Raw genomic sequence first — 69,137 nt, forward strand, 5'->3', positions numbered from 1 at the left:
GGCCCGGTGTGGACGTGTGTGCGTACAGCCATTGGTGAAGGCCCGGTGTGGGCGTGTATGCAGTCAGTGGTAAGGCCCGGTGTGGGCGTGTGTGCAGTCAGTGGTAAGGCCCGGTGTGGGCGTGTGTGCAGTCAGTGGTAAGGCCCGGTGTGGGCGTGTGTGCAGCCAGTGGTAAGGCCTGGTGTGGACGTGTGTGCATACAGTCAGTGGTAAGGCCCAGTGTGGGCGTGTGTGCATACACTCAGTGGTAAGGCCCGGTGTGGGCGTGTGTGCATACAGCCAGTGGTAAGGCCCAGTGTGGACGTGTGTGCATATACTCAGTGGTAAGGCCCGGTGCGGACGTGTGTGCATACAGTCAGTGGTAAGGCCTGGTGTGGGCGTGTGTGCATACGGTCAGTGGTAAGGCCTGGTGTGGGCGTGTGTGCATACGGTCAGTGGTAAGGCCCGGTGTGGACGTGTGTGCATACAGTCAGTGGTTAAGACTTGGCTTGACAGGGAGGCAGGCAGAATTCTAGATAGGCCTCAGCCTTTTCCCTGCCCTGCGGGGAGGGGGAAGCTGCAGTTGTGACAGGTGGCCACTAGAGGGCAGGAAGTCCCCACATCAGACGTGGGCCATGTTGGAGGGGGTAACAATGCTAGGAAGCCAATTGCATTCCTGCAGCCTAACTCCCCAGGCAGACCCCAGGACCAAGCACTCCGACCTGCTCCGCACTTTGTCACCGGTGCCTCCCCCTCCAACTTGGCTAGGCTCCTTGGAACCGAGTTCCCCAGCTTTGCTCTGCCAACACAATACCTGGAGCTGAGCCTGACCACTCATGGCACAGAGCAGCCTGGGTGCCCTGGCCAGCCTTGAGGGCTCACCTGGAATGCTCTCCCACCCCAAGGCCAAAGGAGAAGTATTCCAGACAGGTTCCTGGAGAGGGGGTGGCCCAAGCCACCTGCCCGCCGCACACACCTGCCCCGGGCCTCTCCAGCCAGGCCTTGCAAACCACGGGTGCCTCATGTGGAGCCCCGGGGCACGCCCAGTGCTTGGCCAGCCAAGTGTGACTGCAGCGCTTTGTGAGCTGCCATGTCCCCGTCAGGCCGTGACCAGACCTCAGGCTCTGCCAGGACCTGGGGGAAATCCAGAACCCCCCTCTCGGAACAGGAGTTACCTGATGAAAGGGACCAAACCCAAGGGGAGGGAGGCCTCTTGCTTCCTATTTGGGGGCTGAGTGGGCCTCCAGGACCTTGATCTGCGTGGACCCTTGGCACTGCTGACAGCTGACAGAGCTGCTCAAGGTCGTTTTGACCTTGCCTCCAGGCCTCTCCAGCCTGACCACTCACCAACCCTGCCTGCTGCTTAGTACATCCCCAACCTCCACCCCTCCCTCCCACTCACCAACCCTGCCACCTGCCTAGCACATCCCCTTCCTCCACCCCTCCCTATCCTCCACCCCTCCTTACGTCCCCTTCCTCCACCCCTCCCTACGTCCCCTCCCTCCACCCCTCCCCATGTCCCCATCCTCCACCCCTCCCTGTCCGCCTCACCTCCCATCCCCCACCCCTCTGCATCCTCCACCCCTCCCTGTCCGCCTCACCTCCCATCCCCCACCCCTCTGCATCCTCCACCCCTCCCTGTCCGCCCTCCATAGGCCCAGCAGGATTCTCACCTTCTCCGGAGCTTCCCATGACCCTGCTGCCTAGAGCCACCCCACTCCGCCCCAGCTGCACGCCATCTCTCCAGTCCACAGGATCCCATTCCCTCTCTCTCCTCACCTGTGTCTCCTGTGGGAATGTGAGCACAGCAAAAACCGTATCTCTTGGGTTCAGCTGGCCCCAGGCACCTCCTGGCACCTGGTGCCGTCCAAGGATGGGGGGGGGGGAGGGGGGTTGATGAAGAATGAGTGATCTCTGAGAGATGAAATGATGTGGTGCAAACACACACACACAGTCATTGGAAAACTCAGTGCTGACACATGGAACTGGCATTGTGTGAAGATAAGCGTGTGCACCTGCCAGAGATGTCGCTGGTTGTTTCCAGCTCTGGCTATGTGAACTGTGTGCTATCTCAGAAGCTTCAGGAACACGCATGGACGGCAACAGGAGGCGAGGTGCGCCCTGGGGGCACGCATGGAAGGAAGCGAGGTGCGCCCTGGGGCACGCGTGGAAGGAGGCGAGGTGCGCCCTGGGGGCACGCGTGGAAGGAGGCGAGGTGCGCGGGGGCACGCGAGGAAGGAGGCGAGGTGCGCGGGGGCACGCGTGGAAGGAGGCGAGGTGCGCGGGGGCACGCGTGGAAGGAGGCGAGGTGCGCCCTGGGGGCACGCGTGGAAGGAGGCGAGGTGCGCGGGGTCACGCGTGGAAGGAGGCGAGGTGCGCGGGGGCACGCGTGGAAGGAGGCGAGGTGCGCGGGGGCACGCGTGGAAGGAGGCGAGGTGCGCGGGGGCACGCGTGGAAGGAGGCGAGGTGCGCGGGGGCACGCGTGGACAGGAAGCGAGGTGCGCCGGGGGCACGCGTGGAAGGAAGCGAGGTGCGCGGGGTCACGCGTGGAAGGAGGCGAGGTGCGCCCTGGGGGCACGCGTGGACAGGAGGCGAGGTGCGCCCTGGGGGCACGCGTGGACAGGAGGCGAGGTGCGCGGGGGCACGCGTGGAAGGAAGCGAGGTGCGCGGGGGCACGCGTGGACAGGAGGCGAGGTGCGCCCTGGGGGCACGCGTGGACAGGAGGCGAGGTGCGCCCTGGGGGCACGCGTGGAAGGAGGCGAGGTGCGCCCTGGGGGCACGCGTGGACAGGAGGCGAGGTGCGCGGGGGCACGCGTGGACAGGAAGCGAGGTGCGCGGGGGCACGCGTGGCAGGAAGCGAGGTGCGCGGGGGCACGCGTGGAAGGAGGCGAGGTGCGCCCTGGGGGCACGCGTGGAAGGAGGCGAGGTGCGCACTGGGGCACGCGTGGAAGGAGGCGAGGTGCGCCCTGGGGCACGCGTGGAAGGAGGCGAGGTGCGCCGGGGGCACGCGTGGAAGGAGGCGAGGTGCGCGGGGGCACGCGTGGAAGGAGGCGAGGTGCGCGGGGGCACGCGTGGAAGGAAGCGAGGTGCGCGGGGGCACGCGTGGACAGGAAGCGAGGTGCGCCGGGGGCACGCGTGGAAGGAAGCGAGGTGCGCGGGGTCACGCGTGGAAGGAGGCGAGGTGCGCCCTGGGGGCACGCGTGGAAGGAGGCGAGGTGCGCGGGGTCACGCGTGGAAGGAGGCGAGGTGCGCGGGGGCACGCGTGGAAGGAGGCGAGGTGCGCGGGGGCACGCGTGGAAGGAAGCGAGGTGCGCGGGGGCACGCGTGGACAGGAAGCGAGGTGCGCCGGGGGCACGCGTGGAAGGAAGCGAGGTGCGCGGGGTCACGCGTGGAAGGAGGCGAGGTGCGCCCTGGGGGCACGCGTGGAAGGAGGCGAGGTGCGCGGGGTCACGCGTGGAAGGAGGCGAGGTGCGCGGGGGCACGCGTGGAAGGAGGCGAGGTGCGCGGGGGCACGCGTGGAAGGAGGCGAGGTGCGCGGGGGCACGCGTGGAAGGAAGCGAGGTGCGCGGGGGCACGCGTGGACAGGAAGCGAGGTGCGCCGGGGGCACGCGTGGAAGGAAGCGAGGTGCGCGGGGTCACGCGTGGAAGGAGGCGAGGTGCGCCCTGGGGGCACGCGTGGACAGGAGGCGAGGTGCGCCCTGGGGGCACGCGTGGACAGGAGGCGAGGTGCGCGGGGGCACGCGTGGAAGGAAGCGAGGTGCGCGGGGGCACGCGTGGACAGGAGGCGAGGTGCGCCCTGGGGGCACGCGTGGACAGGAGGCGAGGTGCGCCCTGGGGGCACGCGTGGAAGGAGGCGAGGTGCGCCCTGGGGGCACGCGTGGACAGGAGGCGAGGTGCGCGGGGGCACGCGTGGACAGGAAGCGAGGTGCGCGGGGGCACGCGTGGCAGGAAGCGAGGTGCGCGGGGGCACGCGTGGAAGGAGGCGAGGTGCGCGGGGGCACGCGTGGACAGGAGGCGAGGTGCGCGGGGGCACGCGTGGAAGGAGGCGAGGTGCGCACTGGGGCACGCGTGGAAGGAGGCGAGGTGCGCGGGGGCACGCGTGGACAGGAAGCGAGGTGCGCGGGGGCATGCGTGGAAGGAGGCGAGGTGCGCACTGGGGCACGCGTGGCAGGAAGCGAGGTGCGCGGGGGCACGCGTGGAAGGAGGCGAGGTGCGCCCTGGGGCACGCGTGGACAGGAAGCGAGGTGCGCCCTGGGGGCACGCGTGGAAGGAAGCGAGGTGCGCGGGGGCACGCGTGGACAGGAAGCGAGGTGCGCACTGGGGCACGCGTGGAAGGAAGCGAGGTGCGCCCTGGGGGCACGCGTGGAAGGAAGCGAGGTGCGCCCTGGGGGCACGCGTGGCAGGAAGCGAGGTGCGCGGGGGCACGCGTGGACAGGAGGCGAGGTGCGCGGGGGCACGCGTGGAAGGAGGCGAGGTGCGCCCTGGGGGCACGCGTGGAAGGAGGCGAGGTGCGCCCTGGGGGCACGCGTGGACAGGAGGCGAGGTGCGCCCTGGGGGCACGCGTGGAAGGAGGCGAGGTGCGCGGGGGCACGCGTGGACAGGAGGCGAGGTGCGCGGGGGCACGCGTGGAAGGAAGCGAGGTGCGCCCTGGGGGCACGCGTGGAAGGAAGCGAGGTGCGCCGGGGGCACGCGTGGACAGGAGGCGAGGTGCGCCCTGGGGGCACGCGTGGACAGGAGGCGAGGTGCGCCCTGGGGGCACGCGTGGACAGGAGGCGAGGTGCGCCCTGGGGGCACGCGTGGAAGGAGGCGAGGTGCGCCCTGGGGGCACGCGTGGAAGGAGGCGAGGTGCGCGGGGGCACGCGTGGAAGGAGGCGAGGTGCGCGGGGGCACGCGTGGAAGGAGGCGAGGTGCGCGGGGGCACGCGTGGAAGGAAGCGAGGTGCGCCCTGGGGGCACGCGTGGAAGGAGGCGAGGTGCGCGGGGGCACGGGTGGACAGGAGGCGAGGTGCGCGGGGGCACGCGTGGAAGGAGGCGAGGTGCGCGGGGGCACGCGTGGAAGGAGGCGAGGTGCGCGGGGGCACGCGTGGAAGGAGGCGAGGTGCGCGGGGGCACGCGTGGAAGGAGGCGAAGTGCGCCTGGGACACGCGTGGACAGGAGGCGAGGTGTGCCCTGGGGCACGCGTGGAAGGAGGCGAAGTGCGCCTGGGACACGCGTGGACAGGAAGGGAGGTGCGCCTGGGGACGCCGGACCGACCAGGCCCGCCCGCAGGGCTCCCGGTCCCAGCGGGAGGCTGGGCGGCTCAGCGCCTGTCCGTCTGCCCGGCGGTCTGTCCGGCCGACGGGGCGGTGCTGAGCTGCTTCCTCGCGTGGGGCCGTCTCAGCGGGCCCCAGGTCGCGGGCGGGTTCCACCCTCCGCCCACCAGGCCGCGTAGGCCGCCCGGGGACGCTGGCCTGGGCCGGGGCCGGCCTGCGCAAGCCGGTCCGGCTACCTCCGTGCCTCCCCGCCTCCCCCGAGCCACAGAGCCCGGGCGCCAGAGCCGGCGCCAAGCGGGCGGGGAAACGGCTGCGGCGGCCAGCGGGGCTGCCGACCGTGCGCGTGCGCGTGCGCGTGCGCGTGCGCCGGTCCGGGGCTCGGCGCCTCGGTGCCAACGGCCCAGCGCGCTGACTGCGCCACGTCGGGGTCCGTCCTGAGCCTCAACAGGCCCGGGCCCTCAGGCCCCTCGGCTGGCATCACCAGCGCCCCCGACCCCAGCGCGGGGCGCGCCCAGGGCGGGCCGGGACGCCAAGGTGACCTTGGGGCCTGCGGGCGGGGCGACGGCCCCGAGAGCGCGAGCGGCGTGGGGTCCGCCCCGGACTGGACTGGAGGGGCCGTCGCGCGCGCGCCCGCGAGGGCCTAGCAACCGCCGGCCAATCCCCGCCCGCTCCGGCCGTTTCCGACAGCAGGTCCCGCCCCGCGTCGCGCCGGGGGGCGGGGAAGGTGTGTGGCCGGTGCGAGCCAATCCGAGACGCCTATTTCAGCGCTACTCCTTCCCATAGGCTGGGAGCTGGGCGGCCGTAAGGCGTGGCCGAGCGTCGTGAGGCGGGCCCTGGAGCTTCGCGGCGGGCCGCGGAGGGTCTACGGTGGAGTCTGCGTTCCGGGCCGGCACCGCGGGGCCGAGCAGCTGCGTCTCCGCCATGGCCGGGGCGCTGGTCCGAAGAGCGGCGGACTATGTCCGGAGCAAGGATTTCCGGGACTACCTCATGAGGTGAGGCGGGCTTGGGGCCGGGATGCGGCCGCTCGCGCGGAGGACGCGGAGAACGGGAGGGGAGGACCGTGGACCCGGTCGCCGTGGACCCGGCGGGAGGCGCGGTGGCGGGACGAGCCCGCGCAGCCCCTCCCCGCCTACACCGCGGGCTGCGGACACGGGGGAGGACGGAGGGGACGACGGTGGGGGGGGGACGGAGGGGACGACGGGGAGGGGGGACGGAGGGGACGACGGGGAGGCCGCCCCGGGGGAGGACGGGGGGGACGACGGGGAGGGGGGACGGAGGGGACGACGGGGAGGCCGCCCCGGGGGAGGACGGGGGGGACGACGGGGAGGGGGGATGGAGGGGACGACGGGGAGGCCGCCCCGGGGGAGGCCGCCCCGGGGGAGGACGGAGGGGACGACGGGGAGGCCGCCCCGGGGGAGGACGGGGGGGACGACGGTGGGGGGCACGGAGGGGACGACGGGGAGGCCGCCCCGGGGGACGACGGGGAGGCCGCCCCGGGGAAGGACGGGGGGACGACGGTGGGGGGCACGGGGTGAAGGACGGGGGCCGGGAACCGGAGAGGTTGCTCTTCTCGCCCTGTTCAGCCCTGGTGGACAGCTAAGGCCAGGAAGGCAGAAAGCCCGCGACCACCGCCCAAGGGCGTGGGGCGAAGGCGCCCTGCGTTCAGATAGTGTTGGGGCTAAGGGCAGGACTCGGCCGGCTGTGAGGCTAGCGTCGGCTCCCTAAGCCATCAGAGGAGGACGCGCAGCGCCCCTCCCGCCCTTCCGAAAGAAGGGCTCTCGGGGCCTGGCCAGGACCCCAGTGACACCCGACTGGCCTCTCCTACAGGGAGAATACAGAGATGCACCCCGTTCTCTTCTATTTTAATGTATTTAACAGACTACGTCGTCCAACCTTTTCCTTTCAAGATTAAGAAAATTAACCTCTTATGACACTTGTTTTTCCATTTATTTATTTGTTTTGGTGTCAGTCCTGGGGCTTGAACTAAAGGCTTGGGCACTGTCCCTGAGCTTATTTTGCTATTTTGCTCAAGGCGAGCACTCTACCACTTGAGCCACAGCTCCACTTCTGGTTGTTGTTGTTGGGGGGATAGTAGTTTAGTGGAGATGGTCACAAATTTTTCCATCCAGGTTGGCGTCTAACCAAGATCTTCAGATCTCAGACTTCTGAGTAGGTAGGATTATTATAGGAGGCATGAGCCGCTGGCACCTGGTTCTCAAACATTTTTATACTTGCTTTCTCCCATGTTAATGGAATTACACTTGGTTAACTAAGGAAAAGAAGGGAAGATGGTGCTGGGAAAGCTCAGAGACAGCAGAATAGGACTAGAAGAATAACTTCCCAGTTAGGGCCCCAGCAAGTCACTCCCAACAGGCTTTAGTTGCCTGTAAAATGACAGTAGTCTCTGTTGTTGGAGTGTCCAGAAAGCTAAAAATGAAATTACATGGGGATGTGGAAATACTTGCAAATGCCAAATCATGGTATGTCTAATCTACCCTTCTGTTTTGGCTTTTGTAAGCAGAAGCTTTTTTTGTGTGTCAGTTGCCCTGAGTTCGAACTCAAGGCCTGGGCACTGTCCCTGAGCCTCTCTGTGCTCAGGCTAGAACTCTACCACTTGAGCCACAGCACCACTTCTGGCTTTTGAGTGTTTAATTGGAGATAGGAGAATCTCATGGGAACTTTTCTGCCTGGGCTGGGTTTGAACTGTGATCCTTAGCCTTCAGCTTCCTGAGAGCAGAAACACGTAAAGGCTCACTGTTACAAAGAAAGTTAACATCTTAAGTGTGAGGTGCACAGGGTTGTGACATGAGCCTTGTTTTCTCTGCCATTCTTGACATCAGCAGGATCTCACAATTGGGCTGTCACACAGTGTTTGAGGCCACATTGTAGGCAGGCATTAGAACTTCCTGGAAGCTCTTAATGTCAACATTTTCCTCCCTTAGAAAAAGAAAAAGTTTCTAGTCTTTCTTTCTCCTCATCACTAGCTCATACATCTTGCGCACCTGCAATGCATTGCATTGCTTTACCGCCTATAGGAGAGTGAAGATTTCCCACACTAAAGTGCTTCCAGAATTAAATAATAAGTTTGCTTAGTTTTTCAGCAACTGTGCTGAAAAATAATTGACATAATTCATATAAACTTTTTTCAATCATTTTATGAGTAAGACAATTTTTCTTGCTGAAGTAGATTACTGCTTGGGTTTTAAATGATGGTTGTTCAGGGGTTTTGTTTTTGGTTTTCACTGAAGAGTAGGTTAAGAAGTCAGACTCTTGGGCTGGGAAGGTGGCTCCGTTGTAGAGTGCTTGCCTTGCATGCAGGAGGCCCTGGGTTCAATTCCTCAGCACCACATAAGCAAAAAAAAAAAAAAAAAAAAACCAGAAGTGGCGCTGTGGTTCAAGTGGTAGAGTACTAACCTTGAGCTGAAGAGCTGAGGGACAGCGCCCAGGCCCACAGTTCAGGCCCCACGACCGGACCCAAAAAAAAAAAAAAGGAAGTCAGACTCTTGCCTGACAGTAGTGGCTCGTGCAATCCCAGCTCTGGAGGAGGCTGAGATCTGAGCATCACGGTTCAAGGTCATTCCCATCAGGAAAGTCTGTGAGACTCTTATCTCCAATTAACCTCCAGAAAACCAAATGTGAGCTGTGGCTCAAAGTGATAGAGCGCTAACCTTGAGCAAAAGAACTCAGTCAGTGCCTGGGCCCCAAATTCAAGCCCCACAATCACCACTACCAACAAAAAACAAAGAGTAATTTGGCCTGGCACTTAGCTGGTCAAAATGAAATGAAATGACAGTAAGGAATTCTGTAAACTAGACTATCAAGGTATCGAGACTGTCAGGGCTGGTCCTGTCCACCTGCAGCGTCGCTAGACTTTCAGTGGTCTAAAGTTACAGGGCGGGAGATGGTCAGGCTGCACACAGGGTGTGGGAAACGACCGAGCAAGGAGATGCGGGCAAAGAAGGTGAACAAGAGTGTCTGAAACCATTGCTGAAGGCATTAGCATTCTCCTTAGACCCCAAACTGACACTTGGGTTTTGGTGTCTCAAGCTTTCTTCTTGTCCAAATGCCCAGCCCTCTTTTTCTTAAAAAACAAAACAAAAAAAAAAAAACTTTCCTATTGTGAATCACTAACAAAATAGCTTTTTTTCCCTCTGACTTTCTTCTTGTTCTTCCTCTTGGACTTTTGATTAGGAAGATTAAATTTGAATGAACAATACAGTTTTGAGGTAGGTCTTAAGAACTGAGTTAATCAAGTTTGTTAGAATAGAGGTAAATGTACACATGTATCCACACACTTATTTGGTATACATGCAAGGATGTTTTCTTAAAGTAGAACCTAGATCATGCAGTGCTTTTTTTTTTTTATTTGTTTGGTGTATGTGCTTGGATTAGGGGCTTGAACTCAAGACCTGGGCACTGTCTGTTAGCTGCCACTGTACCACTTGGGCCATAGCTCAACTTACAGCCTTTTGCTGGTTGGAGATAAGCCTTGTGGATATTCCTGCCCAGGCTGGGTTCTAATTATGATCCTCAGATCTCAGCCTCCTGAATACCTAGGAATACAGGTGTGAGTCATCAGCACCTGGCTTCTGTGCGTGTGTGTGTGTGTGTGTGTGTGTGTGTATGTGTGTATACGTATGTACGTGTACGTGTGTGTGCATACGTGTATGTGTGTGTGTACACATGCGTATGTGCCAGTCCTGGAGCTTGAACTCAGGGCCTAGGTACTGCCCCTGAGCTTCTTTTGCTCAAGGCCAGTACTCTATAACTTGAACTACAGCTCCATTTCAGATATTTTTTAGAAGTTTATTGCAGATAAGAGTCTCATGGACTCTCCTGCTCTGGCTGGCTGTGAACTGTGATCCTTAGATCTCAGCCTCCTAAGTAGCTTGGTTTGTATATGTGCCAGCTCCTCAGTGTTTGTTTGCCAGTCCTGGGACTTGAACTCGGGGCCTGGGTACTGTCCCTGAGCTTCTTTTGCTCAAGGCTAGCACTCTACTACTTGAGCCACAGCACCCCTCCCAGCTTTTTCTGTTTATGTGACACTGAGGAATGGAATCCAGGGCATCATGCATGCTAGGCAAGCACTCTACCACTAAGCCACATTCCCAGCCCCTTTGTTTGTTTTTAATCAGACATTTAACATTCAGGAAGAAAGCATTGAAAGCTCTCATAACTCATTCAACCGTTACTGTAGATACCAAGTACCACTGTAGGGAGTTCAGAAGTAATAAGAGACACGAGGAGACACAGAAGAGACAAGTAACACAGAAGAGACACAGAAAAAACAGAAGTAACACACCTCTCAGGCTTAACCAGCCCATCATTATTAAAATCCAGCAGCCTGTGCCTCTCCAACTTGGCATTTGCCAAGAAGGATTCCCCGCAAGGTCTTGCTATCAGCCGAAGAGCCACAGGGCACAGCTCCATCTGAGAGTGCAGGGTGTGAGAATCAGTGCAGATAACTAAAGATGTGCAATTGCTTTCATTGTGTGTTCAAATTAAAACATTTTGACCTATTATAAATTTAATGCTTTTTTTTTTTTTTTTGCTGATCATGGGGCTTGAACTCTGGGCCTGGGCGCTGTCCCTCAGCTCTTCAGCTCAAGGCGAGTGCTTTACCACTTGAGCCACAGCACCACTTCCAGCTTTTTCTGCTTATGTGGTGCTAAGGAATTGAACCCAGGGCCTCATGCTTGCAAGGCAAGCACTCTACCTTCCCAGCCCCTGATACTTCTTTATTATTCTCAGTGTGACTTGTACAAATTCTAAAATCCCACATGACTTGTGAGATATTTTTCTTGTTGTTTGTTTGTCATATGCTGGTCTGGAACTTGTTATGTAGCCCAGGCTGGCCTCAAACAATCTTTTCCTCAGCTCCCAACGCCTGAGCGCTGGGGATTATACGTGTGGCGCACTATACCCAGTTGTCGAGTGTGTGTGTGTGGCTTTATATTTTTACTGGATACCTCTGTTTTAAAAGATGAAGCTTGGGGGGCCGGGAAGGTGGCTCAGTGGTAGAGTGCTTGCCTTGCATGCATGAGGCCCTGGGTTCCATTCCTCAGCACCACATAAGCAAAAAGAAAAAAGCCGGAAGTGGGCCTGTGGCTCAAGTGGTAGAGCGCTAGCCTTGAGCTGAAGAGCTGAGGGACAGTGCTCAGGCCCAGAGTTCAGGCCCCACGACTGGACCCTCCCCTCCCCCCCCCCAAAAAAAGATGAAGGTTATTTTCAATAGAATTAAGATTTAATTTCCTTAGGTCAAAGTTGCTATTAGATGTGATATTTGAAACTTTCAAAATGTCCCTGACCAGTGCTGAGGTCTGCTAGTGGACCATGAGTGGTGAGTGCTAAGAGCCACTGGAAGCCTCTGATGGTCTTTTTTCTTCCCCTATGTCTCTGGATCGGAACCTCTGTGATCCCTGGTGCTTCCTGACGACACAGCACGGTGAGCACAGTGTTTCTGTCCATTCCAGGCTCAGTGCCACTGCCTGTCACCACTGCAGGAAGACCGTGTGAACCTGGTGCTAGATAAACCTGTGTTGATGCATGCGCCTCGTGCTCTGGGACGGGTCTGTATATGGAGACCACCATGCAGAGTAGGATCTGAGATTAAATTAGGGAGGTAAAGCAGAGGAGGGGAGTTCACTATGGAAACACAGAGGAGAAAAGGGAGGTGACCATCATAGGGTGAGCAGAAAAAAATCATAGGTGCTCTTCTTACAGAGATCTGAGGAATAAGAAAAAAGGGCCATATCTCATTGAAATAAAAGGAATGAAGGCCTTCCTTGGCTAATTATGTAACTCAGATAATAGCCAGTGTGACTCTCAAAGGCCTTCACTGTGCTGGCTAAATACTGGTAGAGGTGTTTAAATCTTGGGCCTCCTGGCTTATATTGAAGCATGTCAAACAAACATTTCAAAAATTTTTACTTCATGCCAAATTTAATTATCATTTACTTTTCTTGTGTTTCCACTTCTCAGTATTTTTAAACAGGCTTTAATGAACCCCAGTCAATAATAGAAAAAGCAAGTCTCAAAATACATTTCAATAAATCCAGAGTCTGGATCTATGTTAAACACTGTTGGAAGACATCCAGTGTCAGCCATTTTCAGTGGCTAGAGTTCTCATGACTAAAATGGGCATTTAGTCAACAATGCGGAGATTCCTTCTAATTTTAAAATATTTGCAAACTAAATAAAGAAACAATTTTGATCTAATGGACAAGCCATTAGCCTTATTTCATTTTAGCAGTTAAATGAAAATGGACATAGTTGCTCTTCAAATACAGCTTTATCTTGATAAGTTACTATGGGGGTAGTTGTGTAATGAAAAACTGTTGGTCCATATCTTTACTATCAGGTTTTGCCTTTCAAAAATATTTTCCAATCTTAATTTCTCATCATCTGCGATCCTGGCTCAGATTTCCAAGTCCTCTAATCATAATGTAATAATTCCTCTGAGCAAAAATAATTTACTAAATTACTTGCTCCAGAAAATATCCAAATTAGGTCTACATTTTGAGTTATTAATCACCAACTTAATGAAAACTTGAAAAAATACTGTTGCTAGATTTAAATGCATTATGGAGGATAAGTCTAACAAGGTTTAAACCAAGCAAGAGAGAATTGTGTCAGAAGATGTTGGACTGCTGGCTCACTTGTGAAAACCATCCAAAACTTAAGCTACCAAACCTGCAGTCTGTGCACATGAAGGTTCATTTCCCATATTCATACTGTTTAAGGGAAAGGAGTGGCAGCTGCCCATCCTCTACCTGACTTTTCCTCCTCTCTCTCCCTGCCCCTCGCTGTAGCACTTCTGGGGCCCAGTAGCCAACTGGGGTCTCCCCATTGCCGCCATCAACGACATGAAGAAGTCTCCAGACATCATCAGCGGGCGGATGACATTTGGTGAGGACACAGCTGGGGTAACGGGAGGAGGCCACGCAGGTGGAGACTCCTGTGGGCGTGGCAGTTGGTAGAAACCGATGCTTTAGTTGCTATGTCACTTAAAGAAGAGAGTGGTGCTGAGGAGCGCCCTCTCTGTGGTGAGTAGAATCGGGATTGAAGTAGTTGATAGCAATTGGTACCTTCCAAACTTAGTGCACTCCTCTGTAAAAAAGGGTGGTCTGAATCAGTCTCAAGGACAGCCTGACATTTCTATTCAAAACTTGACTTGGAAACCTATCAGGTGTACTTGAAACCCCAACATTTGAACCTAAAACCAATGCTGAAGGGATAAACAGAACTTCTTTCAGAGAACAGGTTGTAAGTAACTCGAAGGAGGGGGGAGGGGGGAGGGGGAAAAACTGGCCAGAATATTCCTGTTCACATTGTGCCCACACGTGGTAAGAAGGGTTTCCGTGGCTTGCCGCTGTCAGAGGCGTAGGCAGAGCCTCTTGTCATGTGCCAGGGTCTGGCACAAGAGGCTCCATCTTTACAGTGGACCATTAGCCCGCGTTCCCTGGATCCTCACCTGTCTGATTTGGTATTTTTTCCGCAGCGCTCTGTTGTTATTCTCTGACGTTCATGAGATTTGCCTATAAGGTTCAGCCTCGAAACTGGCTGCTGTTTGCGTGCCACGCCACCAATGAGGTGGCCCAGCTCATCCAGGGAGGACGGCTCATCCAATACCAGTGAGCAGAATTCTATTGCTTGGGGGCTGGGAAGGTGGCTCAGTGGTAGAGCGCTTGCCTTGCATGCATGAGGCCCTGGGTTCGATTCCTCAGCACCACATAAGAAAAAAGAAAAAAGCCAGAAGTGGGGCTGTGGCTCAAGTGGTACAGTGCTAGCCTTGAGCTGAAGAGCTGAGGGACAGCGCCCAGGCCCAGAGTTCAGGCCCCACGACCGGACCCCTCCCAAAATAATAATAATAATTCCATTGCTTTGTGTGGAGGAATTGGTGAGAAGCTGAGACGGCTTACGTGGCGGAGGGAGCTGCAGTGTGAGCACCCGTGGAAACTGGGTTTTTTCAGCATGGTAGTTAATAGGAGGCAGGACCTTAACCATTTGTATAAAATCAAAAGTGAAACAAATGGTTCATGACCAGCCAGGAGCTGGTGGTTGTACCTACAAGCGTAGCTAACTCAGGAAGCCGAGGCAGGAAAGTTCACGAAACTTTTATCTCAAACTAAACGTGAAGAAGCCACAAGTAGAGCTGTGGCTTAACTGGTAGAGTGCTAGTCTTGAGCAAAAAGAAAAGCTTGAGGCAGCGCCAAGGTCTTGTGTACAAGTCCCATGATTGGCACAAAAAAAGTTGCATCATAGTGTCTTCCACAAGACACAGTGGAATTTTGTTTCTCAACAGTTTCTCTGAACTTTTCCAGGATGGGTCAAAAGGCCTCTGCATAACCATGGAACTGCTCTTGCCGGACAGCACCCAGCCCCCACTGCGTGTCACCGATCCCCTCCACGGGAATGGCCTTGCCAAGGGGAAAGTGCCCAACTCCTGCTCTCTCACACCATCGTGTAGAGGTGGTGGAGACTCCCTCACCCCCACTCTTCTGCCTTCCCAGTGCTGAATGCTTTATTTCTCTTCAGCTCCAAAAAGGGAGCTGACTTAATCATGCCTGATGAGGATTTCATGAGTACTATATGTATACTTCTCTTGGGATTTGCTTAATAGACATCAACAAAAACAAAACTGTGTAAGTACTAACACTTTGGGTACTCGGAATTCTTGGCTTCAGTGACCCTAGACACCCAACAGCTGGCCATATACCTAAAATCTGACTTCCATGTTGAGAAGTACCTTCTTATTCATGCAGTGTGTACACTGAGATGCTGTAACTTAAAGGCAATAAATGACTTAAATATTTATTTAAGGCTAAATATCTTGCTATAGTTGTTAGGAAATTGCAAAATTCGCTGACAAGTGAAAAACAGAACTAGTGACTAGAGGAAGTGAGCTGGGTGGAGGGGCAGATTCTTCTGGAAACCTCCATAGCCCCACTGTCAGAATGCTTGTGCCCCGTCACACATGTCTTCTCTCTTTCAAAGGTCTTGTGAAGCAAGCAGCCCTTCTATAGCGGGAGGCGTGGGGCACAGACTCTGCGGGCCCGGCCAGCCCTTGACTCCCTCCTTGCCTGCCAAATTGCATCTGGGGCTGTGGCCAAGCAGACTGGCAGGAGTGGTGCCCACACGCGGCTCCCAGAGGCTCATGTTCCACAGCCACGGAAGGTAGAGACCGTAGTGGAGGAGCCAAGAGGAGCCATGGGTGTCTGTTGAGTTGTACTGTTTTCTCTCCTTTAGTTACTTCTCACATGTAGGACACAGAATGGCACAGCAGTGGCCTCCTGGGCTTCTCTGCCCAGCTGACTTCTCCCCCCAACTCCCCTTCTCCCCACACTAGTCAGTCAGGCTTTAGGGTTGTGAATCTTTCCCTTCCTTTCAAACCTTATGCCAGTTTCTGTCCCTCTGGTTTGTGTACTGAGTATGAGCATGGCAAAGAGTTAGCAGCTCCCCGGGGCTGGCTTTGGTATTTTTCTGTCCTTGATTGCTTTTGATTAGCAATGCCCAATGAACTGGTCTGACTCAAGAGAGCAGTGGCTTAATCCCAAGGACTAGAAAACACTGGTCCCAGTGCTTAGTTACTGTCTTGCCTTACTATTTCCTTACTATTTTCTGTGTTTTTGGAGCTCACTAAGGGCAGTGTAATCCCATTACAAGAGGGTTGGGGTTGAAGTAGTGATGGCTGGAGTAGAAACTACAAACCAAGGGTCAGCATGATGGAAACCTGTTTGCTTTATAAGCCCATCAGTGTATATTTGAATTTTTAAATCACCCCCAAGTCATTTTAAAGGTAAGGAGTAAGTTCATTCCAATAACAAACAGTGTGAAGACTGCAATGAACTGAGGCTAACTTCTAGGATGCCCCCAGTACCAGTGGTCAGGGCTCCAGGCCCAGTTGGTGTGTGTGCCTGCAGCTTCCCTGACAGGCATTTCCTTGGGGGCAGAGGTGCTGATGAGAAGCCTTCTCGTACAAACCAGCATGCTGAGGCTGCCTGGTGAGGCCTGGCCCGGGCGCACACGCCTGCGCACGGGGCCTCTCCAGGCAGCCACACCTGCCGCCGGTGGGAAGGAGGAAAAATCAGTGGGCTCTTGTTTTGTAATTCTCTGATCTGCAGCTGGCCCAGAGCCCCTTCCCTAAGGTTTCTCAGCCTTATTCCTAGTAAGTGTTGTCCTAATGCAACGCTGCCTCTCTAAGGCCAAGTGCAATGATTTGTTTCTGTCTTTTAATATTCTTGCCTTCTTATTTATTATGCAGAATTTACAGACAGTAATGAGAAAATAAGCACAAGTGGGCAAGTACCTGGGGACACTGACGTTTTATCAGATCATTGGGAAGACAGTAGCCACAAAAATAATGACTTCTGTTTTAAAGTCTTAAAAGACTGCACCATCACAAGCAAAGGCAGCACAGCTCTGATGTCAATCCTGGCATTTCCCGACTGAGAGCCTGATGCCTCCTGAAATGTCTGGAGAGGCTGAATATCGCAGTCCTGGTTTTACCCTGAGGAGGACTCCTGAGAAGTGACTTGAGCCAGTTTAGAAGCCTAGGCTCCCAAGGTTCTGTTTTGGCTTTGGTGATTGCATAAAGAGTAGTCCCAGACCTCTTCCTTGTGAAAGCTTGCCACAGGTAAAATCTACCTGACTGTTGACTTGTAGTTGGCCAATATTTGTTCGCCTGCAGGCACAGAACTTCATTTGTCTGTTTCTGGTACTCAGAGAGGGTGGTACATCTCAGGCCACCCCTGTAACGCCTTCTATCAGGGCTGGCTCAGTGGTGGCTTCTGCTCCATTCACGGAACCAGCTTACAAACGCGGGCCTACTTAAAGGCTCTATTCAATATTTTTCTATCCAACTAAGTTATGGATCTGGTGCCGTTTCAGTTATAGTCATTATTTTGAATATTTTTCTACATTGAGCATGATTGATGGACTCATGAGTTTTCATAGGGATAAGATGATGCTATGGAAGTTTGCTTCTTGAGCTTACTCGGGAGTTGGTCAAATGTCATGCCTTTGGCCAGATAACCTTTGCCCAGATCCCACTGATGTTGGAGAACTTCCACGTTCTCTGACACAAGATGCCCCCTCATCTCCCTACTCCACTGCCCAAGGCTCAGAGGAGACCCCCACCAAGGAGCTCAGGCTGTGAGGGATGTGCATGTTGGTCTGCCAGGCACAGCCACCCAGCGCACCCAGCTCCATGGGTCGCAGCCACCCTGCACATGTCTGCTCCACAGGACTCTGCTTTTGGCCCTTTCAGTGCTTTTCAAGAATAAAGCACAGTTCCTCTGGATGTTTCTGCTTAATCTCTGGCTTTATCATTGAACCCCTTCCTCTTAAACCAAATGACATCAATTTTTTTAAAAACAGGCATTTTATTCTCCCTGGCTTTACCCTAGAAAAAGGTTTAGAGTAATAACTATTACCCCAGACAGTAACACAGATAAATATGTTTGGATGTCTTATAATTTTGTCCTTAGGAGATGTGTCCTGAACAGCTGGGATGCTAGGTGAGTGCAACATGTCTGGCTTGATGGTTACATGAGTCTCACTTTTTGTCTGGGCTGGCCTTAACCTCTTGATCCCATTTTTCAATTAAGCTGGGATTCCAGGCATGAGCCATTACACTCAGCAAAGTGGACTTTCTTTTGGTCTCAAATGAATCTGTGTTTAATTTTCCTGTGGGGGACTTTAATTACATGCATACCTGAGCTCTTGAGGAACTTGTTTGAAATCTTTATTCAAAGTCAAAACGCAGACCACAACTAAATGCCCTTCCTTCAAAGTGTAGCGGTGGAGAACTTCCTTGCCAGCTGCTGAGGTGTGGTTCTATCCCAGGACAACACCCTGGCCTGATGGGGATGGCATCACACCTCGCCTCAGTGCCGGGCTTCTTCAGCCCCAGAGAATGTGTTTCTAAAGCAGTGCCACAGAGCAGCCTCTGGAAGCCTGGCAGCCCCACACATGCACCAAACACCTGGGACTCCTTCTCTATCACTGATTGTAAATGAGCCAAATAGCCCAGGAAAGGTAAGACTGCCTTGGTGAGAACCTTTACTCTGCCCACATGAGTTTATTTGCACACATAATTTGTACAAATGAGAGGCTTGTTTGCAACAGCATTTAGAGGCACACAGGCTAGCAAAGAAGACCTCCCTCCAGGTCAAATGCCTACAGACTAGCTCTGAGCTGAAGCCTCACTTTTGCTGCTTCTTTCCTCTTCTATCCCACCTCCTCGTTTGCTGCTTGGGGTGAGGGCAGTGCTGAGGAGGAGGAAGTAAACTGCCTCAAAAGAACCACTGGTGCCAAAGAGGAAGAGAGGTGAGGGCCACACTAGAGTTGTGGAAGGTCTGAGGAAGTGTAAGTTTCATGGTAGAGAGTTGGCACAGGACATCCACTGATACAAAAACAAGTTTGATGTAATGTTTGAATAATGGGATTTTCCTGGAACTTTGTACTTATTAGAAAATTAATGATCAATTTTCTCAAAAATATTTTTGTCACGTTTTTATCTCATGATTCCTCTGTTTTAAACCTTTGATTGGCTTTATTCTAAGACCTTTTTAGAAGCTCTCTGCCAGCAACTGTTAAAAGTGCTGTGGAAGTTCATGAAAAGGGTAACAGTCACTCTGACAACTAGAGGATTCCCTAACTTTGGAGGAAGTAAAAAGGCCCAGGACTGACTGCTGAGCCTAGAAAAACCACTAACCTCTGAGGTCAAATGAACCTGTAAATTAAAAGAGCTGTGGTTGTGTATGGACATGATGGATCTGAAGCCTTCCTCTGCCTGAAGTCCTATGCAGAATAGCACTGTATCCTCCTTCAACCTTCCCGAGCATACTCAGTGCAAGAAACATTAGCCAAGCCCCTAGACACTGTACTCATACACCAGATTGATCCTGCCTCAGGAAGACACTGCTGACAACCAGGCAGCACCCCTGTGGCAGGTAGCCCATGAATGGCCCAAGCCCTTTCCCTCTCCACATTCATACTGTGTGATTCCCCACCATCACCACCACCTGCCCACCGCCCCGAAGTGGCTCCAGACCATGACTCACCTGAAGTGAATGGTGACAGTGATATGTTACTTCTGAACTAAGCTTGCAGAACTACTGGCTAGCACCTTGCTCTATTTCTGCTTGCTCATTCTAATAGAAACCAGCTGCCAGGCCATAAGCCTCCCTGTGGACAACCAAAGGCATGCATCTTTCAACCACCACGTGTAAGAGCCTAACTGTTCTAGCCCTCAGATGACCTTGAAGTGCCAGACTGACTCGGGCAAATTTTAGTGTGTGTGTGTGGGGGGGGGTGCATTTGTAAACACAGAACCTGTAAATAAGGAGAGGCTTGCCTGCAGGCTATCATCACATTTGGTCCTCAAACAGGTCTGCCATGGAGGAACTGTGTTTTCACACATAAACATTCAAATGAAGTGGAAGTTGAGGCAGACTTGTCCCAGGACAAAACTAGGTTCCAGCTCCAGAGTCTGAGCCCCAAACACTTCCTATCTCCAGGAGGATTAAGTCTCCAATAACCTGAGTGAAGTATTTTTGAGGAAATCCCAAGTTTGGCTTTTAGGGTACGAGAAGTATAAAAGGCCCACACAACATTCTTTGTTGTAATTCTTGTTATTATCCCATACAGTGATAGTTTGCTAGGTACCTGCATTTAGGGACACTGCAGTTCTGAATACAGGACCGGGGGCAGGTGAACGTGACCTTAAGAGTTACGGAAAGGGGAGGGAGAGATGTGCCTTAAAATTAGCGCTTCACTTCTGTAACGCTTTAGGAATCCTATTCCGTGACTTGTGTTCTGGGCTCGTATAATATTAATGGGCGCACAATGCACAGTGGTGCACACCGAAGTCACAGTTACTCAAGGAAGCAGAAGTGGGATGAGTTTGAGGCCGGTGGGGGCAACGTCTGCAAGGCCTTATTTCAAGAACACAAAGAGAAGGGCCGGTGAGGTGGCTCGGGCGGGGCTGCAAGGCCCTGTTCCCAGCGCCGCGCGCGCACGCGCACGCGCGCACGTGTGGACCGCGGTGACACGTCCGTGTATGTTCCCGTGCGCGTGCGTCAACTCGGCCTTCCGACCGCCAGGGGCGGCCGCGCGCCTCCGCCCGCCGCGCCTCCGCCCCGCCGCGCCTCCGCCCCGCCGCGCTGGCCGGCCCGGCCGCTCGCGTGGGCCACCCACCCCCGGAGGCGCTCCAGCCGTTACTGGAGTTAGGGCACCACCGAAGCGCTCGTGCCCGGAGCGCATGCGCGGCTGCACTAACCGGAAGCGCGGACCCTCGCTGTGCGGGCTGCGGCGCGGGGCGGGGCGGGGCCCGGGCGGCTCCGTTTCCATCTCTCCGCGCCCGGCGGCCCGAGGGAGGGGGTGGGTAGAAGCCGTCGCGCGCGCCGGAAGTAGCGGCCCCGGACTTCCGGTCTGAGCGCCAAGGTTCGCGCTCCGGGCTTCCGGGTGGGCGCGAGCGGCCGGCGGGCGAGCGGCCGGCGGGGCGGCCCGCGGACGGGGCCATGGAGAAGCTTCGGCGGGTCCTGAGCGGCCAGGACGACGAGGAGCTGGGCCTGACCGCGCAGGTAGCGAGCCGGGGCCGAGGGCTGGCGGGAAGGACGGGCGTGGGGGGCCGGGCGCTGCGGGTCGTCCGGGAGCCCCAGTCTCCGGGCCCCGCGGCCGGTCAGCGCTGCGGAGCCCAGGCCCCGAGGCCGCGCCGCGTCCTCCGCCCGGTGACGCGTGGGGCGCTGCGGGGCGGGGCGGGGCGCGGGGGAGCGGGGCGCGGCGGGGCGGGGCGGGGAGCGGCGGGGCGGGGGGCGGGGCGCGGGGGGAGAGGGGCGCGGCGGGGCGGGGCGGGGCGCGGGGGAGCGGGGCGCGGCGGGGCGGGGCGCGGCGGGGCGGGGAGCGGGGCGGGGCGCGGGGGAGAGGGGCGGGGCGCGGCGCGGGGGAGCGCTGCGGGGCGGGGCGGGGCGCGGGGGAGCGCTGCGGGGCGGGGGCGGGGCGCGGGGGAGCGCTGCGGGGCGGGGCGCGGCGCGGGGGAGCGCTGCGGGGCGGGGCGCGGGGGGGGGAGCGGGGCGCGGGGGGGGGGGGGGGGGGCGCGGGGGGCGCGGGGCGCGGGGGCGCGGGGCGCGGGGGCGCGGGGCGCGGGGGCGCGGGGCGCGGGGGCGCGGGGCGCGGGGGGCGCGGGGCGCGGGGGCGCGGGGCGCGGGGGCGCGGGGCGCGGGGGCGCGGGGCGCGGGGGCGCGGGGCGGGGCGCCGGCTCTGGGCTCTCAGGACTGGCCTGCACCTTGGCGGTGCAGACCTGCCGCCCGCGGGGTGTCGCTTGCGCGCGTGCGTCTGCCACCGTCATACCTGCTGCCGAGGACCAGTTCTTGCACCGGGTGCGTGGCCGGCCTTCCCCCTGGAGACCCCGGGAGGACATGCGGTGAAGGGTTAACGTAATGAAAAGTTGTGCGGCGGGCTGGGCAGGTGGCTCCGTGGTAGAGCACTTGCCTCGCATGCATGAGGTCCTGGGTTCGATTCCTCAGCACCACATAAGCAAAAAGAAAAAAGCCAGAAGTGGCGCTGTGGCTCAAGTGGTAGAGCTGAAGAGCTCAGCCTTGAGCTGAAGAGCTGAGGGACAGCGCCCAGGCTCAGAGTACAAGCCCCACGACTGGACCCCCCCAAAAAATAAAAATTAATAAAAATAGCTTCTACTCCTGTGCTTGCACTTTGCCCAAGACTCGATAAGGTTACTTCCTCTTGGAAATAGGAGTGGAGCAAGAACTGCTTCGTAAGGGTTTCATTTTTATTATATGCATGTGTCAGACACCACCCTGAAGATTGAGTTGCATCCCCAGAGGGGGTTTTATTTGCCCTCCTCCTTCACTTTCCTGACTTCCTTCTTTGCATTATAATCAGCACTTCTCACCGGTAGCCTTTTGACAAGTGTTTACTTGTGATGAAATCTATGACTTGTAATATTAACACAGAAAGCTGCGAGTCTCAGCCGTCAGACATTCAGCCAGTGACATTTTATTAGTGGTTATTTTGTGCTCCATGTTATGCTGTCGATCTGTGTTTTACATTGCACCAGCCATGACCACAGGTGACCTTAATTTAAGTTCAATTTAAATGTTTAGTTTCTTAGTCCTACGGCCCATATTCTAAGTGTTGAGTCTTCCTGCTGTCAGCAGCCACTGCAGGGACAGTGCCTGTGAGGGTCATTTCCGCCGTGGGAAGGGCTGTCGGGTGTCACTCTAGGCCTTGAGAATGTGAAGGTGATGTGCCAGGCTACTCAATGCCCTGAGAGGAGAAAGATTCCTGAAATCTTTTATCTCTGATCAGAGCGACTGGCTGGTTTTGCCTGGGATAATTATTCATTCATTGGGCAGATCACACAATTGACATTTGAGCCCTGGGACCAGTTACTTTATAAACAAGTCTATAACTTGTCTAGAGAAAAGTGCCACGGGAAAGTTAGAGCTGGGTTGTAGAGCTTGGGGTTACTATACTGTATGTAGTGGTCTAGGAGCCCTGAGAGTCTGGAAAGAAGGCTGCTAGGCAAGGAGGCCAGGGTGGCTGGAGCTAGGGTGTGTGTGTGTGTGTGTGTGTGTGTGTCTGTCTGTGTCTGTCCAGCCTGCGAAGCTTGGTCAGTTTGGAAGCTGAATTCCTATCCTGCGCTGTCTGTCTTGAAGGCTGGGGGAAGGGTTTTCATCTGTCTTTGCTGAGTGGAAGGAAATGTCCTGAGTTTCTTTGTTTTTTTTTTTTTTTGTCGTCAGTCATGGGGCTTGAACTCTGGGCCTGAGAGCTGTCCCTCAGCTCTTCAGCTCAAGGCTAGTGCTCTACCATTTTAGCCAAGGTGCCACTTCCGTGTTTTTTTTTTTCTGGTGGTTTATTGGAGATAAGAGTTTCATGGCTTTTCCTGCCCAAGCTGGCTTTGAACTGTGATCATCAGATCTCAGCCTGCTGAGTAGCTAAGATTACAGGCATGAGTCACCGGTGTCTGACTTGTCCTGAGTTTTGAGTATAGTGGTGGTTCTCAAAACTGCAGAGCTTTACATTAATATGATCACATTCTAGTTCCTACACTTAAACACATATGACTAGTCATAGTAAGACATACCTTCAACTCCAGACATCTTGTTCTTAAGAAACCTATGAAGAGGGCTGGGAAGGTAGCTCAGTGGTAGAGCACTTGCCTTGCATGCTTGAGGCCCTGGGTTCGATTCCTCAGCACCACATAAGAAAAAAAAAAAAAAGCCGGAAGTGGCGCTGTGGCTCAAGTGGTAGAGTGCTAGCCTTGAGCTGAGGTACAACGCCCAGAACCAGAGTTCAGGCCCCACAACCGGACCCCCAAAAAAGAAACCTATGAAGAGGGTGTGGGAGCTGGGCTTCGGTGGTCATGCCCATAATCCTGGCTGCCCAGGAGGCTGAGATCTGAGGAATGTAAAGCCTAACATGGCACTGTGGCTCAAAGTGGTAGCATTATCCTTGAGCACAGAAGCTTGTAGGCAGTCTCCAGGCCCTGAGTTCAAGCCTCGGATGGGCACACAGAAAGGGGGGTGGGTGGGAATAGGGCAGTGGGGATAATCTAGGTAGTAGAGCTCTTACCTACAAACAGGGGGCATGAGTTTAATCCCTAGTACTACCAAAAAACAGCAACCAAACACACACACACCTTCATTAATTGGTCACAGATCAGAGAGACTTCATAATTACAAACCACATTATTTGGAAGACTGAATCCATCAATGTAGCTGAGATTTCTATCATATATAATATATATGAGATACATCCATTTGTTCAGCATAGACACACACATACATATTTAGGTTGTTTTTTTTGTTTTTTCTGGAAGCAGGGTTTTGCTATATAAAACTGGGCTAGGATTATGATGTGTCACCACAGCTGGCTGTGATCTACATTTTGTGTGTGTGTGTGTGTGTGTGTGTGTGTGTGTGTGTGTGCGCGCGTGTGCGCGCGCGCACGTGCATGCATGCATGTGTGTGCGCGCGCACATTCGTGCGCATGTCCAGTCCTGGGTCTTGGCACTCAGGCTAGGGACACTGTCCCTTAGCTCATTTACTCAAGGCTAATGCTCTGCTAATTGAGCTACAGCTCCACTTGTAGCTTTTTTTATTTTTTGGTAGTTAGGGCTGGCTTCAAACTGAGATCCTCAGATCTCAGTCTGGGTGTCTAGGATTATAGACATGAGCCACAAGGAACATGTGAACACTTTGTTTTTCTAATTACCAACTCAACGATTGCAGTCGCCATTCCCTTTGCCCTTTCTCAAGTCTGGTGACGCTCCTTATGTATAGCACGACTCCTACTGAGCAATGAGTGCTGCAGTGCCAAATAACTTCTTTTAACTTTTGCAAAATACTTTTGAGGATCTTTGTTCCCAAATTCAGCAAAAGTATACACAAGTGCTACTGAGTTAGGTCTTAAAGGACTGCTCTGGCTGCTCTGTGAAGAGAACCTGCAGAGCAAGGGTAGGATTGCAGAGGCTGAACGGGTGATCAGTGCAGTGGTTCTGTACGAGGTGCCTGATGGGCGGCGTGAGTCAGTGATGTCAAGACAGCTGGCCGGTCTGTCAGTGGCTTGACGGTAGAGCCGGCTGGTGAGTTCTTATCAGGTTGAACCTGTGAAGCAGAAAGCTGCCTTCTTGGGGTTGGGCGTGAATCTCGGGATGGTGGGATATGGGAGGATCACTCAGATGCCTGGTCCAGATGCTGTGTCCACAGGCGGTGGGAGTGACTGCTGTGTGTAAGTAGAAGAGATGTGACCTCTGAGTGTCTCCAGTGTGTGGAGGTCAGGAGAAGCAGGAAGGTGACGACTGAGGAGCGGGGAAGGGTGGAGGGGAAGGGGAGAGCAGGGAGAGGGGGCTGTGAGTGTGGAACGGCTTTCGTGCGTTTTTGTCTTTCTGTATGCTACTACTATCTTGAAAAGGGAAGGAGGGGATACTGGATTTAATTTGATCCTTTCTCCTGCTGGCAGTGGCCTGGGCTCCACTTGGCGCACTGCAGCGGTCCTGGGGCCCGCTCATGGACATGCCCAGGTGGATCTCCTCATTCATCTGTGGTGCGTGTGTGTGTGTCTGTGCGCGTGCACACGTGGCCTGGACAGGCACTGGGGCTTACACTAGGGCAGAAGAAGCTCAAAGGGTGTGGAGGGTGACCTTGCCCCAGGGACTTGCTCTTCCTCTGGCTTTTTCTTTTTTGGGGGGAGGTGGTCATTTAACGTGTCTGTATTTTTACTCTGAGACCTAACTTAAGAGATGAACAGTTGGTTGGCTTCCTCCTCCTGCTGGAAAAGCAGTGGCGCATTTGGTGGCAGACCTGGAAGGTCAGGGGTTTTGACCGCCAGCCAGTCTGGTCTAGGCTTCCTTGCATTTGGAAGCATTCTAGAGTTTTCTCAGTTAGGAATCGTGAATATCTGTGATTTGTTTCTGTGCCCAGGGCACAAGTTGACTGTTGGTAGATTGATTATGTGCAAATGGAAATCATGTGTCATAACCTTTCCTTTTTAAGGTTACCTCATGGAAGATCAAAATAGGAGGAGAAAGATCTCCTGTTATACGGAGAACCATTCTCTTCTGTTGCTGAAAGAAATAAACTTTCTATTGAAAAGGCACCATTCATTTAACTTAGGAACAATCGGGTGATTTAGGTTTGTAGCGGAAGGAAAAGTGAAGGCAGTCTCATCATTGTATACTTCCGTTCACTGGTGAGCCACTTCCATTTTTAATTGCAAATAAAATTGGACACATACTTTATGATGCACAATGTTTTTATAGATAGAGGTTGTAGAATAGCAAAATCAAGCTAATGAACAGTTCTGTTTTTTAAAATGGACCAGATCATTTATTAAGTGCTGAATGAAAATTTTAGGGCTTATTTTGTCCTATATTATTAAAGTATACATACTGTATATTATTTCTGACAAAACTTATGTCTTTGTGTGTGTGTGTGTGCACACGTGTGCGTATGCGTGCACGCTGGTCCTAGGGCTTAAACTCAGGGCTTAGGTGTTGTCCCTGTGCTTTTCTCCTTAAGGCTAGTACTCTACCACTTTGAGTCACAGTACCACTTGGGTTTTCTGGTGGTTAATTGGAGATAAGAGTCTCTCAGACTTCCCTGGCTAGGCTGGCTTTGAACCACAATCCTTAGACCTCAGCCTCCTGACAAGGATCACAGGCGTGAACTACTTGTGCCAGGCAACTTAGGTCTTTTTTTTTAATTTTTTAATTTTTTCATTTATTGTGAAAATACCGTACAGAGGGGTTAAAATTACATGGGCAAGGTAATAGGAAAGTTTATTCCATATTTTAAACCAGATGATCAGTTTTGACATTACTGGAAATCAGAATGGGTGAATTCCAGCAGTTTTACAGATGTTCCAAGTGGTCTGTGTTACGGCTAGAGCACTTACATTCTGTCTGTTTTTCATGCTGCGTAAGGACCCAAGCTGGCTGCTCAGGTAGGTGGTGGAACCAAAGGTGTTGCCACCTGAGGCTTTTGCACCCCCCCCCTTCTGTTTCTCTTCTAATGCATATCATAAGCTTGTGGTCTTATCTATTTATTGGCTTATATCATTTATAAAGGGGGGGTCATTGTTAACTCTTCCCACATTTGCGGTTTTATTTTTTAAGTGTATATTTGGGGAATAGAAGTCCTTGTATATTTCCAGATTTTTTTCAAACAGCTGTTGATAGATTTGTTTTTAGCCTCATTAGGCTAAAAGGGACAAGTATGCACTAGTAGCACACTTAGTTATCTGAGCGTTTCCACTTAGTCTTCACTGTATTTTAAAGCATGCATTTTGAGTTGTACTTTTTCCTACATAATGTGGCTAGAATTTGTATACTGTGCTAGCATAAATTACTTCAAACACTGTCTTTACCATGGTTGAGGAGTACCCAGCTCCCGCCTTGAGTTGGTTTAGATGAACTGCTCAGACTGGAAGCTGTGCTGCGCTCCTGTCCAGGCCCCTCCTCCAGCTGTCCTGTCTTCTGCTGCTGCTTCCGGTCATCACCCAGCCGTCCCGCTGTCCCAGCCTGTGTCCAGCCGTCCCGCTGTCCCAGCCTGTGTCCAGCAGTCCCGCTGTCCCCAGCCTGTGTCCATCCGTCCCGCTGTCCCAGCCTGTGTCCAGCCGTCCCACTGTCTCAGCCTGTGTCCAGCCGTCCCGCTCTCCCAGCCTGTGTCCAGCCGTCCCGCTGTCCCAGCCTGTGTCCAGCCGTCCCACTGTCCCAGCCTGTGTCCATCCGTCCTGCTGTCCCAGCCTGTGTCCAGCCATCCCGCTGTCCCAGCCTGTGTCCAGCCGTCCCACTGTCCCCAGCCTGTGTCCATCCGTCCCGCTGTCCCAGCCTGTGCCCAGACGTCCCACTGTCTCAGCCTGTGTCCAGCCGTCCCGCTCTCCCAGCCTGTGTCCAGCCGTCCCGCTGTCCCAGCCTGTGTCCAGTGCATGGCTGAAGGGAGGGTCCTCAGGGCCTGGTTCGCTGGGCCTCACCAGCTCTGCAGACTCAGACTCACTTCAGTTCAAGCCAGGTCCTTGCTCCGTGTCGCCCACCCCTCTCTCCAGCTTCCCTCACCAGGCTGTGGGCGTCTGCTGAGCCCTGTGTGCCCTGCCCAGCCCCAGCAGCCAGCAGCCGTTGCCTGCCAGTGTGCCTGCGTGCATGGGACCTTCACTCTGTACCATGTCACACATATCCTGTGAAGCCTGGTAGCAAGTGAGTGTGTGTGAAGCACACACAGTACTAGGATGAGACCTCACAGTGTCAGTAACCTCCAGTGTCACCTGACACCCAGGCCACAACAAGCCCCTACAACCAGGAAGTGACACTGCTGTGTGCAGAACAAAGATTGAATATAAGCTAAGCTAAAGCTTGCCTTACCAGAGCTTGAAGAATCAGATTCTCCAGTGCTGAGTTAAGAACACATTCTCAATTGTCCGTCTCTTTCCTAAGGTCCTGGACTCCACATCCCTGAGTTTCAGCACCAGATTGAAGTGTTTTGTGATATGCTTCGTGGCTGGCATTTTCTTTTCTATCCTTGTGAGTTAAGGCTTTACGTTGATCAAAATTTCTGTTTTATATTAGATTTAATCCTATTCTGTACTAAAAAGCAGTCTACTTTAACGTGCTGTTAGATTATTTTGATGGAACATACCACCTGACATAAAGGGGTAGAGACTGATTTTTAAAAAGATGTAGAAATTAAGCCGGGTGCTGGTGGCTCACACCTATAATCCTAGCTACTCAAGAGGCTGAGGTCTGAGGATCAACCTTTCCAGCCCGGGCAGGAAAGTCCGGGAGACTCTATCTCCAATTAACTACCAGAAAACCGGAAGTGGCCCTGTGGCTCAAGTGGTAGAGTGCTCGCCTTGAGCTGAAGAGCTCAGGGACAGCGCTCAGGCCCAGAGTTCAAGCCCCACGACCAACCAAAAAAACAAACAAATAAATAGATAATAAATAATAAAATAAATAGAAAGGTGTAGAAATTGTTCTTTGGGGATATGGGGAATGGTTGAAATAACTCTATTTTAAAAACCAGTGTGTGATAAGAGAATGCAAGGCAGAGATAGGTGTGTTTATGGCCTGTTTTAATTTGCCAGTCAGAATGAACATTTAACTTAAGGAGTAAGATTTACAAAGACAGTTGTGTTGCAGTTCATTTATGTATATTCTTGCCAATTAGCAAAAAGTCAAGTTAGTACATACCATTGGGAAGTAACTGATGTTACTATGTACCTGCATTTAAACACGCTTCTCACAGAGTCTGTGTATTGCTGCTGCAGTAACACGTTTGTGTTTGTAGCCAATACAAACTTACTTGTGTCTGTAATGTCTAATTTAGGGAACTGGATTGCTGTGGCTTCCCAACATAAAGCTTTTTGCCGTGTTTTACACCCTTGGGAATCTTTCTGCATTAGCCAGGTATGTATATCTCTTTGGCTGCCAGACTTGCCTTCTAATGAGTACCTTGCTCCTTACATCTTGCCGATTCAGCAATTTGTTCATTCTGTACAGTGATTGGCCTCTTGTGTGTGCCAGTTACCATGGCAGAGTGCTTACACTGGCAGTAGGCGCTGTGCACCGGGCTGGGCTGGCCCACAAGAGGTAGCTTCTGGTGCCATCCCTGTACCATACTGCCAGGTGGGGACAGGCTTCCTCCTAAAATGCTGGGCAGTGGGTCCCCAGCCCAAGCTTGTAGCTGAACCCCTGCCCACAGTGGGCCTCCCAGCCCACTGCTTTCACAGTACTCAAGATGGGGCAGTTCATAAAGAACCAACATTTATTTATAATTCTGGAAGCCGAGAATGCTGTGATTATTAAGTAAACCAGCATAGCTTCTTGGTTGAAAGGCGGTCTATTGTTGCATAGACTCAGGGATTCGTAGAGCCCTTCTCGGTTATTTATTTGTTCCCCATAGTACTTGCTTTCTGATGGGACCCGTGAAGCAGCTGAAGAAGATGTTTGAAACCACAAGGTTGCTTGCAACAGTTATCATGCTTGTAAGTAAATAATGCTATGGGTTTGGGGGTTTTTTGGTGGGAGGGCAGTCATGGGGCTTGAACTCAGGGATTAGGTGTTGTCCCTAGCTTTTGTACTCAAGGCTAGTTAGTATTCTACCACTTGAGCCACAGCTCCACTTCCAGCCTTTTTGGTGGTTAATTGGACATAAGAGTCTCACAGACTTTCCTGCTCTAACTGGCTTCCTATGTGATTCTCAGATCTCAGCTGTCTAAATAGGATTACAAGTGTGAGTCACTGGCACTCAGCCTTAAAATACTTTTATTAATGTATTTTTACTACTGCTTTATGAGTGTTGCTATCTTATCATGCTCTAGACAATAATAAAAAGGGATGTGTCTCAAGGCTGTGTGTTAAAGATTTTGGGTGGTACGGTGCCATGTGTAATTACAGCTGAATGTATTTTCTTTTTCTTTCTTTCTTTTTTTTTTTTTTCTTTCTGGTACTGTCTTGGGGCTTGAACTACTCAGGGCTGGAAACTATCTCTGAGCTTTCCTTTTTTGGGCTTAGCATTCTACCACTTTAACCATAGCTCCATGTCTAGCTTTCTGCTGATTAACTGAAGATAAGTGTCTCACTGGCTTTTCTGCCTGGACTGTCTTCAGACTGATTGTACGATCTCATCTCAAGCCCCCTGAGTAGGTGGAATTACAGGCGAGAGCCGCTAGGATCTGGCTGTGTTTTCATTAAGACCTATAGATTGTTGGCCTGTCTGTACTGCTTGGGGACAGGGAACGGTGAACGGCGGCAGGTTGCTCTGAGCCGGTCTCTCTGCGTCTGTCTCAGGTGAGCTGGCACTAGGGGTCCTCTGGCTTTGTCCTGCCTGACAAGCCATCCTGACCCTGTGGCTTCTGTGTCAATACCTTGAAGCAGCTCTTCTTCACACAGTGGGCTCTGTCCTGACTCTAAGTGCTCTCTCTACCTTGGGGTTGGGGGTGCGGCGAGAAGGCTTATGGTTGTGGTTAGAAGGTTTTCCTCATGGCAGGGTGTGGGTGTTGTTTTGTTGGTGTTCTGTGTGAGGTGGGCTTTAGGAGGGGCCCCATTCTCTTCCCCTGTCATCATGCCTCTGCTTCTTTACTCGATTTCTTTTGTCTGGAGGCATTTTGATGCTTCCGTAATATACATAGCAGCACTAGCAGTTTAGTTTTTATTTTACTATTAACTATACACAAACCTACACAACGTTAACTTGCAGGTAAAAAATGTTTATCACTAGCTTGTCTGCCAGACATTTTCTCACCAGAAAAAATAATTCCCTTTTTGACGTGATTTTATTTATTATGTCTTTATTCAGCGTGAATGTTACTACTGTGTATTTATAGCTCTTGTAGTTATTTTACATAGGTTAGCTTATGTATCAGTATGTTTACCTGGATTGTTAGTAAATTACCTTCTACTGGCAGTGTACATTCCAATGATACTTTACTAAGATTTGTTCTAAGATGTTCTGGCATTTATCATTAACCTTGGAAGCTGTCTGTCAGGATGTCTGGAGGTACAAAATACCTCCCTAAATCTCAGGGGCAGGTATGATCCACCGTGATCCTGGCTTGTCACCGGGCTTCATGGAGAATGGAGTCGGACGGCACAGTTGCTCGAGCGATGGTGGAGACCAGCTTCCCTCTTGGGCCAACCAGCTCCTGCTCTGTTGTATGGCAGAAAATCCACATTCTGAGTTTTCATTGTAGCAGACCGTTAAGCAAGCAGGCAGTGCATGTCTCAGGCTAAAAAGGTGACAGGGTCTACACAGAATCTGTAATGGAGCCAAGGTCTCTCCAGGTCATGGGTCAGGCAGCCTCTGACCCGGCCTTTCCTGCTTCCTGAGGCGGCGGACATTTGGCATGGAGAGATGCACAGGCTTTCTGTGTGAAGCATGTTTACACGTACTTTGTACAGCCAAGTGCAGGGGGCTGCAGTGAGGTCACAGGCGTGGGGCCACAGGGACTTCCGTTAGCAGAAGCATCTGTAAGAAGAGCAGCGTCACTGAACACTCTTCAAGTGTTGCACACTTAATCCACACACTAGTCACCAAGCTTCAGTTTGCTGTCATGCACTTGAGAAAACAATCGGGTATGTAGGTAGAACTAGATTTTCTTCCAGTGAGTTCCCGTGGACAGATGTAGGACAGTCCACCCCAGTGAGTTCCCGTGGACAGATGCGGGACAGTCCACCCCAGTGAGTTCCCATGGACAGATGCAGGACAGTCCACCCCAGTGAGTTCCCGTGGACAGATGCAGGACAGTCCACCCCAGTGAGTTCCCGTGGACAGATGTAGGACAGTCCACCCCAGTGAGTTCCCGTGGACAGATGCGGGACAGTCCACCCCAGTGAGTTCCCATGGACAGATGCAGGACAGTCCACCCCAGTGAGTTCCCGTGGACAGATGCAGGACAGTCCACCCCAGTGAGTTCCCGTGGACAGATGTAGGACAGTCCACCCCAGTGAGTTCCCATGGACATATGCAGGACAGTCCACCCCAGTGAGTTCCCGTAGACAGATGTAGGACAGTCCATCCCAGTGAGTTCCTATGGACAGATGCAGGACAGTCCACCCCAGTGAGTCCCCTGGGACAGATGCAGGACAGTCCATCCCAGTGAGTTCCTATGGACAGATGCAGGACAGTCCACCCAGTGAGTTCCTATGGACAGATGCAGGACAGTCCACCCAGTGAGTTCCTATGGACAGATGTAGGACAGTCCACCCAGTGAGTTCCTATGGACAGATGCAGGACAGTCCACCCAGTGAGTTTCTATGGACAGATGTAGGACAGTCCACCCCAGTGAGTTCCTATGGACAGATGCAGGACAGTCCATCCCAGTGAGTTCCTATGGACAGATGCAGGACAGTCCACCCAGTGAGTCCCCTGGGGCAGATGCAGGACAGTCCATCCTAGTGAGTCCCCTGGGGCAGATGCAGGACAGTCCATCCCAGTGAGTTCCTATGGACAGATGCAGGACAGTCCACCCCAGTGAGTTCCCGTGGACAGATGCAGGACAGTCCACCCCAGTGAGTTCCCGTGGACAGATGTAGGACAGTCCACCCCAGTGAGTTCCCATGGACATATGCAGGACAGTCCACCCCAGTGAGTTCCCGTAGACAGATGTAGGACAGTCCATCCCAGTGAGTTCCTATGGACAGATGCAGGACAGTCCACCCCAGTGAGTCCCCTGGGACAGATGCAGGACAGTCCATCCCAGTGAGTTCCTATGGACAGATGCAGGACAGTCCACCCAGTGAGTTCCTATGGACAGATGCAGGACAGTCCACCCAGTGAGTTCCTATGGACAGATGTAGGACAGTCCACCCAGTGAGTTCCTATGGACAGATGCAGGACAGTCCACCCAGTGAGTTTCTATGGACAGATGTAGGACAGTCCACCCCAGTGAGTTCCTATGGACAGATGCAGGACAGTCCATCCCAGTGAGTTCCTATGGACAGATGCAGGACAGTCCACCCAGTGAGTCCCCTGGGGCAGATGCAGGACAGTCCATCCTAGTGAGTCCCCTGGGGCAGATGCAGGACAGTCCATCCCAGTGAGTTCCTATGGACAGATGTAGGACAGTCCATCCCAGTGAGTTCCCATGGACAGATGCAGGACAGTCCACCCCAGTGAGTTCCTATGGACAGATGCAGGACAGTCCACCCAGTGAGTTCCCATGGACAGATGTAGGACAGTCCACCCCAGTGAGTTCCCATGGACAGATGCAGGACAGTCCATCCCAGTGAGTCCCCTGGGGCAGATGCAGGACAGTCCACCCCAGTGAGTTCCCATGGACAGATGCAGGACAGTCCATCCAGTGAGTTCCTATGGACAGATGTAGGACAGTCCATCCCAGTGAGTTCCCATGGACAGATGCAGGACAGTCCACCCCAGTGAGTTCCTATGGACAGATGCAGGACAGTCCACCCAGTGAGTTCCCATGGACAGATGTAGGACAGTCCACCCCAGTGAGTTCCCATGGACAGATGCAGGACAGTCCATCCCAGTGAGTCCCCTGGGGCAGATGCAGGACAGTCCATCCCAGTGAGTCCCCTGGGGCAGATGCAGGACAGTCCACCCCAGTGAGTTCCTATGGACAGATGCAGGACAGTCCACCCAGTGAGTTCCTATGGACAGATGTAGGACAGTCCATCCCAGTGAGTTCCCATGGACAGATGCAGGACAGTCCACCCAGTGAGTTCCCATGGACAGATGTAGGACAGTACACCCCAGTGAGTTCCCATGGACAGATGCAGGACAGTCCACCCCAGTGAGTTCCCATGGACAGATGCAGGACAGTCCATCCCAGTGAGTCCCCTGGGGCAGATGCAGGACAGTCCATCCAGTGAGTCCCCTGGGACAGATGCAGGACAGTCCATCCCAGTGAGTTCCCATGGACAGATGCAGGACAGTCCATCCAGTGAGTCCCCTGGGGCAGATGCAGGACAGTCCACCCCAGTGAGTTCCCATGGACAGATGCAGGACAGTCCATCCCAGTGAGTCCCCTGGGGCAGATGCAGGACAGTCCATCCAGTGAGTCCCCTGGGGCAGATGCAGGACAGTCCACCCCAGTGAGTTCCTATGGACAGATGCAGGACAGTCCATCCCAGTGAGTCCCCTGGGGCAGATTCAGGACAGTCCACCCCAGTGAGTTCCTATGGACAGATGCAGGACAGTCCATCCCAGTGAGTTCCTATGGACAGATGCAGGACAGTCCATCCCAGTGAGTCCCCTGGGGCAGATGCAGGACAGTCCATCTAGTGAATCCCCTGGGGCAGATGCAGGACAGTCCACCCCAGTGAGTTCCTATGGACAGATGCAGGACAGTCCACCCCAGTGAGTCCCCTGGGGCAGATGCAGGACAGTCCATCCAGTGAGTCCCCTGGGGCAGATACAGGACAGTCCATCCAGTGAGTCCCCTGGGGCAGATGCAGGACAGTCCATCCCAGTGAGTCCCCTGGGGCAGATGCAGGACAGTCCATCCAGTGAGTTCCCATGGACAGATGCAGGACAGTCCACCCCAGTGAGTTCCCATGGACAGATGCAGGACAGTCCATCCAGTGAGTCCCCTGGGGCAGATGCAGGACAGTCCACCCCAGTGAGTTCCCATGGACAGATGCAGGACAGTCCACCCAGTGAGTTCCCATGGACAGATGCAGGACAGTCCACCCCAGTGAGTTCCTATGGACAGATGCAGGACAGTCCACCCAGTGAGTTCCCATGGACAGATGTAGGACAGTCCACCCCAGTGAGTTCCCATGGACAGATGCAGGACAGTCCATCCCAGTGAGTCCCCTGGGGCAGATGCAGGACAGTCCATCCAGTGAGTCCCCTGGGGCAGATGCAGGACAGTCCACCCCAGTGAGTTCCTATGGACAGATGCAGGACAGTCCATCCCAGTGAGTCCCCTGGGGCAGATGCAGGACAGTCCACCCCAGTGAGTCCCCTGGGGCAGATGCAGGACAGTCCATCCAGTGAGTCCCCTGGGGCAGATGCAGGACAGTCCACCCCAGTGAGTTCCTATGGACAGATGCAGGACAGTCCATCCCAGTGAGTCCCCTGGGGCAGATGCAGGACAGTCCACCCCAGTGAGTCCCCTGGGGCAGATGCAGGACAGTCCATCCAGTGAGTCCCCTGGGGCAGATGCAGGACAGTCCACCCCAGTGAGTTCCTATGGACAGATGCAGGACAGTCCACCCCAGTGAGTCCCCTGGGGCAGATGCAGGACAGTCCATCCCAGTGAGTCCCCTGGGGCAGATGCAGGACAGTCCATCCCAGTGAGTCCCCTGGGGCAGATGCAGGACAGTCCATCCAGTGAGTCCCCTGGGGCAGATGCAGGACAGTCCATCCAGTGAGTCCCCTGGGGCAGATGCAGGACAGTCCATCCAGTGAGTCCCCTGGGGCAGATGCAGGACAGTCCATCCCAGTGAGTCCCCTGGGGCAGATGCAGGACAGTCCATCCAGTGAGTCCCCTGGGACAGATGCAGGACAGTCCACCCAGTGAGTTCCCTGGGGCAGATGCAGGACAGTCCATCCAGTGAGTCCCCTGGGGCAGATGCAGGACAGTCCATCCAGTGAGTCCCCTGGGGCAGATGCAGGATAGTTGTGTGCTTTGACTCGGCTTCTGGAGGGCCTCTGGCCACTCACCCTGTCTGTCCTCTTTCCTCCGTAGCTGTGCCTCGTCTTTACCCTGTGTGCTGCTCTGTGGGTAAGTAGTGTGAGCTGGGCAGGCTTCCTGCCAGCTGCTACCTTTCCTCCTGAGGTGTCATCACTTCAAAATAGCTCAGTCTTATTTTATAAGGCTCCCAGGGATCACAAGTTAAATGGACAGCCAGTTGGCTAGATGGAGAGGATGGTGCCGTGTGAGTGTAACAGCACTGTGAGTCTCTGGCTGGTGCTTCTCCCGGTGTGTTGATGTGGGTCCTCCCTTGGGTTCCCCCGTGGGCTCCTGAGCCACCGTAGGGCAGGCACAGGTGGGACAGGGTGCTCAGACCTGGGGGAGAGAAGGCAGGGAACCAAGCAGACCAGTAGGAAGGGTGCAGAGAGCCTCAGCCATGGACCACTTGTGGACACTGGACCCGCATCTTTAGTCTCTGGGGATGGGACATAATGACAGCCCGTGTCACTAACTGGGGCTTCGGGTTCTTCATTAGATCTGCCTGTGTTTTGTACTTACCTGCTTCCAAAAGGCCTTGGGCACTTCTTGCACTAGCAACCAGACTGTACACTGGGAAAAAGAAAGGCAAGGGCTGGGATGCATTTCAGTACTAGAGTAACGGCCTGCCCATGGGTGAGACCCTGGGTTCAATCCCCAGCACCACAGAAGAAGAAAGGGGCTTAATGGGTTTTGTGTGTGTGTGTGTGTGTGTGTGTGTGTGTGTGTGTGTGTGTGTGTGTGTGTGGAGCAGGACTGTAGGTGAGGGAGTGAGGTCAGGTAGTAGACGGCGCAGCCGGTGTGGGTCTGAGGGGAGCAGAGGCTAGGAAGGCTTAGGTGAGTTCAAGACCTGACCCAAGAAGTTACTGCTTCCGGCCTCTGCACAGCTGTTCAGACACATTTAAGGTCACGTGTTTTGCAATATTTAAATGAATAGATGGTTTTTGAAAGGAAATGTACTTCCTGGACATTTGAGTTTCTGGAGTGTATCATACTAAAATTTAATAAAGAAATTCTTTTCTTTGCTGAATTTATTTTCTTTTTGAAGGGGAAAAATCGGACTTAATTCTAGGAAGTATTACTTTAAGTCTACATGCATTATTCTGTTTTTGCTCTTGTTAATAGCACAAGAAGGAACTGGCCTTGTTATTCTGCATATTGCAGTTCTTGTCCATGACGTGGTAAGTGTTTTTCTTAAAACAGCTTTTAGAAAGATAAAATGGCTGGCATGCCTGTAACCTGTAAAGCCCTAGAATCGGGGATTTGAATCCTGTGCCTTAGTCCAGACTTGCTGTGAGGTCTGAGTTCTGGTGTAGGGCCGGCCTCTGCCCTTTGGAGGTGGGGTCCAGGAGGGTGGGTGTCATGCTGGGAGGGAAAAATGATATAATGTAGGTCTAGCACCAGTAGCTCTCACTTATATTCCTAACTATTTAGGAGGCAGATTGAGAGGACTGTGATTTGAGGCTATCCTACACAGAAAAGTCCATGAGACTGCGTCTCAGCTCAACAGCTGAGCATGGTGGCAGGCGCCTGTCATCCCAGCTGTGGCAGAAAGTAGGGGGACTGTGGTCCAGGCACATACATTCCTGGCAGGAAGTAAGACCCCATCTCAAAAACAAGCAGCATACTTGAAAGGGTGGGCGCGGGTGGTCAGAGGTGGATCACCTGCCCGGGAGGGCGGGCTTGCTATGGCTTGTTGTCTGCGTCTTACTGCGCTTGTGATGGTATTAGGCACTGCCATTTGGGCTGCAGGGGTGCTGGTGCAGAGCAGCTGACAATGTACTGAATCTCTTGCAGGTACAGTCTGTCCTACATCCCCTATGCACGGTGAGCTTGTTTGAGTTCTTTACTTCTTGCCCTTTTATCGTGTTTATACAGATACCTGGGTTTAAATAGTATTTCGTTCAGTTGACTTTTCTTACTTAATGGAATTAATCTTTTTTTTTTTTTTTTGCATGAGATGAAAAGCACCGTGTGTCAAATCTGGACACACGTGAGGGAGGTTGTAAACCACTCCTGCCCTGCAGTCGCAGTCAGGACGATGTGGACCCTCCTGTGCTCTTCAGCTCAGTAACAGGACACAGCTCCAATGCAACAAATTCTGCTTTTGAAAAAATGGGGTTGGGGAGGTGTTAGGAAAATGTGCTACATAAACGTTATTAGCCAGCAAAAACGTATATAGTCTCTATGTTGAAAGGCAACTGTCATTTTCTCTTTCCAGACAAAGGTGTTGACTAAGTAGTAGAGTAAAAACAAAACTTAATTCTAGGGCCTGGGAAGGTAGCTCAGCGGTAGAGCGCATGCCTTGCAAGCATGAGGCCCTGGGTTCGATTCCTCAGCACCACATAAACAGAAAAAGCCAGAAGTGGCGCTGTGGCTCCAGTGGTAGAGCACTAGCCTTGAGCTGAGGGACAGCGCCCAGGCCCAGAGTTCAGGCCCCATGACTGGCAAAAAAAAAAAAACTTAATTCTAGTCTTAAGACTGATAGATTGGGGAAAAGATTCTGGTGAGACTTGGCTGTGCTTCTCTGAAATTTTGAGATATGATGTATATTTTAAAACACGGCAAAATTGTATACAAAATAAGAACAATGAAGGAAATTAGTACCTCTTTGTTCCATCATCATATATGGGTAATTGTTTTTGATGAACAGTTATAAGGAGAATAAAAACATGTGAGACATGACCTGCCCTCCCCCAGAGTCCTACCCTGGAGAGCAACTTGTGACATGCAGAACAAGTCTCAGATGTTATTGATGGGTAAAAGGATTTGTTTGTTTTTTTAATGAGCATCCTTTATGTAATAGTGTAAACATACAGAAGAAGTTATGAAAGGTGGTTTGTCACCTTGATCGGTATTTCTCATTGATTAATATTTCTGGAACTCTTAGGGGTCCATGATATTTAAATATGTTGCTTTCAAAATCTCTCTCTGCCTCTGGCACCACGAGGCAAGCATCCCTGCGCCATGGCGCACTCTGTCTCCTGGGGAACTTTGCCTCCTCACCTGGGGGCCGGAAGCATGCAGTCAGCGGGCCATGAGGGAAGCTCTCACGGGTGCCCCCTGTCGGGCCAGTCCAGCACAAAAGAGAGTAAGGGAGGGCCAGAGACAGCATCTGGATGCACAGAGCTGGCACAGCCAGGCTTATATGAGAGAACACATGTGTTCAACTTTCTCTTACCATGATGATCTCCAGTTCCAACGTTTTCCTGCAAACATATCTTAATGGGTGAATGATATTCCACTGTGTATATATGCCACAGTGAACCTTATCCACTGACAGTTGATGGGCACCTGGTTTGATTCTGTGACTACAGTGTTGAGGCTAGGGTCAAACATGCGTATGTAGGCAAGTGTACAGTGCATTAGCTCTTTTAAAAATATGCTTTCACTAGATTAGTTTTGACTTTTTTTTCCATGTGGGTCCTGAGGCTTGAACTCAGGATATGGGTTTTGTCCAGATGCTCAAGGCTAGCACTCTACTACTTGAGCCAAAGCTCCATTTCCCACTTTTTTGGTGGTTAACTGAAGTCCTGCCTGGGCTGGCTTCAAACCAAGATCCTTAGATCTCAGCCTCCTGAGTAGCTAGGATTATAGGTGAGAAGCCACCAGTGCCCAGGTTGAATTTATTTATTTATATTGATCAACAAATGTGATGGTAAAGATTTTAGAGACAAATACCATTCAAGAATTGGCAGGGGAAAAAAAAAAGAAAAAAAAAATTAAAAAAAAAAATTGGCAGGGCTGGGAATGTGGCTGAGTGGTAGAGTGCTTGCCTAGTATATATGAAGCCCTGGGTTCGATTCCTCAGTGTCACATAAACGGAAAAAGTCAGAAGTGGTGCTGTGGCTCAGGTGTAGAGTGCTAGCCTTGAACAAGAGAAGCTTAGAGACAGTGCCCAGGCACTGAGTTCAAGCCTCAGTACAAATATCTCCGCCTCAGCTTTTACTTTCAAGTTGTAGATACCACCTTAGTTCATCAGAATCCCAGTAGTGTCCGATTGTCCCTGCAGTTGTGCTTTTGAGGAATGTGACTGTCTCCTGCCTTCCTCTTCTCCAGGGATGCTGTTCTTAAGTGCTGCTCTTCTCTCCTAAGCTGAGTGTCCTAGCGTGCTTTTACAGGACAGAAACACTGGCGTGCTGATAAACTGTGTTTGAGATAGTGCTCTGAAGTACACAGTTCCCAACAGAGCTGTCAGTCACTCCAGAGCCAGCCCTCTGGAGCTGAAGACCTTCTCCTGTACTGGTGAACACACGCACCACCGACACCGTTCCTGCCAGTAGCCTGCATTCACTCTGTGTCGTCAACCTGCTTCCAAAGATAGGAGGCGCCTGATCATTGCCAGTTGTAGATAATTTTCCCAGAACAGCTTCTGAGGTGTGAATATCTAAGAGCCAGATCTGTGCTGCAGGGTGCATTCAGCTTACTTGGTTTTCTTTAAATGTCTGCATTTTTAAGACCTTTTTTAACTTTAAAAATGTGAAACTTTATATCTTAAAGTTGCTTATTACATGTAATAAAAATAATATATATCTTTACAATTTCAAAATAAACCCACTCTTGGAAAAATAACAATTTTTACAATTAAATTTATTTTAAGTGGTTCAGTTTAATAAAAGGCACTCTTGTAATCTCTGTAGACTACGGTGCAGGTGCAGGCCTTGTGTCAGCCATACCCTGAGGACTGAGTATGAGGAGACCGGGTAAGGGCCTGGGAGGAGGTGGCAGAGGCCAGGCCACCAGGTGCAGAGGAGGGAGGGGCCAGGGGACGCAGGTGAGGAGGAAGGAGGGGCCAGGGGACGCAGGTGAGGAGGAAGGAGGAGCCAGGGGACGCAGGTGAGGAGGAGGGTGGGTCAGGGTGGCTTTGGGACGTGCTGGAGCAAAAGGGAATCCTGATTTAGGGCGAGGATGAGAAAAAAAAAAAACCAGGACAAAGGATGGGGTCGGGAGGTCTGCAGCTCAAGACTGTAGCACCGTTTACCTTTAACTTTCCCTAATGTATACTGTTAGAAGTCAAGAAGCAGCATAAGGTTACTATAGTCCAGAAAAACAAGGAAAATTTCAGTAAAAACAGTGCAGTAAAAGCAAGACAAGGTCAACTGGTTGAAAGTCACACAGACTCTGCAGACATAGCAAAGCAATCCAGGTACCTGGTGTCTTTCAAGTAAGCCAGCTTCTTGCATGTGCCTTCAAGCAATCACGGGGGGTCAAGATGACCTTGGAGCTTTACTGTCGGCTCCCAATTGGGAAGGAGTGGGGCGCTGCGTCCTGGTGCCCCACCCCACCTGGCCCTGTGTGGCCAGTGGCAGCAGAGGAGGGGTGAGGAGCAGCGCGAGCCCGGTGAGCAGGCGCCGCAGTGCAGGGCCCCTCTGGCGGGGCTGTGGCAGCTCACTGGCCCAGCGAGGCGGGAGTGGCCTGGCCACAGCTGGCTGCCCTTCTCATCACCATGGAGGTGAGTGCGGTGCCCGGCACCGTGGGGAGTTCAGGTGGCTTGGTGTCACCAAGGTTCCAATGTGGTTGGAGGGGCAGGACATCCAGCGTCCTGCCCTGAGTACCATGGCCTCCGGATCCTGCTGGTCAGCGTCCTCTGCATTGGTGCAGGAAAACGCAACGCGGAGCGTTCACCACGCCATGCGTGGTCCTGCTTGGGCCCGGGCAGGAGACCGCAGATAGGTTCCCGGGAGCCACGGGTGAGGGGCCCAGCTCAGCTGCAGCAGGATGGGACTGCAGGGCAGGCGGGCAGAGGAGGAGGTGGTCACTGCAGAGCGCACGTCCTGAAATTGCCTTGGACAGTTAGCAGGTAAGGATGGCAGTATAATGAAGGAGTTCGGCCGGCAACAGCGGGGGGGCAGGGCACCTTTCCCGGGACCCCGCTGCGGTCTCGCTGTAGCTGGCTTCACTCTGCTCTGCGAGCCCCACGTCACCTCGTCCTGCCCTGACCGGGCACCTGCAGGAACACTGGAGGTGGAGGAAGCAGAGCTGCAAGCCCACTGAGAAATGACTCTTGTGTTCATTCCTGTCCAGATTCTTGGAACTCAAATGCTGTCTGCCGGCCTTGCCCACTTCCTTGGCTGGACTCAGCTTGACCCCCAGCAGCAGGAGCAGGGGGCAGCTGGCAAGCCTGCAGTCCAGGCCACACAGGTGGCACACAGTCCCCTTGCTGAGGGTCATGTGCGCAGAGCACATAGACCTGTCTTCACAAAGACCCCTGCTCTTAAGAGCACAAGTTGGGGGCCTCGCCAGCGTACTCTATTGGCTCAGGGTCATGCCAGGACAGAGCAATGCTGAGAAGACGTCCACCGTGGGGTGCGCATGGCCTTGGGACCGAGACACAAAGAGACAGAGAAGGCACACAAGGCTCGCACTTGTCCCCTTGTTGCTGGCTGCTCTGGGGCCTCCAGTGCTGTGGGCAGTGGGACGGGGTGCCTAAGAGCGCACAGACACTCATCTGGTTGAGTCTGCTCCATCCCTCCCCTGTGGGGAGAGGCTGTGTTGGCAGTCTCTGCAGCCCCAGCTACTTTTCTTCTAGTTGTAGCTGTTGTATGTGGGGGTTCCAAGCCCGTCTAAAGAGGGCCAGTCCTTAGCATGGCCGTCCACGGTGTGAACGGGTCACACGTGAGCGTCCAGACGCGAGGTGGCTGCCGGAGAGCACAGTGAGGGAGGGGACCTCGCTTAGGATATGGAGTCCATCGCCGTGGCTGCTCAGGACGTGATTCTCTGCAGCGACGGCTGATCTAGGGTGAAACCTCAGCACATCTTATGACCCCAAGACACCTGACGATGACTTGGGACTCGGAGCTCCCCATCAACTGAGCTCCGGTGGAGGGGGCTGCAGGTACCAAAATGGACTGGTGCCACCACATTGCTGCTGGTCTGAGGAGCTCTAGGGTGACAGAGCTGGCCTGGAGGCATGGCTCAAGTGGTTGAGCACTAGCCAAGGAAGCAAGACAAATTCAGGCAAAAATCAAGTTCAGATTAGATGACTTTATCACCGTATCGTGTCTAATTAATCGAATCAAAGTTCAGAAACAGCATGAAGAATAGGATGAGATGTTTTGAAGTTTTTCTGTATGCATTACATATGCCTCATGAAAGGAAGATTTAACAAAATTTTAACTTTTTTTGTTTTTTAAAGAATAATGGCTGACTGGGCACTGCTACCTCCTAGGTATTCAGGAGGCTGAGATCCGAGGATCATGGTTCGAAGCCAGCCTGGGCAGAAACGTCCCCATGAGCCTCTTACCTCCAGTTAACCACTCAAAAACTGGAAGTGGAGCTGTGGCTCAAAGTGTTGGAGCCTGAGCCTTGAGCGAAAGCGCTCAGGGACAGTGACCAGGCCCTGAGTTCAACCCCCCGCAACTGCCAAAAAAAAAAGCAAAAACCCAATCATGGCTAACTTCCTGGTCACAGGTGGTGATGGCCGGTTGACCTGAACATAGTGGGGTGGGGCCTCGCACCTCAGCCTGGTGATGTCCGTTCGGGCAGTGTAGATCTGTATCTGTGATTGCCTCGTGTTGGCTGGGTCTGGACATAGGAGTGTATGAATGATTACTGATACATTAGTGACTGAAATGTTCCCGTGAGCATTTTATTCATTCTGATTTTTTTTTTTTTTTTGCCAGTCCTGGGCTTGAACTCAGGGCCTGGCCGCCAGAGTGCCTCCAGAGGAGCTAGGATTACAGGGATGAGCCACCAGCAGTACTGGGAGCAGTACTGGGAATTGAATCAGGGTCTCTCACTTGCTAAGCAGGTGCTCTACACCCCAGCCACGTCAGCCCTTGGAAATGTCTGAAGGGTTATTGTATGAAAAGTCATTGCTCTAACGTACACTTAGTCTGATAGAATCATGAGGAAGAAAATTCTTGATAATTATTGTGATATTGTTATCTTGGAAATTTGAAAATTAAATGACAGATGAGCAAGGTGGACAGTTCTGAGTATCCGCCTCTGGTTTGTTTTTACATTCTTCATTGTTATTACTAAGGTGATGTGCTCCCGCAGGGGACAGTTATCTTTGCACAGTGTCTTCTCTTCCCTCGTCCCGCCCACCCCCTCCCGTCTCAACCCACTTCCATCAGCGTCCAGGGAGCCCACTGCTGCACTTTTTCCCTCCAGTTCTGTGCCCTCCCCACCCTCCCTCCCTCCCAGAGATACGCATGTGATTACACCATACATAAAGAAGACAATCATCGGGCTGGGAAGGTGGCTCAGTGGTAGAGTGCTTGCCTTGCATGCCTGAGGTTCGATTCCTCCGCACATAAGCAGAAAATAAAAGCTGGAAGTGGCACAGTGGCTTCTTCTTCAGCCTTGAGCTGAAGAGCTGAGGGACAGCGCCCAGGCCCAGAGTTCAGGCCCCACAACTGGACCCCCCAAAAAAAACAATCATCAAAAAAAGAGAGCCTTTCACTTGTGTTTCCTGAGTGGTCCCAGTCAGCCCCTTTGAGAGGGAAAGTTGGGGGCCTCTGGGCAGCATGTAGTGGTGTGTAACTGTGTTTAGAGGTTCCAGATCTCAGGTTTCACTGTTGATCCTCAAACAGTTGTAGGCTTTGTGCTGTGGGTGGGGCAGGGCAGACTCCCTCCTACATAGGTTACAAGTTTAACCCTTGACGCTTAAATCGCCGCTTTGAGAATCGCCTCTCGTGAGAGCAGGGTTGGTCACCTTGTCACCTTGCTGTGACTGTCAGAGGGTGTGGTGGGTCCTACAACAGCACTGCCCAGAGCCTGCAGCTGGCAGCATGGCTGCGTTCCCAGCCCCCCCCCCACAACCTGTAGCTTACAAGGTGTTGAAGAGCAGGGTGGGGGCAGGGGCCCTGCCCCTCTCAGTGCCAGAGGTGGGAAGGTCTTTTAGAAAAGCCCACTCCGTCACCCTGGGGACCAGAGTCCCGGGCACTCTGTTGCCTCCCCAAGGGCAGCAGGCTCCTGTCTTCCTGGCCCCCAGCCCCTAAGCGGGGACTGTCTGGGAAGGATATGGCTAATGCCTACATCTAGCTGCGGAGCTGGGGCAGGAAGTCCGTCCTGTCCAGCAACACTTCTCTTCAGCCCGGCAGTCCTGTGGGCCTTTGGACTTGGCCTGGGGTTGTTTCTGTTGCCTGGGTGATGGGGGGCGGGGAGGCTTGCCTTTGTATGCCAGTTTCTCAGTGAAACAGGAGAGATGGGAGTGTGACTGAGACACACTCAGTGCTGCCATTGCCACTAGTACATAGCCTTTCCTTTCCACAGCCACACACTCGCCACCCCTAACCACCATGACTTCACAAGTGCCCTGACCCGAGCCTCCCACCGTCTCCACCCACCGGGGACACCAGACCCAGTGTCCCCATACCAGCTGGTGAGGTCCATGTCCGCGGCCACGTGTCCATCCTCTGCTTCCACATCTGGCCCTGTACCCCGAGTTCTCTCCTAGACATGCTCTGCTCGCAGCCACTGCTCCCTCCCTCCCATGCCTCAGACGCCGAGGCCAGCTGCCCCCAGGCCCTGCCGGGGTCCAGAGAGTCCCTGGAGGTCGTTTCGGAACCATTGGCATGCTCCACAGAGGGTGAGGATGGGGTGGGCTGGGAGGTGCTGGGGGTGGTCGTGGGGCCTAAACCAACTCCAGAGGTTCTGGTGAGCACTGTTCCACCCTCGCGTTCCCTTGCCCCGTGCTTCCTGTGCCCAGGCTTACCGGTGTTGCTCTGCTCCCCGAGGTGGGCCATGCGGGCCGGGCCGTGTCAGGCGCGGTGATGGGTGCGCTCGCCAGGCCCGCCCGCCTGTGCGCCCCGCGAGTCTGGGCGGTCACCGGTCACAGTGGGTATGGTGACAGTCACATCCACCAGGCCGGCCCGCCTGGGCGCCCCGCGAGTCTGGGCGGTCACCGGTCCCAGTGAGTGTGGAGATGGACATGCTGCGGCAGCCCGCCCGCCTGGGCCTCGCCGGCCCGTGGGCGTGGATTTCCTTGCAGACCCCGCAGCGTAACCGCCTCCACCGCCACGGGCCGCTGCCCGGCGCGCTGGCGCTGCGCCTTCGGGGCTGCGGGCCGCCCGCGTTTGGACGTGGCGGGCTGGAGGGGGAAGGTGGTCGGCCCGCTCCAGCCGCCGCTGCAGCCGCCGCGGCCTCCCCCATCTGCCTCGCCGTGACGCGGTGAAGGGGGGCTCCGCGGCGGGCCGGGCCGCCCCACGTCCGCGCAGCTCCGCTTGGCCGAGCCGCGGGGGGCCGGGGTCACGGGGGGCCGGAGTCTCGGGGAGTCGGGGTCGTGGGGACGGGATTGTGGGGGGCCGGGGTCGCGGGGGGCCGGGGTCGCGGGGGGCCAGAGTCTCGGGGAGTCGGGGTCGCGGGGACGGGATTGCGGGGGGCCGGGGTCGCGGGGGGCCAGGTCCCGGGCCCTGCCGGCCCGCTCCGCCCTCGCCCCTGCGCCCCGGGCCGCGGGCTCAACAGCCGGTTGTGACAGCATCGACAGCGGCGCGCGGCGGGCCGGGGCCGCGGCTCCTCCTCCCGCCGTCCCGCCCGCGTCTCGGGTGCGGACCGGGCGGGGCCGCCTCCTCGGACCAGGCCGGGAGGAGCGCTGCCCGCGGAGGCGAGGTGGGGGCGCCTTCACCGGAGTCCTGCGCCCGGGCCCAGCGGCGAGAGAAGCCGGGGATGCGGCGGCCCGACGCAGGTGGGTGCGGGGGGGGGGTGCGGGGCGCCGGGGGGGGCGGGGGCGCCGCTGACGCCGCCCGTCTCCCCCCAGGGCGCCGCTGAGCCCCGCCACCCCGCCATGCCCTTCCCGCGCAGGCCGCCGCCGCCGGCCTCGGCCCCCGGGGTCCTTGCCGGGGTCCCCGCCGCGCGGCCGCCGCCCCCGAGGCCCTGCGCGCCAGCCGCGCCCTCGCCGTCCTCCACGCCCGCCGCCGAGAGGAGGAAGCGGGCCCCGGAGCGCGGGACGCCGCTGTCCAGCTCGTGGCCCTGCGCCAACCTGAAGCGGCCGCCGGCGCGGCGCGGGCCCGGCCCGGCCCGGACGCAGACGCCGCCCCCCGCGCGCGCCAGCCGCGCCCCGGCCACCTGCGCGGCGCCCCGGCGGGCCGGCTGCGGCCCGGGCCCCGCGGGAGCGGCGTCCGCGGGTGCGCGGGCCGGGGCGGAGCCCGAAGACCCCACGCGCTTCTCCCTAAGCCTCGCCCTCGAGGCCGCCCCGGTCCTCCGGAGGCGCCACCCGGAGAGGCGGCAGCAGGCGCAGCCCGGCCGGCCGCCCTCGTCCCCCGGGCCCGCGCCCCGCGCCAGCACCGCCGGCCCGCCGAGGGGCGGCGCCGCCAGCGCCCCGGCCTCGTCCCCGACGCCGGCCCGCGCCCGCCGCCCGCCGCCCCGCGCCCAGCTGCTGCCCGGGGCCCTGCGGGCCTGGCCCTGGCCCGAGGGCCCGCGGCCGGTGGTCCGGGTGTCGCTGCTCAACGAGCAGCGCCGCTACGACGACCTGGAGTACGAGGAGGAGCCGCGGGAGGCGCCGCCCGACGAGGGCCTGGTGCGCCGCTGCACCGAGTGGCTGCGCGGCGTGGAGGCGGCGGCGGCGGCGCGGGGCCGCACGGGGCGCCTGGACTCGCTGCCGCACCTGGGCACCCTGTGACCGCGGCCCCCCGCACCTGGGCACCCCGGGACCGCGATCCCCCGCACCTGGGCACCCCGTGACCGCGGCCCCCCGCACCTGGGCACCCCGGGACCGCGATCCCCCGCACCTGGGCACCCCGTGACCGCGGCCCCCCGCACCTGGGCACCCCGGGACCCCGATCCCCCGCACCTGGGCACCCCGTGACCGCGGCCCCCCCGCACCTGGGCACCCCGGGACCGCGATCCCCCGCACCTGGGCACCCCGGGGCCGCGGTCCCCCGCACCTGGGCACCCCGGGACCGCGATCCCCCGCACCTGGGCACCCCGGGACCGCGGCCCTCCCCGCACCTGGGCACCCCGGGACCGCGGCCCCCCGCACCTGGGCGCCCCGGGGCCGCGGCCCCCCCGCACCTGGGTACCCCGGGACCGCGGCCCCCCGCACCTGGGCACCCCGGGACCGCGGCCCCCCGCACCTGGGCACCCCGGGACCGCGGCCCCCCGCACCTGGGCACCCCGGGACCGCGGCCCCCCGCACCTGGGCACCCCGGGACCGCGATCCCCCGCACCTGGGCACCCCGGGACCGCGGCCCCCAGCACCTGGGTACCCCGGGGCCGCGGCCCCCCGCACCTGGGCACCCCGGGACCGCGGCCCCCCGCACCTGGGCACCCCGGGACCGCGATCCCCCGCACCTGGGCACCCCGGGACCACGATCCCCCGCACCTGGGCACCCCGGGACCGCGGCCCCCAGCACCTGGGTACCCCGGGGCCGCGGCCCCCCGCACCTGGGCACCCCGGGACTGCGGCCCTCCCCGCACCTGGGCGCCCCGGGACCGCGGCCCCCCGCACCTGGGCGCCCCGGGGCTGCGGCCCCCCGCACCTGGGTACCCCGGGACCGCGGCCCCCCGCACCTGGGTACCCCGGGACCGCGGCCCCCCGCACCTGGGCACCCCGGGACCGCGGCCCGGGCCGGGCGAGCCGCAGGTGGGCATGAGGCCGGCCCCCCACCGCCCCAGCCTCCCTCCCACCCCGCAGCCGGGGGCTCGAGAGTGACCCGTCCTCCCAGACGCCAGAAGCACGCTGGGTCTTCGAGAGCCCAGGAACGGAGCGCGGGCTGCACCGGGTGTGGCCTGGGAAGGGCTGGCATCACCCGGGGGACCTCGACACTTCCGGCTCTGCACGCAGGTGTGTCCGCACCCACCCACGCCAGGGCACACCTGCCGTTGTGGACACAGTGCTCCCCCCCCGTCCGTCACATGCACACATCCATCACACACACCCGTCACAGGCACACACGCGTGCACACGCGCACACACGACGCCCGTGCTGGGCAGGGAGGGAGAGCAGCCCGGAGACTCAGGAGAACGCAGCCCGCGGATGACGCTGGCCGGCCGGGGACAGGTGGCGCTGGAAACCGTAAATGGTGATTTTTAAATTTCTGTTTATTATTTTAATAAACGGTAAAACTGTCTCAGGAGCCATGCCTTTTCTACTAGCTGGAAGCGGGTTTCTAGACGCTTCTTCCAGGCCTCTTGAGCGGATTGCCTTCAGCGGGAGTGAAACACAGCACAATCGGAGCAGGCGGCCAGAGAAGAGTAGCAAGTCACCTCAGCCTTCTTCACTTGCTTTATAAGTAGCCACTTGAACGATTATCTTTAGACTTTAATGTAGCAAGTTTTAATTACACCTTCAGTTGAAGCCCTGGCTTTTTAAAAGCTTTTTTCTTGTGGTGGACTTGTCTGGCTCTCTGGCTCCCTCGCCCCGCTCTCGCTCTGCTGTCTCTCGCCTCCCACCCTCCTTTCTCTCTCGCCTTCTCTCATGTTCTGGGCACTTCAGTGAGGTGTATGGTGTTTAGCTCAGTGGAAGCTAGATCAACCGAAAAACCCACAATACCCTGTGGAGTGACTCCATTTTCGTGCGACGGAGCCGGGGCTGAGCCCCGGGGAACAGACCAACCTGACCCGGCCTGCAGCAGCCAGTGATGCCCGCGCTTCTGCCCTTGGTTCTGAGAACAGATGGAACAGGAGCAAGGCCTCGTTCATGGTGGACCCCCAAAGCAGCCGGCTCTGGAACCTTCCTCCACCTCTGTCCATTGTCCCTGCCTGTTTCTGTTTTGATCCCTTTTTCTTGCTGTTTTACCTGTGCCTTTCCTCCTGGCTGCGTTCAAGGCTAAGCACATTGTTTCCAGGCATTCATTTGCTGCAGCTCTCCTGCCTGGCTCTTCAGCCAGAGATGAGACTGTTGCTGTTGCTTTGATGAATGCCACTGCGCCTCGTGGAGAGGGCGTATCTTCATGCATGTCGCTGATGTCCTGAGAACATTTTGTAAATCACTGTGCTGCAATTTCTTAATGTTTAAGTAAAAGAAATTTGATGACTTGTGTTTTTTCCTGGGGAAGCATGGAAATGAGGGTGCTTTTCCCCCAGGGCACCGGGACTCCAGGGACCACAAGGATTCAGTGGTTTCTTTTTTAATCACTACTGGAAAGTCTCCAGGTTTTAAAGAATTCTAATATAAATAGTATCTGATAAGTATGTTTTCTTGTTACTGTGACAGAATGCCTGACAGAAAACACTAAAAAGGAAGAAGGATTTTTTTCAGAGGTGGGTCCATCAAGGCATGTGACGGAGCTCACCCCGGACAGACAAGCAGAGAGGATCAAGGACCAAGCAGGGCAGGCAGCTAGGGCCTGTGACTCCCTCCCTCCCTCCTGCAGGCCCCTGCCCCAGAGTGCCCCTCTGGAACCAGCCAGAGGGACACCTCACATCCAAACCACTTCAAGATCTTGGACAGTGACTTCTGAGCTGTCGAAGGATTGCAACTTCTCATGAAGCTGTATGCAACATAGTCCTAAAAATATATATCACATACCAAGAACAGTTTGCATAGAATTCACGTCTATTGTTAAAAGCTCAGGGACAGAGATCTTCTCCTTCATGCATTCACTAAAATATCTTGCTTTTGCCTAAAATAGTTTCAAACTGGCATGTGACTCCAATCAGAAGTTGAATCCACTTGAATAACAGCTAGAATTAGTGGATCACTAAGTAAGATGATCACTTAAATGTGACTTCTTCCTCCTTCCCTCGGGGCTCCACCACTTGAGCCATGCCTACCTCCACCTGTCCTTTTTGGTTTTAGTTTTGTTTTTCAGGTGGCTCCAGTGCTAACTTTGGTTTGGCTAGTCTAGAACCGTGACCTCCCTAATCTCCCTCCTGAATAGCTGGGATTACAGACATGCACCACCAGACATAGCCCCTTATAATTTGTCTTTAAATCTTTGAGCTCCTGTAGAGATAAACTATATCATTGGGGTCAGTAGAAGATGGGAACCCCTCTGTCTGTGTCACGTATGTAAGCGGCGGCAGTTTTGTTGAATTCATCCACTGCTGAATTGTCCCGAGACAAGGTGCAAGGTGACCTGGATCTCCACAACGAGACTGGGTGGGCTGCGTCTGCTGTGTCCCCCTCCCTCCCCGCCAGCAGAGGCCGGGCTGGGCTCATGGTGGGTGGTCCCGTTGACTGCTCACCCTCAGATCTAGCCCTTGCCTTGTTCTGGAGTGTGGCCTTGCTTGGCTACCCGCAGTGCCCCTTGGGGACAATGAAGCCAAACAGCTGGGAGACAATCATTGTTGTCGTGGCCCCTGGCGTCACCATGGCATCATGGGCAGGGACAAAGGACACACTCGGTGCTGGTACTGGTACGGGAGAAGCTGACACTTCAAACAAAGGGCCTCGCTCACCCGCCACTGTGCCACTCAGTGTGGGCCCCCCCCCCCCCCCGTGGCAGCCGAGGCTGAGGCAGCCCCCTGGGGAACCAAGGCCAGTCACCCTGGTACCTGGTCCCTGGGGCACTGTCCTGTGACAGCTGGCCCTCTCCACAGGTGGCCAGCCCAGAGGGAGCCCACTTAGATCCTCTGACTGCTTGTTTGGAGCACACTTCCTGAGGCTGGGACCTTGTTAGCACCTTCTTCAGACATCTGTTTGCACTGACAGCAGCTGAGTTAGGGCCTCCACACCCCCCACCCCCACTCCCACCCCCATCCTTTCCACCTCCCCCCCCAACTCACACAGATGGAGCTTGGAGGGCCAGAGAAAATACCAACAGTGGACCAGAATTACTGGCTAGGAAAACAGAGATGAGAAAAGAACAGCGAAGGATGGGGGACATCGGAGCTGAGCTCCCCGCTGCAGGGGGAGGCTGGGCTGGCTCTCTGCGCTTTGCGGGTCCCCGCGCCCCCAGCCAGCTGCACACACTCAGAGTCCATGATGGTAAATTCTGCTTTGCTCTAAAACAGCCAAATACCCTGAAGGGTCTGTGCAACAAGTCACGGGGAGAGGGGGGCCGCGGGGGGGACAGCCTCCACCCAGGGTGGGTGGCTGCACTTCAGGGCGAAGGAGGGGGCAGTGGGCACCTCTGAGAAGGCCAGGGCTAGGGACAGCAGGACCAGGGAAGAGACTGGAAGGGACAGGCCCGCGGAGGCCGCTGTCCCTGCCCTGTAGCCCCAGAGCGGAGGAGAGAGCCGGGGCTGACCACCTCCAGGTCCAGCCAAAGCGGCCACGGCTCATCCCAGAAAACACCCCTGCAATCTGCTGTCAAGGAGACACCCCAAGTCAGGATTGTCACATCATGGTCTAGGTGTGAGTGTGAATGCGGGGCCTGGGGCGTGAGGGGGGGTGCCCTGTGCTGCGCGCCCTGGCCAGCAGCTAGCTGGCACCCAGTGTGCCAAGTGCCCCACCCTTCCCGTGCAGGCCCCACCGCCCCGCAGCTCAGCGTTCCCAGCCCACTCTGCTGTTTGGAACGAGAAGCTCCTACATCCGTCTACAACATGCACTCAGCCCAGACGCCGTCCACCTGCGCAACGCACCTGTCCCCCCCCTTGCCCGCCGCCCGCCGCCAGGAAACGGCCCGGGACCCCGTCCCATGACTGAGGTCCGAGTCCCGCGCACCTGAAACTTCACACACGAGAAAAGCACCGGACAGTGAGAGAGAGGAAGGAAAATTGGTTTGAGGATTCTTTGGTTTGTAGAAAACATGACATGCCACCGAAACTAGGCCTGTTGGGTGTGGGAGGGTCTAGAGCTAATGGAGCCATTTGAGTCCCTAAAGCCCTCCTCTGTGTGAAAGCAGGGTCTCCAGGAGAGCGCGACGGTCTCGGGCTGGGCTGCCCCTTCTCAGAGGCAGCTGAACAGCCCACTCACCACAGGAACCCCACCGCTGCCCCCTCCCCCAGCCATGGCCTAGGAGCCATGGTCCCCCGCGCACAGAGCCCTAATGCATGCGCCAAAAGAACTCTAGGACTCTAGCCCGGGAGCTGGCGCTGATGGATGGTCTCAGCTGGCTGCCTCCCGCACATTGGACAGCTCTCCAGACTCTGCCAGGACGGGAAAGCCCAGGGGCAGCGAGTGGACTCCTGCAGCGTTCATGAAAGACCCGGAGAAGAGAGAAGTTAAATCCCTAGATTCTTTTATGGAACGTTAAGCTTAAGATGACCAAAAAAAGTGTTGTATTTTTTATGCACTTGGAATAAATGGGCAATGCATCCATCTTGTCCATGGCCTTGTGAAGAACTGTCTCGTTCTTCGAGGTGTGTGGCTGCTTTGTGGGGCGTTGGCTGAGGTGCTGGTGTTGGCAGCCCAGCCAGGCCGGCCCGCCCACCCCGCCCACCCGCCCGCCTGTGCCGCACCTTCACATGGTGAAGGCCGGTGCCCAGGCCTAGGAAAGTGCCGACAGCTGCCCAGGAGCCTCGGCCGCAGGCCCCTGCTTTCCACCAGACACAGCCCTGGAAAGCCAGCGCCTCAGCTGCACTCTGCCGCCACCCTCGGGCCCAGCCTGCTGCCTCCTCTGGGGCCAGGACCCTCACCTGAGGGCGATTAAAGATGCCACCAGGTGACCCGCTAGCCCACACCGAGCATGACGTGTTGCCAGATTTAGCACAAATAGGTGTTTGGGTGGTTTCCCATGCGATGCACACAGCTGCGTGTAGCTTTGCGTGCGATGCACACAGCTGCGTGTAGCTTTGCGTGCGATGCAGACAGCTGCGCGTAGCTTTGCGTGGTTCTCACAGCTGCCGCGGGGCCCCTGCTTGTTTTCAGGCAGAGGCCGAGGCCCCGCCATGGAGCTCTTGGGGAACAAAGGAGAATTTCACAGTGAGGAGAAATGAGCCACACACTGGCATGAACCGGGCGTGGACGGGCAGAGCCGTGGCTGGGGGCCCCGAAGCGGGGGGAGGGGGGAGGGCAGGTCGGTGGGGGGGGCTGGGCACACAGCTCCGCTGGTTGCCATGGCTGTGTGGTGGTAACGCGGTGGCCCGGAGCCGTGGTGAGTCCTGCCTGCTGGGGCCTCTGAGCCAGGAGGGGGGGAGGAAGGGGGGCTTCTGGGGACGGGGTGGGTGCAGGTGGAGGGGTCGGCCTCTAGCCCACCTGCACACACCCGTGCCAACCCAGGCCCTGGCGCTGGGTCTCTCTGGGGACTGGGGGAATGCCACTGCGGGGGTGGAGCGGGGGGGGGGGAGGGGCAGGTCTGGGAAAACCAAACACCGCACATCGGGGGTCTGCGCGTCGGGGGTCTGCGCGTCGGGGGTCTGCGCGTTGGGGGTTTTGTTTGCTCTGGGAGAGCAGAATCCCCTCTCTGCTTTCCCTGAAAAAGACAGACGCGGAAAATGAAATCTTTTACATTCTGAAATACTTAAGAGATGTTGAGGCGTCTCCGTCTTTAGCCCTTGGACGGCCATGCCACTCAGCAGCGTCTGTTTTCCCACTGCGTGAACAGCTCTTGGGGGTGCTGGTCACCCCAGCCCGGTCTGTCCTGGCTGGTTAAAAAACCAACCAACCACAGCCAGCTCAGTGTGGCGGGGGGGGGGGGGGGGGTGTTTCCTGAGCATTTGCTTCCTGCCCCTCCCCCCCATGGAGTTTCTGTACCTGTTGTTTGAAGACCCCTACACCGACAACATCGCAATCACAAGTGTGTTTGCACACTGCCGTTTAGAGACCTGGGAAATGCAGGATGGGAAAGTACAGGATGGGACCAGCCAGAACATTCCAGAGAAGTGTCAATTCCCAGAGTGCAAGAGGACTGCCCGGTGGCTGTCCCCAGCGGCCATGGGAGGGGGCTGCCATGGAGCCAGAGGCGGGGTGCATGAGGTCTACTCGCCACCCGTCCGGCCACAGGTGCCAAGGCAGGTCTCGAATCCCGCTCCAACGGAGGCCTCAGGTCTGAAGGCAGGCAGGATGCTCACTAGGGGGCTGTGCACCTTGGAAAGCTCCCCGAACCCCCATGTTGTAGCCAGTCTGCATTGGACAGTTAAGGAGCCGCTCCTCGCGAGACGCTCCCAGCCCTGGCCGGCGGAGTGTCTTGGTGAGATAGAGCCTCACTTTCACCCTGCATGTTGCTGGCAGCCAGATGCCCATCTGCCCTTTTCTGGCTGGGGTGATGATCCACGAACCTCCCTCCCTCTTCTGGGAGGAGGAGACCCCAGGCCCTCCGGGGCCGGCGTCCTCAGGCGCACGCCCAGCGAGGAGAGCAGCCTCAGCACAGGAGAAGCTCGCAGACTGCTTCGGCGGCTCACGCCTGTCGTCCTAGCTACTCAGGAGGCTGAGATCTGAGGATCACAGTTCAAAGACAGTCCAGGCAGGAAAGTCCATGAGACTCTTATCGCCAATGAACCACCAGAAAACCAGAGGTGGCGCTGTGGCTCAAGTAGTAGAGCGCTCGCCTTGAACAAAAGACCAAGTTCCCCTTTGGTATTTCTGGCCATAACAATTTGTCCTCTTTCTTCAGTGACTGGAAGCTCAAAACAAACACAGTGGAGTGAAGGGAGGTGGGTGACTTCATAGACAGACACACAGACGACATAGACACACAGACACAGACACACACAGACACACAGACACACACAGACACACAGACACACAGACACACACAGACACACACAGACACACAGACACACACAGACACACACAGACACACAGACACACACAGACACACACAGACACACAGACACACACAGACAGACACACACACAAACACAGACACACAGACACAGACGCACACTGCAGTCTTCATAGACACACAGACATACACAGACACACATACACAAATACACACACACACACACATAGACACACAGATATACGCATAGACATAGAAAGATAAACACACAGATATACACAGAAACAGACAGACACAGACAGACATACACAGACACACACAGATGCAGACACACAGATATACACACAGACACAGACAGACAGACATACACAGGCACACAGACAGATATAGACATAGACATAGACAGATACACATACAGATATACACAGAAACAGACACACACAGGAACACAGACAGACACACACAGATATACACACAGACATACACAGATATACACATACAGATAGACACAGAAACAGACACACACACAGATACAGACACACAGACACACACACAGACACAGACAGACACACACACACACTGAGACTTCATGGCCCAGGAGCTGTGTCCTGGTGTGGCTTTGTGGGGTTGTGGCCAGCTGCTTACTCTGCGCCCCCAGGTTTGCCATGGCTGTGGGAGGGAACAGGTGGTGCGGGCAGCCTTTCCCTGTCAGGACAAGCTACTGGGGAGCTGGGATCTGCGGTGTCTCTGCCGGGCCAGGCCGGTCGGTTCCTGGCTTTAGGTGGAGCAGAATGTCCGGCCAAGGGTGTGATGGGGCGGGGAGTGTAGACAGTATAGGGTTTCTTTCCTTCTACTTGTGCCCACACTGGGACTTGAACTCAGGGCCTGGGTGGCATCCTTTAGTGTTTTGCTCATGGCAAGCGCTCTACAACTTGATCCTCAGGTCTCAACCTCCTGAATAGCTGGGATCACGGTGCAAGGCTGCGCCCACGCCCATTGTTCCTTTTAGGGCCCATCTCCAAGAGCAGTCGCAGGGTGAGGTGCTGGGAGTGACTCCAGCTTGCGGCTTTGGGGCACAGGTCTGCTCTGTGTGTAAAGCAGAAAGCTGGCAAGTGTTGCTGGCTGCAGGGGAGGGGCGGCGGGGCCGCTCCCCAGCGCCGGCTCCCTGTTGGGGGGATGGAAACGGTTCGAATGTGATCAGTGTGCATTGCACGGTCTCCCGAAGGGATGAGAGTGCACGCCACTGCGAGGAGCTGAGCACCCGAGGGCGACGCGGGTCGCGCACAGCGCCGCCTTGCGGGACTCCCACATCCACGAGGCCGCTCAGGCCCCTCCAGCCCGTTTCCAAGCGTCCTCCACAAGACTCCTGCCAGGACGCTCTCCCCTGCCTCTCTGTCCTGTCGCCAGCTACAGCTGTGGCCACAGAAATCCAGAGCACTGCCTGGGAGCAGGGCCGAGAGGCTGGGGCGGGGCGGGAGCCATGGGCTGTGGGCCGCTTCTGCAGCCTGGTGCTCCCCGCATGGAGGGCCAGCATCACCGAGCTGGGGGCTGTGGATGTCCTGTGGTGATCTTGCCTGATACCCCCCCCCCCCCCCGCAGTCAGCCTTTCCTCCCCAAAGCGGCCCCTGCTCTGTCCATTCTGCCAGCCAGGCACAATGGCCGATTTGGACGCCCAAGGCCTGGCTGGTGGCAGGCCTTGCTCGGAGAGAGTTCGCCATCCTCACTGGCCTGACATCCCCACTTCCAGCTGCTCTGCCGGGGACATCCTGTTCAGTGGGTCCAACATGCCGAAGCCCATAGAGGTAATCCCAATCCAAGCTTGTTACATGTCCCACGGGTGTGTCTGTGTGTGTGTGACCATCCACGTGTCTGTGTCTGAGTGTGTCCATGTGTCTGTCTGTGCATGTGTCTGTGTGTGCCCATATGGCCGTATGTGTGTCCATGTGTGCAGGTCTGTGTGTGTCCTGTGTGTGTGTGTGACCATCCACACGTCTGTGTCTGCGTGGCCTCAGATGTCCTAGATCTTGAAAGGTCATCTATGAAGGTCAGTGGAAGGCAGCGTGGGAGTGAAAGTGTTCACACGGCCAGGTCAGAGGTCAGAGGGCGGGCAGCCGGCAGGTCTTGGGGAGCAGGCAAGGTCTGTGGGTGTCAGCGTGGCACCTTTAAGGGTCCCTCCTCAAGTCTTAGTTCATACTCTAACCACATTTGCCCATGAGAGCAGGCTGGACTTCTATGTCTATGGCTACAGCCCGACCCAAACTTCCTTGGAAATCATAATATTCCAAGTGTTCTTTTTCAGTTACTCGGTTTTCTTTCGTATGCATGACAAGGTCACAGGACAGTGAGGGCAAGTGGAGGTCCATCAGTAACAAGCCCTGGGCGGCCGACTGTCCATTCTTCCCGTCCCGCTCCTGGCTCCATGGTGCCCTCTGGTGGGGGGGACAGGGAATGGCGAATCTGAAGCTGGGGTGTGCTTGTTTAAAACCTGGACTAGGTTGGGGTATCCTCAGCCAGTCGCTGTTTGTGTCATCTGCCCCACACCGAGTGGCCCCTTCAGGCCTGCCCCAAGACAAGAGAAAAAAAAAAACCTGGCCTTTATTCGGCGTGTTGTACTTCATTATACTTCACTGCGAATGGAAGGGGTGATGAGAGCGACCGGAAGGTAACTCCATCAGTTTGGTGGGATACCAGGAGAGGCTCTGTGCTGGGGGTGTGGAGGTTAGAACAGGACGATCCAGGCTGGCGAGGCTGGGGCGGCTGATCGAGCTGAGGGGCAGTGGGTGTCGGGTCCCCACATCCCAGGACAGAGCGGCGGTGCCACGGCTCTGGGTGCATGGTGTGCAGGACTGTGCGTGGCTGGGATGCTGAGTGGGGAGGTGCAGCGGCAGTGGCCGGGCACGCGGCTGGTGCAGCGGCGGTAGCCGGGCACGTGGCCCTGTGCAGCGGCGGTGGCCGGGCACGCGGCCCTGTGCAGCGGCGGTGGCCGGGCTCGCGGCCCTGTGCAGCGGCGGTGGCCGGGCACGCGGCCCTGTGCAGCGGCGGTGGCCGGGCACGCGGCCCTGTGCAGCGGCGGTGGCCGGGCACACGGCTGGTGCAGCGGCAGTGGCCAGCAGGGCCGTGTCCCCACCTCCCTGCGGGGCTTTGTGAGTTTTCTGCAAGCCGCCTGGGCCGGTGTACCCTGTCGCACTCAGCAACTCCAAGTCCAAGTTCCAGGCTGATACTTGTGCAGGTCTGCCATCAACCAGTCCCTTGGTGGACTGTGTGTGTGCGCCTGTGCGTGCGTGTGCATGTGTGTGCGTGTGCACATGTGTGCGTCAGTATTGGGGATGAAGTTGGGGCCAAGCTTTTGCTCAAGGCTGGTACTTTACCACTTGAGCCACAGCTTCACTTCTGGCTTTTTTGTGGTTCAGTGGAGATAAGCGTCTCAGGGGCTTTCCTGCGCAGGCTGCTTCCGGCTGTGATCCTCAGATGTCAGCCTCCAGAGTAGCTGGATTCCAGGTGTGAGTGACCGTGGGTCTGAGCTGTGGTGCTCTTGCCAGTGATGAAGCCTCTGTGAACGGGGGGGGGGGGGGGGGGGGGGGACAACAGGTCTCAGCATGGACCTCAGCCTGTCCTGGCCACACAGGGGTAAGGGGGGGACTGCCAGGGGTCAGTGGCCTGGACCTGGGGAGCAGGAGAGGAACGGAAGCACTGGACAGAGGGGCGGGGCTGCTTAACAAGGTTCTCAGCTGTGAACAGTGGGAAGCCTTGAAACAGACACCCGTGGCGTCTGTTTAACTGCTCATGGCAGTTAAAACTGCCGTGCGACGTCACCTCCTGCCCTTTAGGACAGTGTCACGGGGTGAGCGGCGTTCTGTCTGCAAGGGGCGGGTTTCTCCCCCCCCCCCCCCCCGCCCCTGTGGATGTTTAGAAATGGCCCCCATCCCATAATGGGACACCTGGGGTGGGGAGAGTTGCAGGTTCACAGCGGCCAGTGGAGCTGCCACAATGTCCCCACTGGCCCCACTGCACCGTCCCCACCCCCACCCCCTCACTGCCAGGGCTCCGGGAAAGGCTGACCGGCCAGTGGCCGGGGTGGGGCGGGAAGCCGGGGCTGCCCCCCCCCCCCCCGCCCCGGTGTGGGCCGCAGCCGCAGAGGGAGGTTAGACAGAGTCACCTGAGGGCTTTGAAGGAGACTTTACACCTTCCAGAAGCCCATGGCTGCCCACTGGCTCTGTCAAACCCAACGTCCACCCCAGACGCCCAGCCCCACCTCCCGCACCCGGCTCCTGCCAACTGCTGCTTTCCTGCTTTCCGCGGACAGCACCGAGTGTCAGCCGCGCCTCCAGAAGGCTGCTTAGCATTGCATTCATATGCACATGCAAGGTGCTGGGGGCTCAAATACACAGAGTGGGAAATCAAAGCCGCCCCTTCACACCCGCTGCACGCCTTTTGCCGCCTCATCCTGAACATTTATTTGCTTTAAAACAGCTTCCTTGGGGAGGGTCCTTCCTAAAAGCAAGGCCTCTCCATTTTAAAGCCACGTCCTCCCCTCGGGCCCTCCCCTCCCCTCCTTCTCCTCTCCCCCGCCACCCTTCCTCTCCCCCCTCTCTCCCCCTCCTCTCTTCTTCCCGAGCTGCTGAGAGCAGTCCAATAAGAGCTGGCTAATTGGCTAAGAGTCTCACAGGAACTTCCCTGCCCAGGCTGGCACAAACCACGATCCTCACACAGCCTCCTGCGAAGTTAGGATAACAGGCCTCAGACTCTTAAAACACAAAACAAAGCCATAGGTGAGAGTCTCAGATTCTCAGGAAAATGGGGTGCTACAAAGAGGTGAATTTTTTTTGGGGGGGGAGGGGTCCAGTCGTGGGACCTGACTCTGGGCCTGGGCGCTGTCCCTCAGCTCTTCAGCTCAAGGCTAGCGCTCTACCACTTGAGCCACAGTGCCACTTCCAGCCTTTTCTGCTTATGTGGTGCTGAGGAATCGAACCCAGGGCCTCATGCATGCAAGGCAAGCGCTCTACCACTGAGCCACCTCCCAGCCTTGGATATAAGTAAATTTAAACATGTTTCCTACCAAACGTAAAAAGATAAGCAATCTGTCCCCTCCTTGTGAAGGCTTGAAGTGTTCCGTGATTTATTATTATTTCTTGTCAGCTGTGGGTCTTGAACTCGGGGCCTGGGCGCTGGCATCACAGCTCTGCTTCTGGCTTTCTGTAGGTAACGGAGATACAAGTCTTCTCACAGCCCTTCCTGCATGGACTGGCTTCCAATTGCACTCTTCAGATCTCAGCCTCCTGAGTGGCTGGGATTACAGGCGTGAGTTACTGGTGGCTAGAGCTAGGTTGCAAGGTCGTTTTGAAAGGGTATGACCACAAGTCTTGTCATGCCTTGATTTCCTCAACTTCATTTTGTTTCCTTGGTCTTAATTTTTTCATCAGATTTAAAGGATCTAAGTTTCTGTTGGTATCCATGTTCATAGGTAAATAGTATCAAACAGACTGTTGAAGCATTTTTATCATCTGTGCAGTTGAAACCTGATTCTTTTGTGATTTATAAATTATAGTCTACTCATAGATTCTTTTTGTGCCAGTACTGGGGCTTGAACTCAAGGTCTTCAGTTTTCACTTGACGGTTTTGCTCAAGAATGGTGTTTTACCAGAGCTCTGCTTCTCATAGGTTCTTTTTTTAATGTAATTTTATTATTATTAAGGTGTGTACAGAGGGGCTACCATTTCATCCATCAGGTAGTGAGTACATTTCTCTCTCTCCTTTCTCTCTCTAGGATAATGTCACCCCTCTTTTAGTTTTTTCCCTAGTTTCCTCTATGTCTCACCCAAAGTTAGGCGTAGCAGGACCCACGCCTTCGAGCGTGACAGGGCAAGGACTCTGAGTAAAACCCCACGACTGCTGAAGGCCACTGGACTGACTGGACACACACTGTAAATCTACAGGTCTGGAATCATGAACACCAACAAGTACTTCAAACATGCCCTAACTCTAACCCAAATCATAACCCTAAGAGATACCCTAACACGTGTGACAATCTAACACATACCTGAACAGTAACATATGCCCTAACATGTACTCAAACCCTAACAACTACCTGAACATGTACTGTAAACCACACAAGTATCCTTACATGCACACTAACATGTACCTAAATGTACTCCAACACATACTCTAACATGTACTCTAACAGACAGCTTAAACCTAAAACATACCCTAATGTGTACTTTAACACAGAACCCTAACATCTATCCTAGCAAATACCCTAATCACTAAGACATACAGTAACAATTACCCGACCACATGCTCTAAACCATACAGGTACCCTTATATGCACCTTAATATGTACCACCGATGTACCTTAATACATACCCTAACACACACCCTCATCCAAAGCCTAACATACATACCTACCACAAACCTTACCACATACTCTAACACGTAACCTAACAAGTACCATAACCCTAATACATACCCTAAACAGATTTTGCTATATTTGTCTGGGAACTATCCCCTTAAATACTTACTTGAAATACAGACTAAGAATCTAGCACAGAGAAGAGTCCTGTAAGATAGTACAATCCGGTCAGCAGAGAGCTGCGGCCTCCAGGAGGGTGCAGGACATAGGGGCGAGGAAAGCGGAGTCGCTGCTGCTGCTGCTGCTGCTGCTGCTGCTGCTGCTCCTCCTCCTCCTCCTCCTCCTTCTTTCTTCTTCTTCTTCTTCATCTTCTTCTTCTTCTTCTTCATCTTCTTCTTCTTCTTCTTCTTCTTCTTCTTCTTCTTCTTCATCTTCATCTTCATCTTCTTCTTCATCTTCTTCTTTTTGTCGGTCCTGGGGCTTGAACTCGGGCCTGGGCACTGTCCCTGCACTCTTCAGCTCAAGGCGAGCACTCTACCAGTTACTTGAGCCACAGCGCCATTTCCAGTTTTCTGGCGGTTGATTGGAGATCAGAGTCTCCCGGACTCTCCTGCCCGGGCTGGCTTTGAACCGCGATCCTCAGATCTCAGCCTCCTGAGAGCTGGGATGGCAGGCGGGAGCCACCGGCCCCCGGCTCTGGGTTAAAGTTATTGTTGTTGTTGTTGTTGTTTGCCAGTCATGGGGCCTGAACTCTGGGCCTGGGCGCTGTCCCTCAGCTCTTCAGCTCAAGGCTAGCACTCTACCACTTGAGCCACAGCGCCACTTGCTTTAATTTTTGATACGTTGTTTCCTTAATAAAGTGAGCTGTGGAAAATAGTGCTCAGGATGGTCCCTTCAGGGCTCTGGGGTAGGTAACCCAGCCCCAGGAGCAAAAGCGAGTAAGGTCTGCTCATGTTTTCCTCTGGACATTGCCAGCTGCCTCTCACCAGAGTGAAGAAATTCATTTCAGTAAATGTTGCTAGGATCCGGGTACAAATACATGTGATAAATGGCCTAGAGGGGACAAAAAGAAACAAAAACAAAAATACAATGTCCCCCAAAAGTATTTGAACAGTTGAGAATACGGAGATTCTAGTTTATATTTCAGCAGGACGGGGGTTTGAACTCAGTGCCTTAGTAGTGCTGGGCAGGTGCTTTGCCATGAACCGTGCCTCCAGCCCGGTCTTTTGCTAGTTACTGTTTGGGATGAGGTTGTGCTTCTTGCCTGTGCGTATGCTTGGCCCAGTCCCCCTATTTTAGGCTTTGCTTTGTCGCTAGGCTAACAGGCGTAGGTCACCCTCTCCAGCTCCCCACTGAGGAGAGTTCCTGGGAACTGTCCTGCCCGGGCTGGCGTTGAGCTGCATTTCTCCTCAGCTTCCTAAACCACTGCGATTACAAGCGGAGGTTGCATTTTAAATGATGGATATCAGCCATCATCTGAGAGCAACAGGGCTCACACCAGCAGCCCACGGTGTGGGTGAAGCAGCCAGGCCTGGTGACTTGTGGCCTTTCAGTGGCCGGGGAGACTCAGGAGAGCTGGGGGGAGCTCGGCCGGCAACTGCCTCCTTCCCGAGAGGTTAGTGTAGACGGAGACACGGGAGGGACATGGGTGAGTGGATGGAAGACAAAGAAGATGACAGAGAGGTGCAGACAGGGTGGGGGCGGTGGGGAGGTGCAGAGGTGGATTGGATGGCAGACACGCTGCTAACACCTCAGCAAGCCATTTCTGTGTCAGGTGGGATGTGTGCGTGCTGTCGGAGGCTCGCTCTCTGCCACTGCCGATTGGTGTTTTGTGAAAGGCTGTTGAGGAAGCCATCTTAACTGCAGTGGCCACTTGGTGAAGAAGGGTCTGCTATCGTCACGGCGCAGACTTAGATCTCAGTGCGAAGGAATCAGAGCGCAGGACGCTGGCAGTCTGTTCATCACAAAAGAAGAGTCATATGATGTTCTAGAAAACTCAAGATTTTGAGCCAGGTAGGCTACAGGTGTTGCTGTCTATAATTTTAGGCCATCATGTATAAGAAGATTCTTAAAACTCTCAATCAAAATAAAATTGGAGCTGGGTACAAGTGCTACATGCCTGTAATCTTTTTTGTTTTTGTTTGTGTCTGTTGTGGGGCTTGAACTCTGGGCCTGGGCGCTGTCCCTCAGCTCTTCATTCAAGGCAAGCGCTCTACCACTTGAGCCACAGCGCTACTTCCATTTTTTTCTGGTGGTTAATGGGAGATAAGAGTCTTACAGACTTTCCTGCCCAGACTGGCTTTGAACCGTGATCATCAGATCTCAGCCTCCTGAGTACCAAGGATTACAGGCCGAAGTCACTGGGGCACACGGCTTATGCCTCTAATATTAACTAAAGAGTCTGAGATCTGAGGATCATGGTTTGAAGCCAGCCCAGGTAGAAAAGACTGTGAGGCTCTTATCTCCAGTTAACTTCCAAAAAAGCCACAAGTAGAGCTGTGGGCCAAGTGGGTCGAATGCTAGCCGTGGGACAGCTTCCAGGTCCCAAGTTCAAGCCCCAGGACTGACACTAAATAATAAAATCAGACCAGCTTTTCCTAAACTTTTACGAATTGATCGCCTCTCAGAAATTTTGCTTTCTATTACTGGAGATTGAACCCAGAGCCTTGCACATCTAAGCAAGCACTGGCTCTGGGACATTTCCACCCTCATCCTTCTCTTGGAGTTCGTTGAGTCAGGGCCTCACTGTCTCAGCTGCCCTCAGACTTGCAGTCTCTTGCCTCTGCCTCCCAAGCATGGGGGATTACAGGCCTGCCTCTGTCAGTTAAATAAAAAAGAAGATGGGCTGGGAAGGTGGCTCAGTGGTAGAGCACTTGCCTCGCATGCATGAAGCCCTGGCGTCGATTCCTCGGCATCACATAAGCAGAAAAGGCCGGAACTGGTGCTGTGGCTCAAGCCTGGAGCTGAAGAGCTGAGGGACAGCGCGCAGGCCCAGAGTTCAAGCCCCATGACTGACAGAAAAATAAAATAAAAAAGAAGAGTTTTAGGGGGACAGGGCCTCACTGTGAAGCCCGTGCTGACCTCAAACTCTGTCTTCTTTCCCCCACCTCCCAAGTGTTGGGGTTACAAGTGCACACTCTCATGCTCAGTAAAGAAAGATAAAAATAAATCAATTATTGTTATAACAGGGATATGCAGAGGGACTCCTGTCTCATAAGCCAGGTAATGTGTGCTTTTCTTTTTGGACAGTGTCACCCTTCCTTTGCTCACTCAGTAAATGTTTTGAACATAGTAACATTTTTTTTTTGTTGTTGTTGGTCGTGGGGCTTGAACTCTGGGCCTGGGCGCTGTCCCTCAGCTCTTCAGCTCAAGGTAAGCACTCTACCACTTGAGCTACAGCACCACTTCCAGTTTTCTGGTGGTTTATCGGAGATAAGAGTTTCACAGACTTTCCTGCCCGGGCTGGCTTTGAACCGCAATCCTCAGATCTCAGCCTCCTGAGTTGCTAGGATTACAGGCGTGAGCCACCAGCGCCCGGCCATAGTAACATTTTTGACTTTGAAATCATGATAATCAAATTAAAAAATAGCACCTCCATACCTAAATTATATTTTTGAATGCTGAAATGCAAAAGTAACTTGAGCAGTTTAGAGGTCTGTAGGTTTCCGGTTTAACGCCCACGGGAGGCATTTGCACCCTGTAACTGATGTACTTGCTCCAGTCTGAATCCAGGGTTGTCCTGTGTATAGGCTAATGAACACTTATAATCCCACACATTCGGCTTCTTGACAGCCTTCGAACTTCTCTCCCCAGTGATGAGTTCCAGACCTTCGGCTGCTCCAAGGAGATGTGGGGCCGGGCCACAGGCCAGTGCCCGTGCGCACAGCGGACCCGGCTGTGGGAAGTGGGTGAGTCTTCTCCCAGAGGAAAACGCGCTCGCTGACAGTAGATTTCCACCTCCGTGACCATGTCTACTCCCTTCCCAGATTTCTCATGATTTCACAGTAGAATGTCCACTCAGGAAAATGACTGGTGTGACAGGCCGTTTAAAATTCCCATTGCATGCAAATTACTATTTTCATCATTTACATTGTCATTTGGAAGTTATGAAAAACAGCCATGATTCCTACAAAGAAAACTGTGGACCTATGGGAAACAAACACCCCATAAGTAACAGGACGAGCAACTGGAGGCCTCTTTCAGAGAGACAAAGTGCTGTGCTCTTTATTAAAGGATGTCGGGGCTGGCTAGGAGGGCATCCTGCAAAAAGGAGACTTTGCAGCCTTACAGGACCTGCACTTGAAGCGGGGGAGGGCTCTGTCCTGCAGCTCTGTCCTGTGTGTGTGCCTGTGCTGTGCATACCTGTGCTGTGCTGTGTGTGCGTGCCTGTGCTGTGCTGTGTGTGTGTGTGTGCCTGTGCTGTGCTGTGTGTGTGCCTGTGCTGTGTGTGTGTACCTGTGCTGTGCTGTGTGTGCGTGTGTGCCTGTGCTGTGCTGTGCGTGTGTGTGTGCTGTGCGTGTGTGCCTGTGCTGTGTGTGTGCCTGTGCTGTGCGTGTGTGCCTGTGCTGTGCGTGTGTGCCTGTGCTGTGTGTGTGTGCCTGTGCTGTGCTGTGTGTGTGCCTGTGCTGTGCGTGTGTGCCTGTGCTGTGCTGTGTGTGTGCCTGTGCTGTGCTGTGTGTGTGCCTGTGCTGTGCGTGCGTGTGTGCCTGTGCTGTGCGTGTGTGTGTGCTGTGCGTGTGTGCGTGTGCTGTGCGTGTGTGTGTGTGCTGTGCATGCGTGCTGTGCGTGCGTGTGTGCTGTGCGTGTGTGTGCTGTGCATGCGTGCTGTGCGTGTGTGTGTGCTGTGCGTGTGTGCGTGTGTGCCTGTGCTGTGCATGCGTGCTGTGCATGTGTGTGTGCTGTGCGTGTGTGCGTGTGCTGTGCGTGCTGTGCGTGTGTGCGTGTGCTGTGCGTGTGTGTGTGCTGTGCATGCGTGCTGTGCGTGTGTGTGTGCTGTGCGTGTGTGCGTGTGTGCCTGTGCTGTGCATGCGTGCTGTGCGTGTGTGCGTGTGCTGTGCGTGTGTGCCTGTGCTGTGCTGTGTGTGCCTGTGCTGTGCATGCGTGCTGTGCGTGTGTGCGTGTGCTGTGCGTGTGCTGTGCGTGTGTGCATGCATGCCTGTGCGTGTGTGCTGTGCATGTGTGCGTGTGCTGTGTGTGTGTGCCTGTGCTGTGCGTGTGTGCCTGTGGTCTGCGTGTGTGCTGTGCGTGTGTGCCTGTGCTGTGCATGCGTGCTGTGCGTGTGTGCGTGTGCTGTGCGTGTGTGCCTGTGCTGTGCGTGTGTGCCTGTGGTCTGCGTGTGTGCTGTGCGTGCATGCCTGTGCGTGCATGCCTGTGCTGTGCGTGTGTGCATGCATGCCTGTGCGTGTGTGTGTGCGTGTGTGCGTGCGTGCCTGTGCGTGCGTCGGCCTCTCCCTCTTCACCAGGCTCAGCTGTTTCCCCCCATAGTGAAGGGTGATGGATACCGTCCGCCTGACGCGTGTTTCCCTCTCTCCTACGGCTCTGCCCATCGGCAGTCCTTCCTAAGCTAAGTCACCCCAAGCCCCAGGAGCCTCTTCTCCAAGCCAGAGTGCCACACTTGGATGATAATGACAGAAGGGTTGTGGAAGCTTCTGGAACATCAGGAGGTGTACTCGTGGCTCCTCTGCACCGGGCAGGTTGCGTACTCTGGGAGCGGTGTTTGCACACTCACCCACAGCAGTAAGACAGTGATAGGAGAAATGAACATGGAGGGGCCTGGGTCTGGCCTTTGCCTTGCGCCCTTGCAGGTGCACGGGCAGGGCCTCCACTTCCCGGCTCACTTCTTGGCCTGGTAAATAGTTGTTATGAGGGAGGCCCGCGAAAGGGCGTGGTTGAAGATGTGTCATAGGTGGTTCCATCCCATGCATCCTCAGCCTGGGTCTTGCTATGGAGCTCAGTCTGGCCTTGAACTTGTGGTCTCGCATCACCGTGGCCAGCCCTTGTGTTCTCTTCTGGACAACGTGCTAGAGTGTGTCCTGAGCTTTTCCTTCACTCGGAAGTTGCTTTGGACGTGCTGGGCCACCAGGCTGCTTGGCCCAGCCTCCCCCAGGCACCGGCCAAGCTGGCCAGCCAGCGGGGCGCCAGCAAGGGCTGGGCCTGGCATGTGGGTGTGAGGCGCGCCACACGCTCGCTCGGTCTCAGTTTCGGCTGAAAATTGAATTTGCAGTGAACATCCATCTTTAGGAACAGCATCTTCTGGAAAAGATGAAATGGCCCCGTGACCGTCGACTTGAGACCCAGCCGCCACTTCTGAATTAAAACAAATCTTAGACATTAAATTAGGAAAGGTGAGTTTCTTCAAGTCGTGCCAGAAACGCGGAGCTTCCCAAAAACAGTCCCTCAAAATAGGCACCTTTCTCATCTGAGTACATTGTCTGAGTGTTTTGGTGTTCATAATTTCTGGGGACCTGGGGCCGTTGATTGGTTCATCAGCACACGCCGTGGCAGAGTGTCCCCTCCTAGCCAGAGCCAGGAAGACTTTGTCAGGAGACAGAGGGTTTCGTTGACCATCTCCACAGGCTAATGGAAGGAACGCCCTCAGCGAAGGAGAGCGCGGCCAGACAGAAGAGCGCATCATGGAGGAGTCCAGGCGGAGGCTCAGCCGGCCGGGAAGACCATGTGACACCAGCTGGTGTCCGCCGTCTCCACTCTGGAGCCCAACCCCCATAGCACTGAGCGGGAGACAGGTTCACTTGAGGTCATTGGGGTGGGGCCCGTGGCGGGCCAGTGTCCTGTACGAGACACGGAAGGTGTGCTGGCCTCTCCTGTGAGCCGGGTGAGAAGACAGCCGTCCACACTCAGGAAGGAGACTCACACGGGGCCGTCCACACTCAGGAAGGAGACTCACACGGGGCCGTCCACACTCAGGAAGGAGACTCACACGGGGCCGTCCACACTCAGGAAGGAGACTCACACGGGGCCGTCCACACTGCAGGAAGAGCACCTGAGCCAAGGCCTCTTTGCGTGTTCACTCGGCTCCCATTCAGCCTTTGGACTGTGAGAAAGTAAATTCTTGCTGCTAAGAAGCAGCTTGTGGTCCTCCGTTGAGGCTGCTCGAGCTAAGGCAATATTCAAGAAGTGCGCCGCGTGTTTCTGTCAGTTCATCCTAAGTCACTTCAGCGACCAGAGACAGTGCCCGTGGGAGTTAGGAAGACGCGCAGTTCAGTTCAGGGTGGGGGACGCGGTCTGTGCAGGAAGGTGTTCTCTTGGTCAGGCCTACTTTGGATAGGGTGGACGTGAGTATAACCCTAACGTGGGCTGTGCCCCATGCCACCCTCATCCCACCCCACCCCTCCCCCGTACGCTCCTACCCCTCTCCCAGCCCTGCAGGACTTGGGTTCTGAGAGGAAGGTGTGCTTAGGAAGAGCCTCATGTGTCCAGTTTATACAGCCTCATGACAAACACAGAGGAGAAACAACTA

The 69,137-nt window shown here is 55.3% G+C and overlaps 3 protein-coding genes across 4 annotated transcripts; all 3 read left to right on the forward strand.

The window, feature by feature from the left end:
- Positions 1–6,079: 6,079 nt before the first annotated feature.
- Mpc1 (mitochondrial pyruvate carrier 1) lies at positions 6,080–15,043 on the forward strand. 2 transcript variants are annotated; one of them, XM_042689718.1, is made up of 5 exons: positions 6,082–6,222; positions 11,672–11,675; positions 13,042–13,138; positions 13,731–13,863; positions 14,554–15,043. In XM_042689718.1, the coding sequence occupies exons 1-5, from the start codon at positions 6,152–6,154 to the stop codon at positions 14,576–14,578; spliced, it is 330 nt and encodes a 109-aa protein (XP_042545652.1). In that variant the 5' UTR covers positions 6,082–6,151; the 3' UTR covers positions 14,579–15,043. The 2 variants fall into 2 exon arrangements, with proteins under 2 accessions (XP_042545653.1, XP_042545652.1); XM_042689719.1 differs by lacking the exon at positions 11,672–11,675 and having other exon boundaries at positions 6,080–6,222.
- A 5,371-nt stretch (positions 15,044–20,414) lies between these two features.
- Sft2d1 (SFT2 domain containing 1) lies at positions 20,415–40,456 on the forward strand. The gene is made up of 8 exons (XM_042689717.1): positions 20,415–20,817; positions 28,182–28,268; positions 29,071–29,150; positions 29,647–29,728; positions 35,900–35,935; positions 37,007–37,062; positions 37,679–37,708; positions 39,941–40,456. The coding sequence occupies exons 1-8, from the start codon at positions 20,755–20,757 to the stop codon at positions 39,978–39,980; spliced, it is 474 nt and encodes a 157-aa protein (XP_042545651.1). The 5' UTR covers positions 20,415–20,754; the 3' UTR covers positions 39,981–40,456.
- Positions 40,457–46,610: 6,154 nt separating this feature from the next.
- Prr18 (proline rich 18) lies at positions 46,611–47,444 on the forward strand. Its single transcript, XM_042689750.1, has one exon. The coding sequence runs from the start codon at positions 46,611–46,613 to the stop codon at positions 47,442–47,444; it is 834 nt and encodes a 277-aa protein (XP_042545684.1).
- Positions 47,445–69,137: the final 21,693 nt, after the last annotated feature.

This window comes from Dipodomys spectabilis, unplaced genomic scaffold, assembly GCF_019054845.1.
Source record: "Dipodomys spectabilis isolate Male_0828 unplaced genomic scaffold, ASM1905484v1 ptg000126l, whole genome shotgun sequence".
In the NCBI taxonomy this organism is placed as follows: domain Eukaryota; kingdom Metazoa; phylum Chordata; class Mammalia; order Rodentia; family Heteromyidae; genus Dipodomys; species Dipodomys spectabilis.

Coding starts and splice junctions, on each gene's coding strand:
- Mpc1 (XM_042689718.1), top strand. CDS start 6,152: ATGGCCGGGGCGCTGGTCCGAAGAGCGGCGGACTATGTCCGGAGCAAG. Junction 13,139..13,730: donor CAGCGGGCGGATGACATTTG/GTGAGGACACAG, acceptor TTTTTTCCGCAG/CGCTCTGTTGTTATTCTCTG. Junction 13,864..14,553: donor GGACGGCTCATCCAATACCA/GTGAGCAGAATT, acceptor GAACTTTTCCAG/GATGGGTCAAAAGGCCTCTG.
- Prr18 (XM_042689750.1), top strand. CDS start 46,611: ATGCCCTTCCCGCGCAGGCCGCCGCCGCCGGCCTCGGCCCCCGGGGTC.
- Sft2d1 (XM_042689717.1), top strand. CDS start 20,755: ATGGAGAAGCTTCGGCGGGTCCTGAGCGGCCAGGACGACGAGGAGCTG. Junction 29,729..35,899: donor TTGCAACAGTTATCATGCTT/GTAAGTAAATAA, acceptor TTTCCTCCGTAG/CTGTGCCTCGTCTTTACCCT. Junction 37,063..37,678: donor CAGTTCTTGTCCATGACGTG/GTAAGTGTTTTT, acceptor AATCTCTTGCAG/GTACAGTCTGTCCTACATCC.